The 72,089-nt window shown below is 41.0% G+C and overlaps 3 protein-coding genes across 4 annotated transcripts; all 3 read right to left on the bottom strand.

The window, feature by feature from the left end:
* Positions 1–5,964: 5,964 nt before the first annotated feature.
* dynlt2b (dynein light chain Tctex-type 2B) lies at positions 5,965–8,763 on the bottom strand. 2 transcript variants are annotated; one of them, XM_084066978.1, is made up of 5 exons: positions 8,613–8,763; positions 8,092–8,225; positions 7,814–7,883; positions 6,792–6,855; positions 5,965–6,316 (listed from the first exon to the last, which is right to left on the bottom strand). In XM_084066978.1, exons 1-5 carry the CDS (start codon positions 8,669–8,671, stop codon positions 6,257–6,259), a joined length of 387 nt encoding a protein of 128 aa, XP_083923104.1. In that variant the 5' UTR covers positions 8,672–8,763; the 3' UTR covers positions 5,965–6,256. The 2 variants fall into 2 exon arrangements, with proteins under 2 accessions (XP_083923104.1, XP_083923105.1); XM_084066979.1 differs by having other exon boundaries at positions 5,965–6,321.
* A 4,707-nt stretch (positions 8,764–13,470) lies between these two features.
* Positions 13,471–27,488, bottom strand: LOC311051416 (intestinal-type alkaline phosphatase-like; the record flags this gene model as incomplete). The annotated part of the gene is made up of 11 exons (XM_084065982.1): positions 13,471–13,790; positions 14,496–14,603; positions 16,559–16,749; positions 17,281–17,419; positions 18,472–18,541; positions 19,208–19,333; positions 19,892–20,064; positions 21,695–21,869; positions 22,668–22,783; positions 26,165–26,281; positions 27,407–27,488. The coding sequence occupies 11 exons, from the start codon at positions 27,486–27,488 to the stop codon at positions 13,471–13,473; spliced, it is 1,617 nt and encodes a 538-aa protein (XP_083922108.1).
* A 3,969-nt stretch (positions 27,489–31,457) lies between these two features.
* On the bottom strand, positions 31,458–57,606 carry alpi.1 (alkaline phosphatase, intestinal, tandem duplicate 1). Its single transcript, XM_084067943.1, has 11 exons — positions 57,444–57,606; positions 55,797–55,922; positions 51,484–51,599; positions 48,939–49,113; positions 43,810–43,982; positions 42,312–42,446; positions 39,509–39,584; positions 38,452–38,586; positions 37,864–38,055; positions 36,924–37,040; positions 31,458–34,365 (listed from the first exon to the last, which is right to left on the bottom strand). Exons 1-11 carry the CDS (start codon positions 57,538–57,540, stop codon positions 34,094–34,096), a joined length of 1,614 nt encoding a protein of 537 aa, XP_083924069.1. The 5' UTR covers positions 57,541–57,606; the 3' UTR covers positions 31,458–34,093.
* Positions 57,607–72,089: the final 14,483 nt, after the last annotated feature.

A 72,089-nucleotide genomic window follows, 5' to 3' on the forward strand; every position in this document is an offset into this window, starting at 1 on the left:
TTCTCAAACTTATTTGTGCCAAGGACCCCCAAATTGATATGTATTTGGCCGCGGACCCCAATCTGAAAAAGATGTTGTGCCAGTGACCTCCAGAAGCAAAGATTTGAATAAAGAATGTTCGCTTTAAATATTCTAAGATTTGCATGACAAAGTATCAAATATGGTTAATGTGTTTTAAATGATTGTAACGCCATATTAACTCATTTAGCTAGGGACCCCCTGGTACCCACCCAAGGACCCCTGGGGGTCCCCGGATCCCACATTGAGAACCAATGACATAAATAATAGGCTCTGTGTTGGAGTGTCCGATGTGCAACTTAAAGTGCTGTAACAGAAAGATAATTTGAATAATAATAAGAGTACATTAAATATTTGTGAAGCTACTACAGACTACGTTCACTTTTAACTGCTGTGATTGGGGACCAGTCCTTCTCACTCCTCTGACTGGTGCAAAACCAGGTTAGCAGCCGTTTAGATAGAAGACCATCATTGACTTGGAAGTAGTTAAATATGCCAGGGATAATAATTGATGGCAAGCATTGTTGAGAAATAAAATGATGATTAGATCCTGACGCGAAGCAAAGGGGTCTAATCATCCTGTCGGGGTTTATTTCTCAACAATGACCGGCTTGCCGTTAATTATCCTGCTTATTACACAGCTATAAAGAAATTAATACATTGACCCAAAAGTAACAAAAGGATTTCATAATGAAAGCATTATGAAAAACAACAGGAAGTGTTGATCAAATAGAACACATTTTTGGTTACTGCATTGTCTATTTCTCACTTCAAATGTTTTCAAAAATATTCTTGAGAGCAATGTTTAGCATGTTGGATACGGCACAAAATCAAGCAGCGCAGCAGGTGCTCTGAGCCTTTGATTAGACAGCGGCCTGTTATTGAGCTCGGCGGTCATTATTCAGAAATAACACACCGCTGAATTCAGTGATTAAATCAAGCATTCAACCAAACCCTGTAATAAAACACATTAGTGTACCTGGATAAAAATAATAATAATGCCATGCTCTACAAGTGTGTGCGTGTGTGTGTGTGTGTGTGTGTGTGTGTGTGTGTGTGTGTGTGTGTGTGTGTGTGTGTGTGTGTGTGTGTGTGTGTGTGTGTGTGTGTGTGTGTGTGTGTGTGTGTGTGAAAAGGAAAATGGAAGTCAGTTATATGCTAGACAATGTGTGTGCAATGTAGACAGGCAAACCCCATGCAGGCAGAACATGCTACAGGAATCTATTGCCTATTTCCTGGCAATATGTTCAATATGAACAATATGTTCCTATTTAGAGTTAGAGACAATTTAAAGCAGATATTTTGATGGGTTAAAGTTCACCCAAAAAATGACTTATTTTCTATCAATCACACACCCCATGAAGCATTGAATTCATGATGAGATTTTTTTGTTTTTGACGAATTCCCACGCCAATAATTTGATGACCGGCGGTCCATGAATTCAATGCTTCATAGGATGTGTAATTGATAGAAAATAAGTCATTTTCTGGTTGAACTACTCCTTTATCACAGCTGCATGTTTCAGGTAATTAAATTCATGCGAGTCTGTTTCATTTAGGGGTTACTGTGCCAGCATGGACGGCCACTGTTAACCACATGAACCCTAGCGTGCCTATTCTGGGGGTGAACATTTGGAGAAAATAGTAGATCTACAATCTCACAACATGCAGCGTTCGTTGCAACACGTGAGTTTTTAGATCAGCCATTTTCGTCAAAGAGAGAACTACATTTTGGTTAAAGAGTTATAGGCCAAGAGTTGTAGATCCGCTATTTTCTAAAACATTTAAATATGAATAATTTTACTTTGGAATTGTATGTATTATGTTTGTTGATGCCAATACTTGTGTACTTTTACTCAAGTAAAATGTTTAATACAGGCCTTTTACTTGTCACATAGTATTTCCATATTGTGGTATTGCTACTTTTACTGAATAAAAAAATATATATAATAATAACAACCAGGGACTGGGAGCCCTGTTCATTTTATTTCTTCAGTTTTATGTTAAGCACTTTGCAACCTTGTTTTGATAGTGAATTGCCATTATTATAATTAATATATAACTGGAATATCTACAGTAATTATAATCTTTTGCGATTTTGTAGCTTGACATGAGAAGATGAATGTAAAACATTTAATTTGAATTGATTTTTTTGTAAGACACATACACATACACAGCAGGACGCAATCAAAGTTGTGCAAAACTATTCATGCAGATTCTGCATATTCATCTTAATTGCATGCATTTTGAAACAAGTAAGAAGAGAACATAACTGGTTTTGACTTGTTAAACTCTCTTGTCTGCCAAGTACAAAGAAGACCAGAGCTCAGATGTCACTGAGTAGTGTGGAGAGGGCAGGTGTAGAGCGACATCTAGTGGCTGAATGTTGTCTACATAGTAATTTTACATCTAGTGGCTGAATGTTGTCTACATAGTCATTTTACATCGTTTTTCTAGTATACATATACTGCACCCTGTCACAACTCACTACCTTCAACAACACAACAAACACAGCCTAGTATACGTATACTGTACACTGTCACAGCTCTTTACCCAACAATAACCACAACACATAACAGACACACTGTAGATTCCCATCAGTCTTCAATTCCAGAGCCAGAAACAGTCACTGAACATGTTTCATTGCCACACAGTCATTGAGTCATAATATGACAACCACAGAGCCGATGTGTTGCCACCTGCAAGCCCATCACATGAAACAATACATCCACCCTGTCACAACTCATCACCTAGTATACATAATACTGTACCCTGTCACAACTCACTACCTTCAACAACAGACAACACAAACAACAGACACACTGTAGATTCACATCAGCCTTCAATTCCAGAGCCAGAAACAGTCACTGAACATGTTTCATTGCCACCCAGTAATTGAATCCTAATACTTATGACAATGGAACATGAATCACATTAGTAGCCTACACAACATACAACACACTATGACAACAATACAGCAACAGCTTGAATCACGAACACAACATACAACACAATCAGCAACAGCAGCAGCAAAGAAAAACAAAACAAACCTACCCTGAGATGTCTTCTCCTTGGCTGTGTAAGTGAAGGCCAAGGTCAAACTTTGGGGGTGCATTTCTCCTTTCCGACATGTCGCCTTTCCGACGTTGACGAACCCTATACCTAACCCTAACCCTAACCCTAACCGCACGCGGAAGCCACTAGTCGGAGTGGTGAGATGTCGGAATGGAGAGTGAACACCAAACTTTGGATCTCATGGACCAAACTCATGGTAGACCCCTGTATCTCTAGGTCCTCCTCGGACGAGCCCTCCAGTGGCGTCTCCAGTCATCTCCATATTGACATCTGGTTATCTTTAGTACGTCCATGTATGTAGGTGTGGGGCGCCTTAGTAATCAATGCCCATGTGTTGGGTCCCATAGCACAAGTTTGCTGGCTGGGAGCTCCCAGTGTTGATGGCAGTGACGGGCGGCCTTATTCTCCTGGCTGGTATATCTTCTCACTCCCCCTGCAGTAGCCCTCCATGCCATCCTAAACATGCACGCATTATTGTTAAAGGTCTACACTATGACACTTTCATGACAGGTTGTAGCAGTGTATATATGTTAGTAGAAACATCCTCTACTTCAGTGGTTCTCAAAATGGGGTCAGGGGACCCCCATGGGTCCTTGATGGGGTTCCAGAGGGTCCCTTGTGTGCTTGTATATGTCTATATTTTTTTTATTTAACTTACAAAAGCTTGTACAGTGGCTATTTAAAAATAATAAAATAATAATAATCTTTTAAAAAATTACATTTAAAAATCAATCAATTTGGGGGTCCTTGCATGAAAATGTTTGCGAACTCCAGCTCTACTTGATCACTTTGTTTGTTGAGAGCTGATGCTCTTTATTCATTGGAACTTACAGGTGAGGGTTTAATAACTATGAGGTTTCGTACAATGAGTCCTTGCATTGGTCTTGGGCCAAGACCAATGCATCCCTGACAAGGACACCGACAAAAACCCAACAAAACATTGTTAATATATAATATTTACACGTAGCCTACTATTAGCCCTGAAACATGACAGATATTATCTGACAGTCATGGATGAACTTCAACCTGGTGTTTGCACGTTTTTCCTTTTTGGCCCGTACATCTACATAAACGTTCAAATTTCAAATATAAAGTGCTTACCCCATGGCCATGGATGTTCAAATTCTGTACGGGCCCTCAGAAGTTCCCGAATGTTCCGTATTGTTCAATAAAAAGCATTTTAATCCGATCGGTGGCAATTTTCTCCATATTTCCTCCATATGCTTTCAACTAAGCGCTCCTATCGGTAGGGAGGTGTACTGCACTCTGAGACATTATAACTATGAGGAAAAAGGCCACCAATCGGATTAAAGTGCTTTTTATTAAACAATACGTAGGGCCCGTATATAATTGTAGCATCCGTGGCCATGGGATAAGAAGTCCATACATGACTGTCGTGACTACCTACATAGGACCAAAGCACCTTTACCGGCCTGTTAAATCAAACACTTAGCTCATTCAATAACACATAGCTAAATATGATATCCTGACTACTTTTTGCTTTACCATAATATCTCAAAGTAAAATAATAGTGAAATGACATACAGTTCAGTTCAGCGCCTCTATTTCATGGACATAGTGCTGAGCGGCAGCTTTAACTACCTCACCTGAATAGGCTAATTCATTGGCAAAAGAACGACGTTGTGAAGTTATTTAACTTACTGCTGTCACACATGTGGTTTAGTCGTTTTAACGGACAACAACTCTACAGTTCTTCCATATTGTGTAACATTACATTATATAAGAAATAAAAAGGAGTTTGTATCAATAAACTGTGTGTCTCCGACTCCTAGCCTAGGCTGCAGAGGTGTGTGGGATTGGGGCTGTGTTGCCATGTCTGCTTATTCTAAGCGACCGTGGTCTTGTTTTTCTGTAAATTTGCGTGTAAATATTGGTAGTTATTTTTTGTATTGATTAGATACTTTATTAAGTTTGCAAAAAAAGGCACGGTGGCACAGTTATATAAAAGAATGCTAAAAGGATTACCCAGATAAGCCCCCAGGGTTTGTTTCCATTATCCTGTGTATTCAATTCATCATCATTCAATGGATGGAAACAAGCCTTTCTGTGTTTTCCTTTCCTTTTAGCATCATTGTATAATCGTGCCACTGTACTAGTTTCTAAAGTATAGATGCACGTTTAGGCTTGCTTCCTAATGTTGATGTTGGAAACTTTCAAGCCGAGGACACCTCTGTGTGTAGTTGTTGCTATATACAGTATAAAAGCAACATTATCTCTTTTTTACATTTTTGGAATACACATTTTTCAGAAAACTTAGGTCAAGATTTAGAAGGCGTTTTTATAATTGGCCTCAGGTCTAAATTGGCAACATGATCTCATTAGCAAACATACAATGGATAAGTAATGACCACACCACGAAAATGTGCATAGAGTAAGTTAGGTCGTGAAATAAGTAACATATTTACATTTGTTACGTGTCCCCAATATATATATATATATATATATATATATATATATATATATATATATATATATGTATTCAAATGGGTTAAAATAGTCCTCCCAACAAACCTCTTCAGATATGCCATCCCAGGCTAATGTAATTCCCGTTTTCTAATTGAATATTTTACATGTTTTAAGTGACTTTGAGTAGTACCTTGGAAAGCGCTATTATCATTCTCATTATAATTACAAACATGCTGAACTCCATAAAATGAAGAATACAACTGGGTGCTCAATCCAACAAAAATACACAATCAACAACATTCGAGGACAGCACTCCCAATCATTTTAATTTGCACGACTGTTTCAGGCAAGGCGCTCCTTCTGAAAAAGACAATTATGCCCAATTTGTATGTGCAGAATTAGAATTATCATTGGATACATTCAAGCATGACAGGACAAATGTACATACTGTAAATACAAATTGTTTAATCAAACTAGAAATCTTCATTATAGTCACATATGTGTACAACAGCTTTTAACTCATTGTCGCAGTCATATTGTACAACTAATTTATTTTCATGTATTATACAAAAAAAAAACTAAGGGTCATCATGGAATGCACCTCAGCATCATTACATCATTATGATTAGGATCAAAGGGAAACCAAAGGGACCACTATTAATGTTGGATGATGCTGGCCTCTGAGCAGCATCATTAAGCATCCTGTAATCTTCATCAGAATGACAAACTCCACCACCTCACTGTCCTTTGTTCCTCAGTAATAGTAGCATCCGAAAGCAGCCGCCATGCAGAACAAACTGTCCTGTGAACAAAGCAAAAATCAATTAACGAGTCATTCAAATACATTATCCAGTTGAACAGACAACAACTTGAAAAAGGTGCCTCTAGTATTATCACAGACTCTAGCCATGGACTGTTTCAGATGCAGAGATTCTCCCGCATGGCAAACAGTTCTGCATCTTCAAGACCCATACAGTACCAGTAGGCTCCGAAACAGATACTTCTCAGAGACAACACACAACCAGTTTATTAACAATTTGCCACTATAGACATGTTGCCTGTCTGCCTAGTACTGCAAACTGTAGCACCTCACACATCTACTATATTATTTATTTTAAACACACCACACAGACACCTGAGACTGTATCAAGATTGTACAGACAAACATACCGTTGTTGCTACAATGTTGAGGATCCGAAACCAAAGGATTTTACTCTGGTGTAACACTGACAAACAAAGATAGATGAAACAATACAAATCTTGAATCCTTACGTTCATGAAGATATCTTCTGCATAGCTGTCTGTATCTGCATCCCAGAAACACCTTGAAGCCATCCTGGTGAAATAACGAAAATAAGTATATTTTGATTCCAACATTGTGTCTTTTGAACATGAAAATACATAAAATTAGCAACCAGACATATTAGACAGGTAACAAAGGAAAAATAAAAATAAAGGAAAAAAACTGAATAAATGGAAAAACATAAGGAATGTAGATGATTCCAGGTGTACTGTATGATACAATTTAACTATGTGTGGCGTACACCAAGAGAACAGCATAGGCCTGAATGCTTGACCCCAACAGTGAGGGTGGCTCTGTTATGCTGTGGGGGACATTTCTCTGGCATGGATTGGGTCCCTTAGCGGTAAGGGTTCCAAAACCTTTTAGTCTGTGACCCCCCCCCCTCCCAAAAAAACTATTTGAACTGAGGACCCCCCACCCCGACAAGCACTTGGAATTGTAGGAGTTGAGGCATTACACTTAGTTTGACTCTGTTCCACAGATAAATATTGTGAAAATAGTCGATCTACAAGTTCACAACGCCTCAAGGCGTTGAAATTGAAAAGCGTCTTTAAGTTGAAATCTAACCAAACCTGGAGTGGACATTCTATTCTTCAATGCAACAAGCGCCTATTGTTTCAGTCTGCCCAATAGAGATTCACACAAATGGGAAAAATGGGTTTTTAACAAAAGGATATGTCCAGTCTTTTCCACTACTTTATATACTGTAGTAATAGTGCACTTATTTTCTCACCATCATACATCCGTATTGTAACTCCACTCCCAATACGATCTCAACACGACAATATTAAAACAAATGCAGCCCAACAAAGTTAAACGAGCCCAGTCAAAAAGGTTTGCCTCTCTCTCATCAGAAACATCATGGACTTAAATAACCCGCCCTTATCATATACCCTCTAGTAGTGACTCAGAGGAATATACACTAAAACATAATTCAAATACATGGCTCTGACAGCTAAATGACACTCGTTTGTAGCAGCACTTCACTTACTTGACTCCCTGACCTCGTTGCTCTCCGATGGCCACTTGTACCACAAGCTTGTATCTGTCAAGACCCACACCTGTGATGAGAAGAGAAAAGATTATATGAAAGTGTGACGGTTGACAAAATGTGTGTGTGTGTGTGTGTGTGTGTGTGTGTGTGTGTGTGTGTGTGTGTGTGTGTGTGTGTGTGTGTGTGTGTGTGTGTGTGTGTGTGTGTGTGTGTGAGTGTGTGTGTGAGAGAGAGAGAGAGAGAGAGAGAGAGACAGGAAATGTGTGATGTCTCACTCTTCAGTTTGTTCTTAATGCTGTCTGCCAGGGTCCTGGACAGCCCTGGAACCTCTTCTGGGTCATACTGCAGCCCAGTGAGCTGCTCACGCAGGATTTCACGAATACACTCCTTCACAATAGCTGGTTTAAACCTATAGGGTGATTGAGTAACAATGGTGAGACGTCCACACACACACAAAGCTATTTTTTGGACCAGGAAAATGGTCCTCATATTCTACTATACTTGTGGGGGACATCTGGCCCTCACAAGTATGGTAACACACACGCACGCACGCGCGCACACACACACACACACACACACACACACACACACACACACTTTAAAATTCTAACGTTGTGACATATCTGTCAAATTACCCTTGACACGGGGCTAAAATAATGTGTTCGGGGATACATTAACGCCTGTATTTCTAAACTGTGCGGTACGTGTGAATGGAACATGAATTAGAGTTACTTGATCATTAGCAAGCAAGCTAACACAACTCTGACTCTAATCTCGAGTACTTTGAAAAGCTTACTTGTTGTGGTAATTAGGTCTTATAAGGTATGTGTTTCCCCCGGTGTCTCCGCCCTCCATAGCTTGCTAAGAAACATTAGAATCCAGACAAAATGTATGAGAAGTCTGTCGGCTTGCCTGGCTAACAAGAAGTTAGCTAACGTTAGCTCATCTCTGTAGATGCAGACATGTGTTACCATGGCGACGCTGTGTCGTCATTTCTCCTTTTCAAAATAAAATGTCGATGATGTTTTTTATTGTGTCAAATAATAATGTAAACCTATTTTAGGGACGATGTTTTTAAGTCACAAATACAAACGCATACACGTGTCGGGTCAACTGCTTCAATCCAAATAATGTTGCATGAACCATTCATGTCCTTCAGTTGGAATTAAACCAAGCATGGATAAAATAATATCTGTTTCCATTTAAACTGGTAAATGAGCCTTATGACATGAGTTTTTATAATGATTTATTGGCCAGTTTTGAGGAGGGGGGGGGGTGATGCATGCTATTTTCCATTTGATTAGGACTAAAATGAATGAGCCCCCTGTGCCATGCCACCAGAAATGTGCCATTTTGAATGTTACTTTAGCTGTTTTTGCCAGATAGAAACAAATGAAACAAATATTATTATTAATGGTAAAGTATTAATGTCAATCAATGTGTTTTTCTTGAAGAATTCCAGTTCATTTAAGCCCTGCTATAGACCCCTTAACAGACGACGTCACACTGATAAGAACCAGTATGCGTGCAACCAGTATGCGCTAAATGAAACCCATTCTATCAGGTCTCGCTAGGACGCGCCTCACTAGCCAACACACAAGAGGGGGTTGGGATGTGCTGAAACTAGCGCACCCCGAAACAACAGGTTGGAAATTGATTGCGTGAAACAATCACCTGCGCATCCAGTCTCAATGTTAGTAATAAACAATTAATTGGTCTATTAACATAGTCATGTTTTGTTTTGATTTAACCACCACTAGATGGCGGTGACGAGCGCAGTATGACGTCATGTCTCTCAAAGATAAAAGCACTACTGGTCCCTCTGTTTCTCGCCGGGCGCAGTGGCGTGCGCCTGTAATCCAAGTTACTGGGAGGCTGAGGTTGGCGGATCGTTTGAGCTCAGGAGTTCTGAGCTGCAGTGGACTATGTCGATCGGGTGTCCGCACTAAGTTCGGTATCGATATGGAGCTCCTGGGGGAGCCCGGGACCACCAGGTCGCCTAAGGAGGGGTGAACCGGCCCAGGCCGGAAACGGAGCAGGTCAAAACCCCCGTGCCGCTCAGTAGTGGGTTCGCGCCTGTGAATAGACACTGCAGTGCAGCCTGAGTAATACAGCGAGACTCAATCTTTTTTCACGGTGGTTCTCAAACCTTTTTTTCTAAATCCCCATAACGGTAGTCAAATTTGACCCAGTCAAATGGAAACTTGTCTTCACGAGTCCATTTGGTACCGGTAACCGCTCGGAGTTACAGACCTCGAAAAGGTCCATTTGGAACCCCTTCAACTTTAGGCATCCTGAGCTGAGAGTCCCTGGACCCACTTTGACAACCAACGCCCCTTTTCAACTAAGTTGTTTTCAGTCACATCTAGGCCAGAAAAAAAGGAAAGCTGCTGTGGCTAAAATGTTAGGATGTACTAGGAAATTTAGTTTTTTATTAGCCGTACAATATGTAAGTACATTGAAGGCGGGTAAAGAAGCCTATATTATAGCCAGAGCTCTGATCAACAGTCTGTGGCAAGTTTCGGGGTAAATGGAGTGTGTTGAGCAACCCCGGACATATTTTGGAGGTCATTTCAATAAAAGTAGTAGGATAGGATAGGATAATAATAATAATAATAAACGTTATTTATATAGCACCTTGCATGACATAAATGCATCTCAAAGTGCTTAAAATAAAAAAAGCAGAAGTGCTTTACATAAAATAAAACACAATTCAACAACAAAGCAGAAAAAACAACATTGAAACAATTTAAAACAATGGCATAAAAATGTTTTAGTTAGTAGATGCATGCTTGTCTTAGCCTCTGCTGATAAATAATATAATAATAACCTACTGGGTACAGATTTCTGTAAAGATAAGAAGATTCTGGACGGTGACAACCCAACCAATACAATGCGTTGTCACAACAGATTGATTTTTTTGTGTTCAGAATTATACTTATTTCACACATATAATGTAAATAACCATATAAACATGTCGTGGACTGTATGGTCTACACCGCCTCCTATTGGAACAGAAGGGTAAAAAAACAGACTTGAGATGTATAATGTCCCTAGCTGCCCAGTGGGTGTCGCTATTTAACAACATATCAAGGTGGGCTTTTCACAGTCAACGGTTCTCTTCCACTCTGTATACTGTACACTACATGTTATGTACATCAGGCTGATACTCTTCTTTCACTTTAATGTCTATATTATAAATAGTACAGCTGCTATGCTCATACACCAAAAGCCTAATATCTCCCCCGGCCAAGGGGGAATGCCCCTTTAGGCTAGTGGTTAACCAGAAACCAGTGTGCTCAGCTGAGAACAGGTATCTCTTACTATTGAGGCCAGTCTGTTCTCAGCTCTACCAGAAGAGAATAGGATATGCAATGTATGAGAATACACAGGACCTCAATGGAAATAAGCCCTGGGCTTATTGGGTTATCCTTTTAGTATTCGTTTGTATAAATCTGTGCCACCGTGCCTTTTTTACGAACTGTTAATAAAGTATTCAATCAATCAAAAACGAGAGATACAAATAACTGATTTCTGGAGTTCTATCAGCTTGCTTTTTTCCCTCACCCTCTCCAGCTGTCCTAGCACCCTTGACATCGAGATATGGTGTTATATGACACAGGGTCAGTTGGAAATATTCTTTATTTAAAATAATTTAAAACATTTGAATTGAAAAATTTCATATAAATAAGCAGTAGACTTGCAGTGCAGCAGGAAGTCATGACATGTTGAGATCCATGTTACAAAAACAATGCTTCAGTGTACACTAGCCTACAGGGAATCCTTAACGGGTACCTACATATTGGACATAGACATGGTTCTCTGGCAGTGTGAAAATGTGCAACAATACAGTGGTAGATAAAAGCATGAACACAAAACATGACATTAGCTAAGAGAGGAGCTAGAAGCTGAAGACTCAAGGGAATCATTGCTTGACACATTGGCATTATACATAAGGTCATAAGCCTATATGGTTCTGATCTGACACGGGCAACATGCGCATCATTTCTCATTGCTTTGGCCGCCAAATTACGCCTTGTAAAATACTTGAGTTATGGATCTAATATATGACATTCCATGGCCTTGTGTTGAGATTTTATGAAAATAGTGAATTGAGTCATTGCAGCCAGAGTGATACGTACACATTTTGCAATCGTTTTGTGGCTCAACTAATTTGTGAAAGCTGAAGAATGATGGTGTAGAAACAAGAGAATACTCTGACATAGTTAAATCTTTACAAAACTCAAAAGTTAAACTTCAGCCATGTGTAAGACAGGCTTTTACATGTGTGGCTGAAGTTATACCTTTAAAATATATTAAGGCACCCCTTCACCTGTTTTTTACGTTCTATTGTCAAAATGATAATATAAAATGTGATATTTATAAGATTTCCCAGTGCATACATGCAGTCCATTTAACGTTAGAGCTCACCCTCAGAGGCTATGGAAAAACTTCAGCCAGCCTAAATAAAGCGCATTGTCCGGCAGGGATAGCAGGCACGTTTTTGTGTAAGGCTGGCATAATTTTCCAGCTCCGGACACACAGTAGCTTAGGCATTGGAAGGTTTTTGCTTAGTTTTTCTCGTTATTTATTTTTCACGTCGCCCTCACTGTAGCACTTTTTGACGAGATACGTGTAGCCCTTAAAGGCGATGTAAGTTATATATATATATATATTTGTATAAGTGTTAAATAACTATATCACCATCCTACTATAATTCTAGTAACCTCTGTCTGTAGTGGTGTCTGTAGTGGTGAAGCTACCCGGTTCTCCGGTTCTCCTCAGTGGCTGGAGCAAGCAATTGCTCTGATTTTGCACACAGCCATTGACCATTACCATCTGAACTTAACTGTGAAGCCCGTTTTTTAATTTCATCAAATCTCAGCTTCTTATTAGCGTTTATGTGTGAAAGAATGTCACCTCCCGGGTTGCCAGATCATGTGCGCATATCCCCCCACGGATGCGTCGACCGGGTATGGTCTAGTAGCAATAATTGTTATAGTGTGTTTGTTCAGTAACAGGGTCCCCCTGTGTCTCCAGCTCTTTAGTAAACAGAAAACAAGTGAAACTGGAAGTGATGAAACTAATAAATGAGCAGACAGAATTGTAACTGGAACACAAGCTGATCTGTGTGGGGTTCTTTCTCCTGATTCTATGACATTTGCAACCCACTTTAAAAAAAAAAAAGTTTATTAAAGAGCTGGAGGAGAGACAGGCAGACCCCTGTTCTGAAGAGACACTTTATATAGAAATGATTAATGTTTAACTGCTTTAACTAGGTTTTAACCAACAGCAAAAACAATATCGTCTCTGTTGGGTGGAAACCTCATTATGTCCAAAACTGACTTTTCAGCATTCAAATAAAAAAATAGCAAAAGTAGCAGATCTACAAGCTCAAAATGTGTCTCGAGTTTGGAGCCTGTGGATCTGCTACTTTTGATGCTTTTTGTGACGCTGTGGTATGATCAAGCAGGGCATCAATTTACGAAAAAACACAACAAGTTAGAAGATAAGAACTAAAGATAGGAGATAAGAGGTTTCTGCCCGACAGCAACTATATATATATCACTTATAACACCTTTAACTCATTTCAGAAGTTCACAGAGTTCACAATAAATCACAGTGCCAGAGTCTCTGTAGCAGCATCTCTGCCCTCAGAGGGAGGACAGGGACAGGAGAGCAGACAGAAGGCCCACCAGGAGCAGCAGGTGACTGGAGTGGATGGAAGCAGCGAAGCCGGGAGCGGTAGTGGGAGCGGTAGTGGGAGCGGTAGTGGGAGTGGGGGGGTCCAGCGAGCAGTTCTCATAGGGCTCCAGACAGGCTGCGTAGGCCATGGCGTGGGCAATGTAGTTCTGCTCCTGGACGCCGTGGAAGAGGTGGGCCATGGGGCCCTTGGCGAAGATGGCAACATCTTCCGAACCATGGGTCTCTGAGTTCAGCGGGACAGCTGACGGCTGATGGTAGTCGTCTCCGGCTGGTGGAGGAAAAGGAGGGGAGGTGAGAAGAGAAATATACGTTTAGTCTAAATCAATGGTTCTCAACCAGTGGTCCGGGGACCACCGGTGGTCCTTGAGGGGGTTCCAGGTGGTCCCGAGCTAAATGAGTTTCATTTTACGCTCTGTATCTGCATTACTTAATAAAATAATTGTTATTTTGATCAACGTTTTCCTGTCATCTCTCCTATTGGTACTAACATCAATACAGCATGGAATTGTGGACAAAATCTTATCCAACGATAACAAAATATTCAAAGTTTTGGGTCTGAGAGGCTAAATCTCATATGTCCAAAACCATAACTTTTCAGGAAATGGAAAGAAAACTTTCAGAAATAGTGAAATACAAGCTCACAATGCGTTGTGCAATGCATTGTGAGCTTGTAGATATTCTATCTTCACTACATTTGCTTGACACTCTTGTACGATAAAGTAATCCATTAAATGATAAAAAAAAATATGGAGATACATGGTTTCCTTCCGTCAGCGACGACATAATGTATTGTTTAATAGCTATTGTTGTTCTGGAATACAAATCATGTCATACTTTATGTCATCATTTTGTCCATATTCCAAGTGTCTGCAGCTGTCCAGTTTCCCCAGAAGATGGTGGTATTTTACTATTCTATTTTATTTTATTTTCATCCACTATAATGCGCTACCATATGAAACTGAAGGACACTTACATGAAATGCTTTCATTCACATCTGGCCGGGGCACCTCGTACCCTGGTCCGTTTCCATAGAGGGCGTTGGTAAATTGCTTGCCATCATTGGCCGTAGAACGAGACACACCTTGAAAACAGAAGACCTTAAGATCAGTGGTTGGTTCAAAGTTGGAGCATCAGACAAAACTCACTTCCGTTGACAAAAAAAAAAACCTCAGTGTTCTAACTGACAGCATATATTATCCCTATTATCCCACTATTTACAGTCAGCCACATTCACTGCACGTACATATGACATAATCTCACTCTCCTCACCCATTTGAATCTTGCTTTGTTACTAACAGGACTTACTGTCCTTTTTGTTTAGCATTACAGCACTGCACCACCATACACGCTTTGTGGCTTCTTTGTAGTTTGTAAATACATTTGACTGTGTCTCCAAAGTTTGTCACATCTTTGAGCCGGTTAGTGACGTGTTGCCTGATCCTACATTTTCCACACAGGCATGTCCAAACACACCACTAACTAACTCCCAAATATCTTGTTTTATAAATCTGATTATAGTACTAGTATTAGTACTATAGATACTGTTTCTGTGTAGTTAAGACAAGTTGGTTAAAATGCAATCTTGAATATTTTGAAACAAGTGAATGGACAGTGTTTATACTTTTACTGGGGGGGGGGGGGGGGAGTCAAACAATGAGAGGGAGTCATTGTAGAGACATTTAGATGATGTAGTCCTAAGTTACATTAAAGGTAGGGTAAGTGATTTTCTTTGGTTAAAATAAGTGTTAAATAGCTCTATATTCTGAGAGTACTCATTGCTATAGAGTGTTTGTTCAGTAAAAGGAGTCTCCTTGTCTCTCCAGCTCTTTATAAAATAGAAAATGCATTTTCATTTCAGTTTCAGTTTCATTTCCAATTTTATCCAATCAGGATAGAGAACTCAATCAGGATATAGATTAGTGAAATTGGAAGTGATGACACTAAGAAACACCTATACCAGAAAATGTATTTTCTGTTTATTAAAGAGCTGGAGAGACGGGGAGACTCCCGTTACTGAACAAACACTCTATAGCAATGATTACTATCAGAATATAGTGCTTTAACCTTTTAACAAAATACTTTTTGTTTTAAACCAAAAATATCACTTACCCTACCTTTAAGTAAACTTAAACCACTTAAGCCCTATATAGTTCATTATATAGCAAATAACAAAAATAGCTGATCTACAAGCGCACAATGTGTTGTTGTGAGGTGATGCGTTGTGAGCTTGTAGATAGTTTTATTATTTTCCCAAAATAGGAATGCCAGATTTAATGTGGTAAATATAATGATTTTGTTCAATTGTGATATTATCAAACATTTTAGACAGTCTACATTTCCCAAAAGTGAACACATGTATTTAATTCAGTCTGACCAGGATGAGGGATAAACCATAACCCTAATGGCCATAAAAATGAATGACCAGAGGGGTCAGGGTATCAAAAGTCATGGATCCCCCCACCCCCCAGCAAAACGTATAGGACCAGGGTTGGATACGCTAACATTAAGTAAGAATGAGAGGGTATTTTCTCTTTAAAACCTTGAAACCTGTATTGTCATAGTGATACCAATAGAACTTAAAGTATACTATTGTTGCTAAATAAGAAAAAGAGGTTGCGCATCAACAATGGGTTTTCTCAGTGGAGTGCTAGACCCAAAGTCAGTATACATATCAAAAAAAGGAATTTTAAAAAAATTCCAAAAAGGTAGCACATCCAAAAATGTCAATTAAATGGAGGACAAATTACTCACATTTCCACTTTTTATTGGCACACCAATAAAGTGAACGCTTACGCGTTTCGGCTCTGAGGAAGGCTCATAGCCGAATTGTTGCTGTTGGGCACAATGGGCAGAACCATCTTATCTCCATGTTTTAACTTGTGGTGTTCTTCAGCCCACCCATCTGACCACTTAACAGCCTATCGGCTGCCGTGTTAAGTGGTCAGATGGGTGGGCCGTGAACGCTTTCAAGATTTTCATGTGGGCCCTGATCCAGAAAAGGTTGGGAACCACAGAATGTGTTTGGTTTTTTTATACCTAAAACTGGGTTTCCTCTGTTAGCATATCCTCCGAAGGCAAACACGTGGGAGTGGTCAGCAGTGACCACAGACAGGGTGTCCATCTCATTGGTCAGCTTGCCTGCGTGTTCAATTGTCAGGTCGAACTCTATCGCCTCGGTCAGCGCCCTCTTAGCTCTCCCGCCATGGTGACCATGGTCAATTCTCCCCCTTGAAATTCAAACGGCAACCAGTTAAAATCAGTAACAGTCTTTCCCCCTAAACAATAAAAAATCATTGAATTCGTCACCTAAACTGACAAAATGTATGGCTTTACTGTATATATCCTGAGCCCCCCTTCTTTAAAGGAATACAAGAACGCTCGCCCCAAAACACGCTCGCCCTGGGTCAAATCCGACGACCTCGAAACGGTCGCCTCCAGGTATTCCTAAACATAGTAACCTCAGTAAAACTATGCCTAAACCTAATCTTATTCCTAAACTTCACTTCAGTTAAACTGTGCCTAACCCTAAACGTATTCCTAACCTTAACATCAGTAGAACGAATACAAGAACCGCTGGTGGAAGAAATGGGGGAGAGTGTGTTTTGGGGCGAGCTTTCCGGTTACCCTTAAAATTGCCATGCTTTTGGAAAATGCTATCTTTTGTGTTTTTAAATGAATATCAAATTAAATCTCATAAATGGTTAAAGGATGAAGCCTAGTCCAAATTGTCTGATGCGGTGACCCAGTAAAACGGACACTCATCTTCCACAAACAGGAAGAATCCGTTAGGATTCTTGCTGAGGATCTGGATGGCTTTCTCCGTCATCTCAGTGAGGGAGGGGTCCATGCTAGGATCACGGTCCAGCTCATAACGGCAGTCTGATGGCTCAAAGAGACCTGGAGACACAGACAGAGAGAGAGATAGGAAGCAATTTACATGAGGAACTCTTATTTTTTTCTGTTCCATGGTGGATACATACAGCCAAACAGCTGGAGTGGGATAGAGGATAGAGGATTAATGGACATTCTTCTTGTGGTGCAACTTAATTGGTACAGCATGGCACGAACATTGCCAGGGTTGGGAGTTCCATTTCCTTTGTAGACTAATGGGTAGAGTATGGCATGGTTAGAAGTTAACCACTTTCAACCTGGTGTCCCTTTTTCGGGCATTGTACAGTTATGTTACGTCTTTCATTTGTCTATCACTGTCTCTGTGCACACATGGATTAAAGTTCTCAGTCGCCAAGACTGATTTCAGTCATTTGGATTCCATAGAAGCCAGCATGTCTTCTATGGAAGCATGTTGCACAGCCAAAATAGCCGATCTACAAGCTTGTAGCTATTTTCGGCATTTGGGGGGATTCTGCCTTCAATGAAAGTGTATAGTGGAGATGGACAGTCGACGGGAACGGGACTCGAACCCACGATGCACTGTCAGGCTACATTAGAGCCTAAGTGCCCGGACGGTCCAGGCCAGATTAGAGCATTTTAAGAGGTCAAACTAGCAATGTGTTCAGAAGCATCTTCCATAAAATCATAGGGCTCATAGCTTAAACTAAAGCATCAATATGTGATTTCTTCACCTGGTTGGCAGTATGTAGATTGTAGAACAGCAGGAACTATATTACTAGAACATCATCATTTTACATATTGTGTTAATTGTTTAGGGATCAGCACTATAGTGTGGGGGGCTCCTTTCATACTGTTTCACAAATAGCACATTAGGACTTATTGGTCTACAAACATTTTCAGTTATGAGATTTTGCTTTGAACCATGTGCACTGTATATGAGTTCCTGTCCTTGCATTAATGGATGTCATTATCTACTGTTACAGTCTACATGTTGTTGATATTTCTTTATGCTGATACCATGAAGATCATTTGATGCACATTTATTTTACTTGGCAAATAAGAACAGATTCTGATGAATATCACTACACGTTTCTTACCCATGAGGAAGTCAGTGTTCTCAGGATTGACAGCATCAAGCTCAGTCTTATTCCACACATATTTGGCGTTCTGTAAGCCAGACAATGCAATAGTGATGGTTAAGGATTCAACTCATCCTATAGCAACAAAACTGCAATGGGGTGATAAGAGCAATATGTGTTTTATTTGTTATTAATAATGAGCCTAGGCATTTGTGTCCATCCACATTCACAATAGTCTACAGTAGGCTATGTCATCATAATATATTTTAACTAGACAGGCTGGCAAAAAGCTATTTTTGTTTACCTCCCACCTGTGAGCGGTACACCAGTACACACAATGTCTGGTAACACTGGTCAATGGGCAGCTCCACTGGGACTGGGGTTCAGAGCATTGCTCAAGGATGGTATGTTGTTGATGCTTGTGTGGTTCATGGTATTAGCATTTTTGCGCTTACAAAGTGGAGCAGTGGTAGCTTAATTAGAGAGCCCGGGGATAGAGCTTACAAATAAGGGGTTTATGATGGAAAGTCATTGGTTTGAATGAATCCTTGGACCAGCTGAGAAGTATGTGCAGGAAAAAATAAGTGAATGCTAATACTCTCCCCTCCCACGGCAAGCAGTGTTGTTGTGTATTTGTGTCAATAAGCTCCCTGGTTAACACAGAGAAGATGCTGAGCAGCCTTAAAGACCTGAGGCTTGTTGTACTCTGAAGATATCGAGATTTATAATTATTTTTTTATATAAAATGAAATACCTTTTTGTTTTTCAGCCACTGTGCGACGAGGTCCAGTCCATCGAGGCGGTCTCCATTGTCGCTGGGGTACTCTGGGTCTGGGACGGTGTTGTTGAACATGTACTTACGACCTCCACCAAGGATGACCTGAACCCAGAGACATGACTCTTAACTGTTCTACAGACACTTCACACATGTGTATGAAATCCAGTATACAGTATACAACATACTGTACAGGACTTTTGATATATCTACAGTACACTGATATATACTGTAGGACCTACAGTATATATCAGTGTAGATGTATCAAAAGTCCTGCAGTGTAGGTTATACTGTTGTGCTTTCATAAATAATAATACGTTTTACACTTTCTCTACACAGTTTCTTAGCCGTTTCATTGTAACTTCTGTTTCTTTCTTTCTTTCGTATTCATCCTTAATCTCTCAAGACAAATTCATCTTTTAGCAGAATCTGTCAGACCACTGCCCTAAACATGTAATGTTGTTGTTAGTAGGAATAAACACAGAAGCAGCCGGGAAGAAGTGGACTAAGGAAGGGGAGGAAACAAACCGAGTGCCTGTTTCTACACAAAAAAGGTGGTGGTGCCCCCGAATAGGTTCCCAGTTTGATTCATCCTCAAAAGCCAATTATTATTGATAATGTTTTTACAGGACTGAAACCCATCACTGTGCCTCCAGGCCTTACATTAATCTCTGTGTTGTGGACCAGTTGGTATGCGATGTCTCGGCAGCCATGTTGGACAGCCTCGGCGGTGAGTTCAGCGTCAGAGTACCAGCCGCGGTCGGCGCTGTGGGCGTAGGCGGCAGCGGGCGACGCGTGCTGCACACGAGCAGTGGACACGACGCCAACGGATTTCCCTGAAACATGCAGAGAGGAGGAACCTGTTTACATACAGTCAATGGACCAGCCAAAAAAACATACAATAAATACATTTGCATACATACATACTATGGCATATTCGAATACACATACATACACATAATATGTGTATAAAGTTTGTATGTCCAGTCTGTACGTCCCTTACTTTACAGAAAATGGAAAAGAGGACCTTTGTTCCATTGGATCCAATGTCGTTATTATTTAGTCACAAGCTCTTGTTAACACTTTTATCCATGACTTATCAACTTAAAAATATGTTTATAAACGCTGTAAAAAACAGATCTACAAGTTCACAACGCGTAGCGATGCAAAGCGTCAATTGGTTATTTTCGCTACTTTTGCACAACACTCTTCTACGATGAAGTAAGCATTCATTTACGGGAACACAGATTAAACATGTTCAAACATGGAGATACAAGCAATATTTCTGCAACTATATTACACAGTATATATAAACTGTATATACTGTGTATATATGCACATGCACAACAAATACACAAACTACACAAAACAAATTAGAATTGAAGAATCAAGTTAATGTTATATAATATTTGCCAATACACCAGCAGTCAATAACAAATGGCTAGCAGCAGCAGTCTGTTTTATGCCTTGCTGCACATTAGACTGTTTCTGCTTTATTTGCTAAGATGTCTTTCATGTGCATGGAAATCTGGACCATCTTGTTAACTGTATGTATGCCCCGTGGAGCACACTGAACTTCCTTTTGTTTTCTTACTTGATCATACTACAGCGTCACACAAAAGTATCAAACAAGCTCAAAACACGTCGCTTTGCACCGTGTTTCGAGCTTGCAGATCTGCCACTTTCACTGTTTCCAAATTTCAATCCTGAAAAGTAACAGCTTTGGACATTATGCGGTTTCTACCTGACAGAGACGATATACCCATCCTACAACAAATAGTGTTTGACTTGACTTGACAAAAAAAACATGTTTTATAACATTTACAGAATCCATTTGGATGTATTGTAAATATCTTTTGGTAATGTTATGTTCTGTATGCACTGAGGAACTGCTCACTGTCCTATAATTGTGCCAATATGTTTTGTTCTCCAAATGTTCCAAGAGATAAGTCCCCCAACAAACAGCCTCAATATGACTTAGAAGAACTACTTGCGTTGCGTAGGAGTTGGACCCATTGCACAGTCAAAGCACAGCCCACATGCTTTTAATTTCCTCTAATCAATTATATTTATGATAAAAGCTTATGAGCCCACCCACAAGTTTGGTCGGCAAAGCTTGTCTTCAATAGGGAAAATATTGTAACACACAAAGAATCCATGACTGTTTGGGAACATTCTCTACCCTGCTCATTTCTAAACAGCAGTATGCTTCGCTGTTTTTATTTTCCTTTCCAACGAAAATACATTCAAGGAAAATAAAACGGATTAAGAAATAGATTGTAATTAGCAGATAAATGTATATGAAAAGAAAATTACGCATTCTATATATTGCTAAGGAAAAAACATTGAATATTTAATGTATTTGAACTTGTACATACCTGTACATTACCTGCACAAACAACCTGGAATAAGTAGACCAGAACGATGCCTTGTTAAGTATTGTGAATGCTACAGTCGGTTAATTACCTGCCATCTTGGCACGATGGAGGATGGATTTGACCTCGTTTCCGAAGGTGGCGCTGCAGTTTTCGCGCGGTGTGGCGGCAGTCACTCCCAGAGTGCCATAGTTGGCCTTCACACCGCATAAGTATGCCGTGGCTGTGCCGGCACTGTCAGGCATCTGTTGGTCTACGTTGTACGTCTGTAAAGGAAAAAACACAAATGACACAACCATATGTAACGCCCAGAATTTGAACCTCGGCCTCCTGTGTGGAAAGTCAACATCTTATCCACTAGCCTAAAGGGGAATTCTCCCTCGGTTGTGGGAGACATTAGGGCTTTGGTCATCAGATAGAGGCTCACTGATGACACAACATCTACACTCTCAAAGTCACAATAGAGAAGATGTCTAAATTTAGCTAAATGTCTAAATATAAATACATAAATAATGCTATTGACAGTTTGACTAATGATGACAATTTTAATAACGACACTATTTTATATTCAACCAGGAAAGTGAGTCAGTAGATTCTTATCTCACCATGTCAAGGTGTCTAACCCATTTAATCCTGGAATGCATTTGTGTCATTTTAGATTTGATCTATAACGATTTTTTATACTTTGGCTATTAAAAAATAGCAGATCTACAAGCTCATAGCGCGACACTGAGTGCCACACTACGAGATTGTAGATCTGCTATTTTTTGAGAAATCTTGAATATTAAGTGAAAATCTTATATATATTCTAAGATTTGCACACGTTTTCACGTTTTCTTTCCTCAAAAATAGCAGATATACAAGCTCATAGCGCGCTATGAGCTTGTATATCTGCTATTTTTGAATAGCCAAAGACAGAGATGTGTCCCTGGATTGAATGGGCTAATAATAACACATTCTCATTGCAACCTGATGACTTTCAACCGGCTGGTTTGACTCATTAACAGTTTGTCATTAACAAGCAGGAGTCATGTGGGCGTGGTGAGGTCAGAGAGTGGGCGGACCTTGGACAACGCCAGGTACGGGAAGGTGTCCATGGTCAGGTTGCACTCCTCGCCGCTCATTCCCGCCAGTTGACCTTTGAGGATTCTGGTAGCCGTCACCGTGGTTATGCCCATGCCTGGAAACAGGTGAGGACAGGAGGACACGCCCCAGACTGTTAGATCACTGCGTCTCAACGTCTGGTCCGGGGCCCATCGGGGGTCACAAATTGGACCCTTATGGGTCTTTAACTCTTATATGGGTCCATTTGGTTCCATTTGTACACTCTCAGAGTTGAATTGACACAGAGAACTTGTTTTACAGTGTAGATTGGGGTTTTTCTAGTACAGTTTAATTCAGTGATTCTCAATCAACCTTTCTTAATTTCAAGGACCCCAAAATCTTCAGAGTTAATTCAAGTTGAAGAGCTAGAACCATATTCTGCGGCCAATGAAGCATAGAATCAAATTGTATTTAGGGAAACTAATTTCCCTTTTCTCTCTGTTCTTGTACAGTCTCTTGCTTAGATGTCTTAATTTATCCAATGTTTTCAGTTTGGTTAAACCAATAGTTGGAAACTTATAGGACCACAATGGAAACAAGTCCCCAGGACTTTTTTGTGTTATCCTTTTAGCCTAAATGTCCGACTGTACCTCGTGCTGTTTACATTTCTGTCTAATAAAGTATTCAATCAAACAATCAATGTTATTTTGTTTTGTTTTTAAACTTTTGTTACTTTTCAAAAGGTAAAATAAGCCTCGGCTTCAGCTTACACCTTTTAAGGGCAACATTAGCTGAATTAAAGGGACAGCTCACCCGCAAAATTACTTTTTTTCCTATCGATTCGTTACCCGATGGAGACTTGAATTCATGGCTATTTTTTTGTTTTTGTCGCATTCCTACGTCAATAATTTGATGACCGGCAGCGGTTCCGGTAGGAGACACAAAGGACTGCGACAAAAACAAAAAAATATCCATGAATTCAAGTCTCCATGGTGTGACTAATCGATAGGAAAAAAAAATATCCATTTAACTGTGTGCATGCATATCAATGTTCTGTTAAATGGACCGAAATAAATACATAACTAAGTTAAATGGAACCAAATGGGCCTGTGTGTACTCTTCAGAGTTACAGACCTGTAAGGGTCAATTTGGACCGCGTGGTGGTCCCGGGACTAGAAGTTGATAACCGGTGTGTTAGATAAGATCAGCATAAAGACAGAGGATCATTGTTGTGCCCTGTGACCTGTGTTGCCATGTCCACTTATTATAAGTGACTTTGGGCTTGTTTTTCTGGTATGTTGCTTGGTAGTTGCGGGTTGCGTTTTTTTGGGCTTGTTTCTAAAGTGTAGTTGTTTAGGCTTGCTTCCACATTTTTCAGCTATTATTTAAACCAGTGGTTCTCAAATATTTTCATGAAAATGTTTTGTGCCAAGTTTTGAGTTTGAATTTGAGTTGTTAGAATGTTTCAAAAAATATTCCAAATATTCCACATATTATGTGGAATATTTTATTTTATTATTTTTTTAAATAGCAGATCTACATTGTGAGCTTGTCTCGGCTATTTTCAAATAGCAGACGCATAGGTTTAAAGTGCTCATTTGGCCTAATAGTTGCTCTTTTGGGCTTGTTTTCCTAGACCTGGTTGCTTGTTTCTCTCACAAAATATGGCAACACTACCTGTGACCTGTGCACAAGTGAGCACAAGCCAATGTCCTCCTACTCTGCAGGCAGGAGTTGATAACAGACAGGGTTTGATGTCCATGTGAGATGATTATGATGGTGAATATTGTTGCAAAAGGTCACGTTGAACTTGAATGACGTACCTCCAGATCTTATAATACTAATGAATGAACAGCACAAAATATTCGTTTTTAAAGACTAATACTTATTTAAAAGGTACTGAAAGTCAAGTCTTTTGGTTAAAACATGTTTACAGATGTGACACACCATATATATTTGAGATAATTTCACTCACGAATTTCAAGTAATGATTGTGACATCAAAAGGTAAAGCTATAACTGCTTATGGTCAACTGATTCATATGTAATAATAATAATAAAGTAACTGTCATAACATTGAATCTGTCTTCTCTTGTACTCCACTAGAAGAATCATCTTATCTTAGTCTGTCATAATATGACATCGTAGTGAAACAAACACACGCCCACTGAAGGACTGTCTTTGACTTGTGTATTTTCAGTTGATGTTAAAAATACGCCTTTTAGGTCTGATATTCCACTCAGACAGATTAGTCATTTACATATTACATGTCCAAAGATATGCTACACAGCGGTGTAGCATTAACCTGGACAGAGTTATACTGTAGTTGGGGTTCTGCTGTAACTTTACCCACGAGCAAGGTGCATGAAAAACAGAGGGGGAAAACACTGGGAGAAAAGAAAATCAGCTACTTGCACACTACAGTACTGTAGAGAACAACTTTGTTATAAAAAAACGGTTGCATTTTCAACTCATCAGGACAACCCCAATGCCCCAGAGATGTAGACGCTTAAAGTCACTGCGGGCAGAATGTAGGCCTAATGTGGGGAAAAATATAAGTGGGGTAATCAATAGTTAATCAATCCCACATTATCAACTGTCTGCTCTTATCAGTGTTGTAAAAGACATCTATTTTCTTTGGAGCTTCCCTGTGTGTTGTCTAACAGCTGTCCATAGGTCATGGAGTTTCCCCTATCCACACTATATTCCCTCTCAGTGTGTCATTCACAGCACTGCTTCTAACAGTGCAGCCGGGGGACTCCTTTGGGGAGTTTACAAGGGGTCCCCAGCAATTCAGCAAATGTTATCTTTCGGCTATTCAAAAATAGGCGATCTACAAGAGATTGTAGATCTGCTGTTTTTGAAGGATTTTGAAAAATCTCGTCCATGGAACAAAGGCTTTTCAAATGGGGGCCATGGCCAAATACAGATCAATTTGGAGGTCCTTGACATAAAACTATTTGAGAACCATTTACAGATCTGTATGTGTATTCCTCTGACGTTCACAGTCATGAGAACCAGTATCATCAGATGACACTGGCAACCTGGTCTATGAAAACATGCCCAAAATAAGCGACTATGGCAGGTCAGTCAAACTTGATTGTCTAATGTTGTTTTAGGGCAGTGGTTCTCAAACATTTTCATGTCAAGGACCCCTAATTAGCATGTCATTTGTCAGCAGTCCCCCATCTCAAAATATTTTGTACTAGGGACCCCCATATAAGATTTGTGTTGTAAAATATTTCAAAAGCATTCCAGATGTTTTACATTTTATTTTCAAGATTTTTTGAAAATAGCAGATCTAAACGCTCACAAGTGAGCTTGTAGATCAGGTTAAAGTAGTTAAACTGAAGCAAGCCCAAATAAGCAAATTAACTTTAGAAACAAGACCAAATAAACGCAACCGCAACGTCCAATATTTACAAGAAACTTTACAGGAAAATAAGCTGCTTATAATAAGCAGACTTGGCAACAGTGATGAGAAGAACCCCATGGGTCCTCCGTCGGGTCAGACTCACCGTCCCCCAGGAAGAGGATGAGGTTCTTGGCTTTGTTGACGTTCTGCTTCCTGTTCAGGGCGTTCCTCACGGCCTCCCTGGCGTTGTTGTTCCAGTAGCTCGCTTTGAGCTCTTCGTCTGTGGGGAAAAGTTTGCCATCAGTTTGATGTTGCAGAATATGGAACCTGTCACACCCCAGAGACTTGCATCCAGAATACTTTGTATAACATTAGGTTAGCAACATTAACCCTGGTGTCTCTATTTTGGGGACGGCGTTATAGGCAAACATTTTCAAAATGTTAAAACGTTTACAAACATTTTCATGATTTTTCATAAAATAATTAAAAACAATAGCAGACGCCGTTAACAAGCTCACAACATAATGTCTCGTGAGGCCACATGTTATACACTTATAGATTGGCTGTTTTAAAAAAGTATTAAAAAAAGGACTTAAGTGGTTAATAATAATGAACTTTAGAACACACCCATTTTTTTAATAATGAAAGCTTAAACGTCACTACTGATGATAAAACAGTTATTTTGAGGTCATGACGTATACAACATTCTGTTGAGTCAATCAGAGTCATTTTGGAATGTGTGACAGCACACTGCACATCCAGCATTCCAATCATGCTAGGTGCATTTACCTTGCCTCACCTGTCAGGTTACAGGTCTCTTTAGCCAGTGTTTCTTTTTAAAAGTGCTATTGGTGTAAAAAAATATTCGGTAACAGTTTCAACATGAACAAAACATTCAATCAATCTTTTAAAATTTCAATTTCAAAACACTTGAAGTGACAGAGAGAATAATACCTGGGCACTTCAGAAGAGACTACCCAAATAAAATAAAATAAAAAAATAAAATACTGGAGCAACAGGTCTGCACATATTTATTATTTTGCAGGGGTGACTGAGGTTTCGACTTGCGTCTTTCTCAGAGTAAAACAGGGACTTGAAGTGACATTTGTTAAACAACATCTTCAGTAGACACGAAGGCAAGACAAAGAGAACATAAATATTTGCAGTACCATATCACTGCTGCCTGCCTTTTTACTTAACAAGTTTGTTTGCCAGGACAAAATGTCAAATGTCATGCACTGATGGCATATTCCTTAAAAAAATATATAATGGGGCTTCAACAAGATCCGCTCCACTGGTGAACTGAGAGATCACATGGCTTATTAAAATTTAACAAAACAAATACAGCAGTACAGAGGGATTTTTCCCACATACAAAAATGAATGAATATCCAACAGACGCTTACCATTTTGAATGTAGGAAAGAGTCCATTCAAGCGAGAGGATAAGCAGTATTCCTGTTATGACGCGGTGATGTGGCTGAGCCATGGTGAATGATGTGATGTCAGGAATATGTAAGGAAAGTTAGAGCCAGAGGTAAGCTGTTAGCCCTGGAGCAAAGGGCACATGGACAAGAGACTGGTTATATAGTACATGGATATATGATACATACACACACAGGCGCACACACGCACGCACACATACACACAGACACACACATTCACGTTTACACTCTCCCTCTATCTCCATTATGTGTACGTACACGCACGCACGCACACACGCACACACGCACGCACGCACACACGCACACACACACTGCACTTTGGTATCTAGGAGAATTCATAAGAAATTCTTACTCAACTTACTAAAGGCGTTTCTCTTCCTCCTTCATTATGATTTTAGTTTATGATTCATCATCCATATACCAAAGTAGCACAGCCCACTGCATGGACTGGTTCATGGTTAACTGCATGTTAACTTGTATTCTACATATCATTTCACCATATAGCCTACACTGTGATAACAATACAGGTGTCAGCCACTTAAACCCCAGTATCCGGATTAGGGGAAAAACCTTCGCAGAAAATAGGAGATCTACAAGCTCTCAGCACGTCACGTTGTGACGCGTTGAGAGCTTGCAGATCAGCTATTTTCAGCTAAAAACATTTCATATAGAGCGAAAACAGAAAAGACACTTGTATCTTGTCCCTGAGGGACTCCGGTCAACCATATAGGGTTTAAGTGGTTAAACACTTCCAGCGAACATTTTCATCAGCACTCATTATTCATACTTGAAATTACATTTGAAATTAAATAGATTTTCGTATATATTTTTTTTTTTCATTTGATGATTTTTTAACAAAATTATAAAATGCACAATGGATTTCTTGTAATGCTGTGTGTGTAACATAATAATATATTTTGTTTTATAAATATTAGGGCTGATATAAAGAAAATCTGGATATAAATGGCTTTTATAATAAATACATAAAGTGTAAAAGTTAAAACAAAAGAGGAAGGAAAATATTTGTAACTGACGTTTGTTAACCTTTAATCTGAAGTTGAAATGAGTCCATAATGTGTGTGTTTTATTGGAAGCAGTTAGGTTAAGGACAAACATGTGATAAGAGAACGGTGTGGTTTAAACATTAGTGTTCTGATAGCCACTATAAAATGTATGCCTTCAGTGGAACTACACAGCAAAATCCTCTGTGATAATTTACCAGGCACACGTACACCCAGAGATGTACACAGACATACATAAACACTCACAAACACATTAACAACTACAGCAATTCACATACATACATACTTGCTTGCTGCAACACTCTCGTCAAAGTGAATGTTCTGTTTAACCCTGGCCTATGATCAAATGAATAAAATAATATAGAAATTGTGATGGTTACAAGCTCAGACCTTTTTCTCTGGTCTGAGTCAATATCTTAAATTCAGTGAATTGAGATCCTAGGGTTTTGTAAAGCTGAAAATGGAAAAATGATTCACATGTTTGACTTGCGAGGTGTCTGTGTTTGTGTGTCTGTGTCTCTTGTATTTTTATGATACAGTAGCACTTGATGTCCACAACAGCAATTTTGTCCTGTTATCTTATCTTATCTCATATAGGCTGATGGTTGAGGGGTGGGATGGGGTGGTTAAAAAGACATCATAATCAATTACAAGCATAACTTTACAGAAGGCTATACACTGTTGTGTGTGCCCTGCCTCAGCCTATAACTTCTAACATTTTGAATTTTTCTTTATCTTATTGTCTTTGCCAGGCCGAAAGGCATGGCGAGTGAGTATGTTTTGCACCCTGTCCCGTGTGTCTGTGTGTCCGTGTGTCCGTCCGTCTGTGAGCAGCTAATCTCCGGCACCGTTGGCTCGATCACAGCGAAACTGTGCACACACTCCCTGGCTGTCAATTCAGAACCTCTGGCCCAAATTGTTCACATGGGCCTGTTATAGTGCTACCAGGAGGCCGCTTTTTACAAAACACATTTTTGACAGTACTCCTACAGATTTTGTCCAAACGTCAGGCAAATCGGTACACAGTACTATTGTCATTAAACAAAAAAAGAATCTTTCAGATTTTTCATATTTGTCTCCGCCAGGAGACTATTGTTTACGTTCTCGTCCTTCCGTGTGTCCACCAAGCTAACATTGGTCAAGCTTCACGTGACACGTGACAATATGTTGAAAGGGTGTGCTTTGATTGGCTAGCGAGACGCATGACGAAATAGAGCCCTATAAATAGGTGTGTCACTTCGAAACATTGTTTACATGTTTCGAAGTGACATCAGTGCCATCAGCCAATCTAACATTGGACATGTTAGCTTGGCTGATTGAACATGTTAGCCAAGCTAACATGTTCTAATCCTTAGATGTTCTAATCTATGGCTATAGGATATGGGTCATCATGGCTATAGGATGGATACTCTGTCTATAGGACATGGGTCATGGCCTATAGACAGAGTATCCATCATTTCATCCATCATCCATCACAGAACATTTCTAGAAAACTATGGTTAAAGATAGGGTAAGTGATTTCCTTTGGTTAAAATAGCACTGGCGTAGACTTGTGCTCCGAGGAGCACATTCTCTAGTTCATCCTGATTGGCTAAGAATGGCCTCCAAAGTTTGCAGGAGTGCTCCGTTTTGAACAAAATGCCTCAAATCATGAACAGTGTGCAATTTCCGTGAAATTTTGCACGTACATTCCCACTAGGCCGAGGAAGAAATGCCACTTGAAATTCTTCAAATCAGCCTCACAGTGGCGCTAAAATAGGCCGATTCATGTTTTTTACCTATAACTGCACCAATATGTGTAAAACTTTGTATGTGCACTCTCTAGAGGCCAAGAAAAAACCCTTGCCCTGCATTTTTCACATTTGCCTTTTAAAGTGCCACCAGGAGGCCGACTTATGTAAAACACATTTTTGGATATTACTGCTTCAGATTTTATCCAAATTGCACAATCGGTACACATGATCTCTATAGTCATGTGATCAAGAAAGATCTGTTAAATGTTTCATATTCTATACTGATTGGCTAAGCTTGACGTCTAAAGCTGACAGCCTGTTTTGAACAAAATGCCGCAAATCATGAACGCAGCGTCCGATTGCGGTGAAACTTTGCACACACATTCACACTATGTTAAGGAAAAAATGCCACCCTTTTAACATTGGCCTGTTATAGCGCCACCAGTAGGTCAGATTTAGCAAAACACATTTTTGGAACAAAATGCCTCAAATCATGAATACAGTGTCCGATTGCCGTGCAAGATCAAAGAAGAAATGGCACCCTTTTCACATTGGCCTATTATAGCGCCACCAGGAGGCCACAATAACCTACCTGACCTGGCGGAGACCAGTGCTCCGAGGAGCTCTTTTTCTAGTCTAATCTTATTTTTCATTGTTTTTGTCTTGCGGAATATGCCACACCAACATTTCACTGCTTGTCGGAGTAGGGAGTAGAGTGACAAACAAAAGATAATCAAGTCTGCACCCTGGTTTAATGCTTCACTTGTTTATTGTGTTCTCTACGCATTACACCAGTGTGCAGACTTTATTATATTTTATTTGATCTTCCGTTTGTCCTGCACCTGGACACTCTTTATCTGAGTGACAATTAAAACCTCTTGTTTATTAAGTTATTAAGTGTTGAGTAATCACCAATGAATCAAGATTGATTGGGTGTCTTGCAGCTACAGTATGTGGGTGCCTGCCTGTGTACGTGTCAGTGTTGTATTAAGTACTTGAAAACCATTCATGAGTACAGATACCTTACTTGAAAGTTGATCTGGTAGGCCCCACCCATTTGTGCCAAACGAAGAAGTACTCACGTGTTTTACTAATGTAAACGTATCAATACTGCAATGTAGATATACTCTGTTACAAGTAGATGTTCTGTATTAAAAATGTACTTGAGTAAAAGTACAAAAATGTACTTAAAGTACCAAAAGTAAAAGTACTCATTGTGCAAAGTTCACAAGTTCAAAATGCATCTTTTGAAATGTTTCTTTTTCTTTTTTTCTTTCTTTTATTTTATACATAACTAACACTTTGTAAAAACATGGTATAAAAATACATTAACAATATCTGGTTAAAAAATACATTCATGTTTTCATGTATTCAAACAGATTACATGACAAGCGATACACAATCTTGAAGGAAAAAAAAGCCTTGACATTTGGAAACCATTGAGGTCAATTTACAAAAAACCCTTGAAAGCTACACATCTTTGTCTTTGTTCTCTGTACTTGGTGAGAGGTTTATGTGTTCCTTGTCGTCCCTGCCCGTGACATATTGTAGCAGCACGGGGGCACAGTTGTCATAGAAACCTGTCCTACATCCAGATCCCCTCCATAGCTGACCTGTGCCCAAACTGTCATGTGTAGCCTACTTGAGAAGGACACTGAATCCCTCCTACGTGCTCACTCCATTACAGTTTCCCTGGAAAATGGTGTCAGCCTGAATGTTTAGAGTGTAATAAGTGTAGAGTAAATTACAGTACAGTGTGATAGTTTGACGCAACAGTGTGTCATTCCAGTATTCTTAATGTTGACTTTATGGGACCGTTATGTTCCCAAATACTAGAGCGTGCTCTACTGTCAGTTGATTAAGAGAAGGACAGACGGGTGCAGACTCTCAGTGAGCGGTCTATAGAAACAGTCCGCACTCACAAGGTGAATTTTCTTTTTTTTTTTTTTTTACTGGCTAGGCTAAAGCGGACATCATTGTCATAGTACGTACCTGACATGTGCAATTTTGAAACGGGTGATAAACTATTCCGTCCGTCATGGCTTGCCACATGGACAGCGCACTTGTTGACATGAGACGGAGCCTCAAGCCTTGCTGTTGATTTCTCAGTTAAATCACAGTGATGGGGGCTTGGTTACTGTACATGTTTGTAGTATGTAGAACTGGGGAACTAGGACTCTAGTAACATAGGCCCACTTTTCATATTTCTAAATAGGACCCGGGAAAGAACCCTGAAAATATAGCAATGGTCCCATTCATATTTAAGCACACAACCATTTTGACAAAAATGTTGTCTTTACAAATTAAAAATGACAACAACCGATGTTGACGAAACGGGTTGTGCGACTAATTATAATTAGACCTCTATAGACCTTTTTCACAACAGCCATTTTAAAATGAAATAGACCTATTAGGGCAAATGCAGGTGTTAACAATGACAGTAATTAAGGTTGTGGTCCATTCATGGCCAAACATAGTCATGGTGTTGCTAATGTGCATGTTGGCTCACTGTATAGACTCTGCTACACTAAAGACTGGTACCACGCTGGGCAAGACCAGCTGGTTGAGTGTCTAAACGGAAGTTACATACTTTGGCGGAAGTACCGCCCAAGGAAATGACATTGAGGCTTTACACAAATCTGTTTACATTCTCTGTGAATGAAACGAGTGTTGTGATTGGTCGAAAAAGATAGCTTCCGGGGTAAATACGTACGACAGAAGTCCTGCCCCTATAGACACTCTCTGCATTAGGTCGTGACCAGGCTTTTCTCCTCTCAGATGAGTAAAGGCTGGGAACGAGGCTACACTGGTAAACACTCCGTCCGAACAGCCATTGTTCAGACAGTGTAGACAATAGGCCTAACTACTAAATTAAGTCATTCAGAGCTTCGGATCTGGGTCTCTCAGAATTGTCTTCTGCTGCTCTTGCACCACCGAGATGTTCTGACTATCCTTAGAAAGTTCGGCTACTGTGATTGGTCAAAAAGTTGGTCAGGCGTTCAAGGTGGGACTCATATATTTGGTTTTGTTTTCCACATTCAGCCCAAGGCTTCATTCTGCCAGCAGTGAAAGCATCACCATAGTTTTGATGAGATGCTGGCTGAGGAGGTTAGGAGGTACTAGTCTCACGAGCCAACCTCCAGGGGGCCACTCACATATTTGCGTGCGGCAAAGTACAAACACCACTGAAATCTCTCTCAAAGCAGTCTGACAGCGAGTCGTGGGCTCGAGCCCAACAATCTTTGCTGCGTGTCACTTCCTGTCTCTCTCTCTCTACTGTGTACTACCAATAAAGGCAGAAAAAAACCCAAAATATCTTTAAAAGAAAGAAGTGGGTTGGATTATGTAGGCCTGTTAAATGGAACGGAATCTTAATTGGCATCCTTTGCAACACCTGTGTTTACACTACTAATTCATGTCAATATGGCTGCTGTTAAAAAAGATCTATTGATGAGACAGCTGAACCTGGAGATAACTGCTTCAGAAGCAGCGACCATGATGTGTGTTGTTAAAGTCAGGGTTTTTTCCACTTCTATTTAGTTAGTTCTTGAGATGAAGGTGCATTGGAACCGTGCCCTAGGAAATACCCTGTGAAGTTCTTTGGAACTCAACTTGTGTGAGATGTGCCATCTGTAGGATAAAGCTTTTTATAAATATTGTGTTGGTGTGGTTGTTTTGAAAATCAAGTGCATGGAGCGTTTTTGTGTTTGTTTTTGACGTGCTGAATACCAGCCTGTGTGTGTGTGTGGGCACGCATGTACCCGACAGTTTTTTGCCTTGCGTATTTGTGTGTGCGACCACATACAGTACATGTCCGTCTCGTACACGCACGTGTTTTTGCGTGAATACAAGTCTACTGTGTGTGTGTGTGTGTGTGTGTGTGTGTGTGTGTGGTCATCTGAACAGTAGCAGCCAGAGCAGGCTGGTTAGCAGCAGTCCAGGCACTGTGTGTGTCCTGGGAGCGCTGGAGCTGGACGGGTGCGGGGGACAGTCCTTGTAGGGCTCCAGGCAGGCTGCGTAGGCCATGACATGAGCCACATAGTTTTGCTCTTTCACCCCGTGGAAGAGGTGGGCCATGGGACCCCGGGCGTAGATGGCAACGTCCTCCCCGCCGTGGGTCTCCGCGTCCAGAGGCACGGCCGCCTGCTGCATGTACTCCTCATCATCTGAGATCACAGAAACGCAGTGCGAAGCGACACGTTTTGAGCTTGTCGATCTGCTACTTTTGCTATTTCTGAATTTGTATCCTGAAAAGTAACAGTTTTGGACATTATGTCCACCCGACAGACGATATTTTTCATTTTGACAATTTTCCCCACTGGCTATAGAGGCGAGAAACAAGTGAAAACATAATGATACATCAACGTTAAAGAAATGCTCCACTAGCACATTTGGGAAGTTTAGTCAATATGTAACATTACTACTTACCGGCTGAGAAAACAAAATTTTTCTGTCCTTTTCTGAACATGGTGCTTTGTTGACGGATCCGACAAAACCCAGAATTATTTTTTGTGTCTACTGTATGTTACTGTCCTTCTACATTACAACTGTGGATGAGATCTGACGTTCATAGTGACAGAACACTATGCAACCAAAAAAAAAAAAAAAACCTAAGTCTCGCTAGACGAGATTGAAATCTCGAGATTTCAATCTCGTCTAGTGAGACTTAGGTTTTTTTTTTTGACAGTGTTCTGCCACTGAACGTCACCCAAAAAAGAAAAAAAAAAAGCTATTAAAATATGTGATCTAACGCAAGGCCTATCCGCGCACGTTTTAAGCTTTGGTGAACCCAGGATGGAGTTATGAAAATTTTCTACTGTACCATTCATCCTAAGATATCACAACATCATAGAAAAGGTAAGAAAAACTTAGTCCAAAATTCTCCTTTAACTATGAAAGCTGAAAAACAGGGAAGTATAACTTTAAGGGCTATGAACAGAAGATTGATCAGCCATGGCCTCCAGCTCTGAAATCAGTAAATTATGGTTTCTCGTCTGCCCAGAAAGTGATGAAACAATTAATGTACTGCATGCTTCCCTGCTATTCCCCGTTAAAGACAACTAAACAAATCACTAACGATCAAATACAAAAATTGCAAAAGTAGCAGATCTACAAGCTGAAAACGCGTCGCTTCGGGCTGCGTTTCGAGCTTGCAGATCTCCTACTTTTGATACTTTTGTGTGACGCTGTAATATATGATCAAGTAGGGCATTAATTTACAAAAAAAACACAAAAGGTTAGAAAAGGTTAGAGATTTCTGCCCGACATCAACGATATAGGAAATGTCTATATTCTTACTTATTAGCCAGTACAATGGAGCGGGGAAGGTATACAGAGAGACAACATGTCAGAACAACACAGTCCCATCTGGATTCAACCTGACATGCATTGAACAGGCAGCTCTGGCAGGCTTCAAGGCTATAATCCATCCAGATACATGTGGGTCTACAGGGAGGGGATCCTTAACCGCTGCTCCAGTGGGCATCGACTGAGGAGGGTTTTAACCAAAACTTGGATTGAGTTTCCTATTTCTAAGACCAAAGCCTACAATGGAAATGATCCTCTCTTATACAATGAGTTTGCCTCAACAATCTGTCTTGACGTGCCAATTGGACGCAGTTTCCGCTTCTGGAACAATTCTTCTCTTGTTTTCATTACGTTAAGCGAGGTTAGTGTTTCTCAGAAAAAGGATAGAAAAAGCTGTTTTTTTTTGCGGTAATCCAGCAAGTTTATCTGCATCTGTATTTCAGAGGCATAAAATCGACTGTAAAATGAATGGTGTGGAACAGGAATGGGTGTAAAAAGGGGTGATCGATGTTCTACGGTTCCACAAAGGAAAACAAATGAGTTACATAAGGCAGGCAACGCATATACAAACAAAAGACACATGAATAGAACAGAATCAAGTCAGCATGCCCCTCAATGCCAGACCCATCATATTTTAGCCACGCTTTCCGTAGACTGGCGCAGGAGTGAGTCATCCATAGACCGTATACGGTCCACGTTGTCTATACACACATCACCACAGACTAGACACAGGCATGCTAGCGGCACAGCTGAAAGTCATTACGCTGTTGCAGAGTATTTAGACAAAGACAGAGGAATACGTGTTTGTGTGCATTTTTAACCGTGTCTTTTATCTTGCTGTGTATCTCGGTGTTCTGTTGTGCCGTTGTGCCCTGATGAAAAACAAATGTGCACCTTTGATCTGAGAGCGTGGAACTGGGTAAATCAAACTGATATCTCTTAACTTCTATTGTGCTCTCTTTTGTATGATTATTATGATATTCCACTGACATTTAAAGTCACAGAGGATGCATCTTGTGTGGCAGTTAGGTTTTATGTGTGGCAAGTAAATACAGTATGAGTAAGCGCCTGACACTACTTGTGCCACTACTATTACAGTCCTATTACTATTAGTACTACTACAGCATTACTACTGTTACAACTAATAGTACTTACAGTAAGCTATTATTGTTACTATACTGTAGCTCTGGTATGGAGACTAACTGATTGGGCCAGAAAAGGGCCAGGGCACATTAAGAGATCCCTCACATCCATCCATCCATCCATCCATCCATCTCTCTCATGCTTTCTTTCTTTCGTTCTAAAACAAATTGAACACACTTTTTTACACCTGTAAACCTGTGATCTGACAATAAAGCTGATTCTGATTCCTTTAATTTCTTTCCTCTTCCTTCCTTTAATTCAGCTTAATACTCACAGTAATCCACCATGGTAATGTTCCCTCTGGTTCCATTGACGTGCACATATCCGGGTCCGTTGGCATACAGGATGCTTGTGAAAGGCAATTTGTCATCTGCTTTCTTTGACGACAGACCTGGAGGACAAATAAATGGTGGTTAAATGGAGCAAAAACAAAAGCCACCATAAAATCGTGAAAGGAAAGCAACAACAACAGGACATGAAGGAATGTAAATCGGTCCCTTTCAACACGGTCTGCAGATTAGTTTAGTTGAGCTAGTAAACTTCACCAGACCAACCCAAACTAAACCAAACTAAACCATTATGGCTAAATAAGACCTCACATGCCCCGTTGGCTGAGTACTAAATGCTTCCATTTTTACATTCAGTTTACAGTTTACAGTTTAGGCATTTAGCAGATACTCTTAATCCAGAGCGATTTACAGTAAGCAAGGACACAAGATAAAACACATTCCTATGTCTTGTGTCAATGGTTCTCAACTGGCTTTACCCAGGAGGACTGAAAGACAGGGTAAGAGATATTTGTTAAAAATAAGTATTAAAGGAGCATTTCACCCCTGGAACTTACAGTCGCTCAATGTTAATAATATTTGTAGTAGCAAAATTAGAAATTTGCACCCTATGGCCAGAAAAATACAGAAGTCTGTGTGCTTGACTGGGGTTTGACTGGACTGCTGCATTACCACAATGACCATAATGCTTTGGGGCACTGCCCTTCCTTGTGGGGAGGGGAGGCTGCGTGGGGGTGTGGTCTACATTGTAGTCAGGAAATAAGGTTAGATAAAGAGACTATGAGTCAAATGACTCAGTCTCTGAGGATATGGATAAAAATCTAAAAATACAGATTTAGGTTTCTGTATCTTCAACAATAGTACAATGTTCACTGAGTCATTTGTTTTTGTCTCTTGACTCAATCGTAAAATACTCTTGGATCGCACCGAAGATAGGATTTCCTCGGGGGGTGTTCCCGCCGAACGTGAAGACATGGGAGTGGTCGGCGGTAACCACGGTGAGCGTGTCGGTTTCTTTGGTGAGCTGCGCGGCACGCTGCACCGCTCGGTCAAACATCACGGTCTCTGACAGTGCCAGCTTGGCGATGCCGTCGTGATGTCCGTGGTCGATTCTCCCTCGTAATGGAGACGGAAAGAGCAGTACATTAGATAAACATGTGCCTGAGAACATGGTTAAAATGATGAAATCATCATCTGTTTTCACACCTGGAGAAGTAAAAATACAAGTAACGATCAAGTTTGATGTTACAGTGTTAACAGTTTGCAAAAAAAGGCACGTGGCACAGGTTTATACAAAAGAATGCTAAAAGGATAACCCAAATAAGCCCTCACGGCTTGTTTCCATTAAGGTTCTGTGCTAACGTTTGTCCATGAACATATTGACTCATATGCAATAAACAAGGGATGTGGCCTTCCCTTTTCCCTTTAATAATAATAAAAAGTATATTTTTAAATGGCCACATTGAATTGAACAGTAGAATTATTGTAGCGGTGGTGGTGGTACAGTATACTCATCTTCAACAAACAGGAAGAATCCTTTGGGGTTCTTGCTGAGGATGTGAATGGCCTTCTCTGTCATCTCCACAATGGACGGGTCGCGCGTGCCATTCCGGAAAACCTCAAACCTCATGTCCTTTGGCTCAAACAGGCCTGGAGGAGAGACAAGAAGAAAGACAAGACGGAGTCAGGCTCAGGGAAAGCCACAACGGAAGGAAAAAGACGTCAACATTTGCCAATGGCTTCTGACGTTTAACAAGTAAATGTTATGTTATTTAAAATAAATGTGTACACAGGAAAGTGTCAGTCGACACTTTTATCAGTTAGAAATATGTAATTATTGTCTGGCAATACTTGCTGAAAGGGTCTTGTGATTAACCCATTAAGACCTGAGGCCGATTCTACAAATGCCTTCTAAATCAGTTCTCACACTCAACAAAAATGTAAAAAAAAATAGCAGATGTGCAAGCTCGTATATTTGTTATTTTTGAATAGCCAACGCAAAAATCTAACCCGGTTAAGTACAGCATAAATGAGCCATTAGGATTGCAGTAAGCTATATGAACAGCAATATTCAACAACCTAAATATCTTCAGCTGCCATTAAACCCATGACTCATGTGACATAATGTGAAACTCATATACTGTAAGGAGCAATCATGCCAGATAACAATTTGTGAATTTACTGTATAGTTTCAGGTCTTTCCTGTATAGAGACTGTAATTCACTGATAAGGTTTCATAAAAGAAGATGGCACTCCCATACTGATAAGTACGCAAAAAGGTACTGTAGACTTGAACAGTATGTGTCTAGGTGTGTAGATCAGTCTTGGGCAGTTATTTATTACTAAGCATAATTTTACTTTAATATTATGCCTTTCCCCAGTAATGAGTAGTGTAAGACATTACAAAGGCAAAAACAGTAATTGTATTACAGAGCTCTGCAGCTAAATTAATGACAACTGGCTGTGATGTAATGTAATTACACGCCAAGGCTGGCACAAAATATAGTGTACTATGGGTGTATCATGGGTGAAATGTTCCTTTAATTCTTCAGTATAAAGTAACAGTACCAACCCATGAGTCTGTCGGTGGTCTTTGCATTGATCTCATCAAACTGCTTCTTGTGCCAAACGTAGTGGGACCTTTTTTTCTGAAACACAAAGCAGAAGACATTCAAATGTAGTGTGACTTTTTATTCTGAAACACAAAGCAAGAGGCAGACAATCTTTAACTCTGAAACATATAGCAGGAGTCGGAGACAGATTGACCTTCCTAAATTGTAATGGGCCTCATTTATAAAATGCCAAATGCTAAAATTGTGATGAATAAACATTTTATCTTGATGCTTCAAAAATGTCAGCTATATATATATCAAACAGGTTGCTTCTAACATCACTCATGGTGTGAATGTCATACATACAATGTACTTAATTAAATGAAATTAAATCCACCAAAAAGCAAGTAGAGATTAATAAGCAAACCAATTAAACACAATCGATAGTGTGATTGCTTCACCACAGTTCTTATGTATATCTAACATTTAATTTAGCTTTTAACATGACTGCCCTCCATTCCCGTCACTGGTATAGGCAATACAATTACACAGATGCTAATTTATCTAAATCATACATGCAATTTTATTCCATTTGCAATAAAGCAGTGATGGTTGCCTATTTTGACAGATGCTATTTATACTTCGGTACTATATATGTATATGGTATGGTACTTGTGTATGTTATTTAGCTCTACTGTTTGCTTGTCCACAAATGCTAATAATGTTATTTATTTTAGATAGCATGTTTAGACAGATGCTAGGTAATGACGTTTATAGTACCTCGTATCCTAGTTAATTTTATAGCACTAAACTAGGTAACAACGTTTACAGTACCTTGTATCCTACTTACTTTGTAGCACTAGATAATTTTCTTTGCACTCTATTTACTTTACTTTACCCTGTCATTTGTTTAGACTAGGGTTCATGCAATTATACAATTTCTGATGAGAATTTGGGGTGGCATAATGGCTCAGTAGTTAGCACTGCTGCCTAAAAGGCTGGGATCAAAGCCAACTGGGGTCTTACTATACATGTTCTCCTGGGTTTGCTCTCACACCTCCATACTGTACCGCTGCCAGTGCCACGGCACTGGCCTTAGAGCTGGAGCTGGTCCGCTCACTGGTGCTACTTGGTGAATCAACAATCAGGAGTAGGGGTCTTCAACAGGAGGTCCGGGACCCCTAAGGGGTCCTCAGAGTTACTACAGGGAGGCCGCCAAATCTTTGGGTGATACTGATAAGACTTTTTTTTGTTGCATTAACCACTTGAACCATAGCATCCCTATTCTGAGGAGAACTTTAGCCAAAAATAGCAGATCTACTAACAGTACAAGCTTGTAGATCGGCTATTTTCGGCAAAGAGGTTTGGTGTAGAGGGAAAAAAGAGTGAAAGGTCAAGTTTACTAAGTATTGACGGTTTAAGTGGTTAAATCAACACATCAACATGAATCCAACACAACACTGATGATAGCACTATCAAACAAGTCTATGAAATCTATGAAAAAGTTTAATCTGCAACACAATACATATACGTAAATTATATAGTGGGGGTCTTCATCTCTTTCTCAGCTAGGGGGTCCCTGGGTTGAAAAAGACCCCTGATCAAGAGGGCTTATTTGTCACTAGCCTACTTGCAAGTGGGGCAAGGTCCACAAGACTACCCACTGTTCCTGATAGTTAGGATAGGTTAAACCCACTTAAACTTTGTTGACTCATAAGATCCCTGAGTCCCTCAGCGATCTATGACCTCCTCCTTTTTCCCCCCTCTCTACACCACATCTCTTTTGGTGCGTTGTTGCGAAACACTGTGAGATCGTAGTTTTCGACATTTTTGACAAATGCCCGTGGCTTCATGTGGTTAAATGCAGGGCACACATTTCCTCACAGGCATCAATAGACATAACAGGTTTGTTGCTTACAAACATTACTGGGTGTGTGGGCTTTCAGGGGGCATGAAACATGCCCTTTAATCTGCTGTGTGTGATTAGTCAGCTTAGAGCAGAGAGCTGCAGTTTGATCACGTGACCTACAAGTACAATTCCATCTCAAACTAGAAAGATGTGTTCCAGACATGCTGTAAAGAGCGCTGCGCTGTGCACCCTAGCCGCACAGAAACCCATCTATATGGTAGGATACAAGAAGAGTGGGCACAAAGGAGAAATGGGCACCTCGATGTAAAATTAGCTATTTTATCCCCCCCAAAAAATATTTACACTTTCGTCAGCAATAATAATTTATTGCAATGTTATTGCATTCAGTTTGGCGGTGTGACTCTGCTCCTGTGATACTAAAGATGTATCTGTGCAAGCATGACACAGAATATCTGAGATCTCAAACCCCCCTGAGCAGAGCATAAGATACAGTTATAACATGAACATAACATCCATAGAATCACAGTACAATCCACAGAATCATCCATTATCATATGAAACTAAATGCCACAGGGAGGAGGCTGGGGAGGTGGAGGGTATTTGAACTCTGACAGCTGTATACAACGAGCTATGAGGAGAGTGAGTGTGTAGTAGCTACACTGTAGCCTACCCTCCTGCCTGCCGGGCCTAACTGAACTAACACCGCGCTTGATTTGAAAAATGGTCTTCAGTAATGTAAAGTATACATGATTTGAACATGCACAGTACATCTTTATCAGACTTACATACATCATGTGCTTTACATTACTTAAGACCGTTTCCCAAACATATATATATTGTTTACATTTGGACCAAATAGACAATTTTACATCCAGGTGCCCACTCTTCCTTAGTGCCCACTCCTGTTAACATACAGTATAACGTAACTTCATAATAATGAATGTTGCTCTTACCGGTTTGGCCCTCATCCACACGTCAATCAGGTTCTTCTTGTCTTTGCGATCCCCCTTGCGGGAGTTAGAGGTGGGGTACTCGGGGTCCGGGGTGCCCTTGGGGGTCATATACATCCGCCCTCCTCCCAGAATCACCTTTGAGGGAGCCCAAACTTGAATTAGCAGAGGTACAAAATAATTTGTGCAGAAATATTGATAGCTACTGTATAGCACAACGGTTTCCAACCTGGCAGTCGCTGCTATAGCATCACACATCCTTGAGGGATAATGCCAGGACAATGCAAACAACCATACTAAGGGGATAGTAGCAAATGTTGTGCTACAAACATACTGTGCACTTTCAAGTTGTTAAGAGGACAACTTCTCAAAGCATTCTGTGTGTCCAGAAATAGCTTCAGTGGAAAATCGCAGCTATGGCTGTGGATTTGGCTCTTTTATGTGGCTTGGGAGCTTGAAAACAAATATTTGGATGTCCCTAAAAAGGTGCATCTTAGCTTTGGGCACTTGGCATCAAGGTTGACTAATAAGACAGCTGCATTCCATTTAAGAGCCACAAATGTAACCACAGCAATGTTCCGTAACGTTTTTTCAGAGGAGTAACATGTTCGACTGTGTTCGGCATCCTGGCAAAGAAGTGGCATGGTTTCTCGCTTGCCTAGATACAGAATACGTATTTATAGAAAGTTTTACAAAATACAGTATAATAGCTCTAATGCATCACCATGCATCAACAGTAGCTTATCTGTTTGGTTGTCCAAATAAAAGGGGATGTGGATAGATATGGCCGCCACGGGCATTAAAGTATTAATAAAACTTGCACAATGTCAGCAGGATATTGCTGACACGCTCAGATCAGTACCACCAGCTCATAATTTTTGGGAATCCCATTGCTGACGGGGTATTTGGTAACACTACACCCAGTTTACTGTGCCACCCTCACACCTAGAGCAGTGTTTCAAGTCAAGGATCCCCCAAATTGATACGTATTTGGCAGCAGACCGGCATCTGAAAAGAGTTTGTGCCATATTTGTGTACTTTATTTTTATTATTAAAAAAATCCCAAAATTGTTCGATATAAAAAAAATGTATAGCAGATATACAAGCTCACACCGCTCACAAGCACGAAGTGACACACTGTGAGCTGGTATCTGCTATTTTTGAATAGCGAACATTTAAATACCATTTAAAATACCCCCAAATAAATAAAATAAAAAATCATATGTAATCAGCTGTGGACGCCCACCTGAAAATATTTTGTGCCAGGGACCCTGATACATGATTTGTGTTGTTAAAATGTTTCAAATATATATATATGTTTTTCCAAAATTGTCCAAGATTTATTCTAAATAGCCCATGTATATACAGATTTTGATGCTATATTAACACATTTTGCTGGGGACCTCCTGGAACCCCCTCAAGGACCCCTGGGGGTCCCCGGACCCCACTTACATTGAGAACCACCGCACCAGACAGCGACAAAGAGCGTTTACATACGTACATCAATGTCGACGTTGGTGACCATCTGGGTGGCGATGTCCACACAGCCCTGCTGGCGGGCACTGGAGGGCAGGTCTGCGTCGCTGTACCAGCTCCTGCTGACAGAGTGGGCGTAGGCCGCGGCGGGCGAGGCGTGCTGGACACGGGTGGTGGTCACAATGCCCACAGATTTACCTGAAGAGCGCGCACAGCACACACGCACACGGACACACGCGCACACACGCACACACACACAGACGCACACACACGCACAGCATTCACCAAAATGTAATGCTATTCAGTTAGAGCTTGTCAAAGTTCATACTGTATGTTATTGCCATGAACTTTAGGATACCCTGAAGAAGAGCAAGTGTCAAAATGTTGGTGTCTTAAATGAATAAAAGTTTATTGCATCGTGGCTACGAGCTGTGCGACCTCCTTTCTTTGAAACAGTTATATATCTCCCGTGGTCAGCACCTTCTCACTACTGGTGTGCGCTCCTGTTCCATTGTTTGCCTGATATTGCTGTGAACTTTACCTCCTAACCGCCCATCATTAAATTACGAGAAAGTTCTTGGCAGTTCACTACCAAGTTTATTATCTTATTATTCCCAGTAAGTTAAACAGGTGAATGAGATAGGAGCAGTCCATAATAAGATGGCAATCAAATATTTATTGCAGTTGCCAGACTCCTGCCATAAAATGTCCTGATTGATGTTAAGAGATGTGTGTGTGTGGCAACTGGGCACTATTTCTCTACTGGATTTCGTCGTATGAGGTGGAATCCTCATACGTCCAAAACTGTTACTTTTCAGTATTCAAAATTTGTTTTGTTGCAAAAGTAGCAGATCTACAAGCTCAAAACACGTCGCTTGGCGCTGCGTTTCGAGCTTGTGGATCTGCTACTTTTGATGCGTTGTAGTATGATCAAGTAGGGCCGTTAATTTACGAATAAACACAAAAAGTTAACATGTGGAGATAAGAGGTTTCTGCCTCGACAGCAACCACTTGTTATTTTGGTAGTGGATATTGATTGGTCAGTCTGCATTCTACACCAACATGGTTTCAGAATGCAGCTTGTTCAGATTAGGTTAAAGTTAAGCACAGTTAGCTTTAGGTATGGGTTTGGTGTGGTAATAATTAAGCATTATAAAAGGATTGGCTGAGCTGCCTATGAAGCTTGTCATAAAAATGCTCTATAAACACATAACCTTGGGCGAATAACATCAGATTACTGCACCAAACAAATTGTTTCAAAATGTCAGATTTGGATTTACAAAAACAGCTTCTGGTAACATTTAGGTGAGAAATGGACAATTTTACTACTTTCCTGAACCGGACTGAACTGTGTGTCTTTATCCACCCAATATTTAACAAACACTATACGCTCCTTCAAGGCATTTATGTCCCATTTTTAATTACAAAGGTTACTTATTTTAATGGAATTGGTACATCTGAAGTTCAAGAAGGAAGAGCAAGCCCGCTGATAACCACATGTCTACACCAAGCCAGATGAGCCGTTGACAGCTCCGTCTTGCCTGCCAATCAAAACGCTTGTCTTCAATCAAGCTCATGACGAATCCACCCTCATGTCAATCAGTGTGCATTCAAACCAAGCCTCATGTACCTGTCAGTGTGCATGACATCCACTTCTCCGATGATTCTTTCTATTCCTAGAATGATTTATGTCTAGCCACAACTGAAATATAATGACCCATAACCTTAACCTTAACCCCCTGCAGGTATAGCCATCCTTCTATTGTGCGCAAGATTTAAGTCCTATGCTATACACAACAGATGTCAATGTAGTCATTCGATGTCAATAACTTTGTACACATTAACGACACGGACCTTACCGTCCCTATTCTGGGCATGTCATAATAGGCGAACATTTGGCCAAAATAGTGACCATTCAGCAAAAAATAGCTTATCTAGTGTGGTTTAGAATGTTCATTGACCTCAACAAAGTGTATAGGGTTTAAATGGTTAAGGGATCTTCTAATGTGACTGAAATTGGGTCTTTTAAATGTTAGATCGCTCTAGAATATATTTTTCAAAGTGATTATATTGTTTCTACCTAAAGTTTGAGTTTATGTTTTAGATAGAAACATGGTTACAAAGTGGTGTTGGTGGTCAAATGTCAGAATGGTGGCCTCCCCCTTATGAGTGTTTTAGTCAGCCCAGACTAAGTGGTCAAGGTGGGCGTGTAATAATCATTTTAAATGCTGCCCCATAAGTGACATCTGGAGTTTTAAGGTGCTTGTGTGTAGTTAAGTGCGCCCCTCATTCTCTGTGTGGGTATACTGTATATACCACCCTACTAAACATAACTCAACCTTTCTGTCTGAATGTGTTGCCTTTCTTTCCTCTATGGTACTGACCTATGAGAGAATCTTCCTTGTAGGTTAGTTTAATATTCATATAGATGATTCCTCTACCATTTCACTCTTGACTTTTTTAAATATCACAAGGTCTTTTGACCTGAAGTAACAATCTGGGTCAACACAAAGCCGTGGGCATGTTTTACACTTATTATGTACATAATAATGTACAAATAATCACACCATAATACGGTGTGATTATCTGCTCCCTAAACCTGGCTGATCTCTGTGTAATATGATCACTCATGCATTTCATTTGATTGTGTTCTCCAACGTACAATGGACCAGTCTCTCATATAGTGCACTATTACATAAAAAGAGTGCACTATGATTGCACGCACCCGCACACACACACACACACACACACACACACGTCGGGCGGAAACCTTGTATATCCATATTTCAACTTTCTTTTGCAAATGAATGTCCTACTCCATCATACAAGAGTGTATGATGCGAGATCATGTGATGCGTTGTGAGCTTGTAGATCTGCTATTTTCACTATTTTAACATGTTTCCAAATAATAATTATAATAATAATAAAAAAGGAACGTTAATGGACAAACAAGGTTTTCACCCGACATGAACACACACGTGCACACGCACTCACGCACACGCACACACACACACACACACACACACACACACACACACAGAACGTCAGCTCAAACTTTGCCAATGTTAACTTATCCCAACATTCTTCTGCTGATAATTTACTTAATGGCTTTAAATTACTCTGCCACTCCACTTTTCCATACAGTAGCACCCGTTAAATGCAGAGTTACGCATATACAGTCCATCCATCTCCCTGGAGTAGAGAAAATATCTGCAGTTCTAAAAGAGAATGTAGGAGGGTTGAAGCGTAGGTGGAGAAACACAGAGCATCATGTTCACTACCAAGGTCTTAATGGTCTCTTACACTAAGTTAGTTAAACATGCGAGAGCCAAGTACTTTTATTAAATGTAATTCATGTCAATAAACATACAGTATTGACAAGGCTGAGGAAGACCTGTTAGGTTGAAACGTGTCCGTTGTAAACAAAACTGTGAAAAGGACATTTATTGTGTCCTGATTTTCTCAGCTCAATAAACATACAGTAGCCTATAGTGCTAGATTGTGACCGTCTCTTAAACCCGGTTAGGGTTTATAATAGGCGTAAATCTTCCAGGGAAGAATGCCTTAATGGAGCACTTCACCCATTTTCAACCTAGTCTTCATATAATTGGTCCTCACTAATGCTCATTATAAGTAGCATTACGCATTCTGTCTCCTCACTGTGTTGTCTCAGAGGAGGACTGTGGACAGGCATCGGTAGGCAGGTTCGGTCATTTCAAACAGGATTTCAAACTTTATTTTCCTAATTGATGCGAGAACAGTGGCTTCAGAGCGCTTTAAAGTAAGAGAATGCCGGTAGTTTCTATTAGCTAATCCCCTTTGAGGATGTCATTGGTAGGCAGGTTTCTGAACTGTCCATTATAGCCCGCCTCAGAGACCCCAGCACGAGTAGACGGACATTTTGCCATTTTATAATGAGCATTAGTGAGGACCAATTATATGAAGACAATTGAAAATGGGTGAAGTCCTCATTTGTTTTACTGACAAGGTTGAAGGTATCAGATCTATGATCTCTGCTGATTCATTCATTAATCAAACTTAATAGAAACGAACCTGGAGTGACAGGGCTTTCTCTGTGGCCACCCCATCCCTATGGAACTCACTCCCAGCTCACATCAAAGCTGCCCCCACCCTCGCCACGTTTAAAACCACACTCAAAACCACACTCAAAACCCACCTTTTCACAGTTTAGGCATTTAGCAGACGCTCTTAATCCAGAGCGACTCGCATTCCCTACCTAATTTATTTAATTTAATTTTTGTAGCTAGTTTTCAACCTTTTAATTTTGTTTCTGTTTTGCATAATGCATAGTGACTTTTAGTACTTAGAAAAACACTATAAAAATTGTGTGTATTATTATTACTGTCTATAACCCTTTAACACTGGACTTTAAGTCAGTTTATGCCATCCTTGCTTGTGTTCTTATGGACACTGTCTCACATGAAACCTGGGAGTAGTTGTCACTTATTGCTTTTAATAGATAGCTCCCTATCTTCTGGAACGGCCCCTGATTATTTGCACCACTTAAAACCTATGCTTAGTTGACCAGAGTCCCCCAAGGCTCTGTACTAAAAAATATGATAAGATAATAAAGGTCAGTAAAGGTCAAACAACAGTGTGAAAGTGTGAGTAATATAACAGAGTGTATGAGTTAATATAAGTTTGATAAGAGATAGGCTAATACAGTTGTATGTGTGTAGTAACATAGTACCCAGTGGTGTAAAGTAACGTCCAATTTTCTTGTCCAATACTTTTACTTGTACTCCACAACATCTCAGAGACAAAACTCCACTAACAATTATTAGAACATTTTTGTTACTAGTTACTTTGTAGATTTTGATTATATTGTTATTACAAAACATACATTAACCACTTCAGCCCTATTTGAACTTTGGCTATTTGAAAATAGACGATCTATGCTGTGCTTGTAGATCTGCTATTTTCAAAAGATTTATTTTATAAAAATTAGACATAATTATGTAACGTGACATTCAACAAATATACTACTTTTACTTTCGGTCTTTTTTTTTTGTATATTTTGAAAACCGAACTTGTACTTAACAGACTATTTCTACTATAGGGTATTGATACTTTGACTTAAGTAAAAATTGTGAGTACTTCATCCACCACTGGTAGTAAGTAGTAAGATGGTACCTTGTGCTTTTGCGCGTCGCAGCACTGAGAAGACCTCGTTGCCGAACGTGGTGTTGCATTCGTAGGCCACAGCGTTGGCGCTCAGGCCCACGGTCTTGGCGTTGGCCTTCACTCCACAGTGGTAGGCTGTAGCTGTGCTGGCGCTGTCTGCTACCTGCTTATCCACGCTGTAGGTCTGTGTGAGAGAGAGAGGGAAGGGAGACAAAAACACATCATTGGAGGGAAGGAAGGAGGGAGGGAAGGGACTTGACAGCAGTAGATATCAAACCTTTTCATGTCAAGGACCCCCAAATTGGTGTATTTGGCCGTGGACCCCCATGTGAAAATGTTTTGTGTCAGGGACCCCCAAAAGAGAAGATTTACGTCAGATAAAAAAAATCTAAATGTTCCAATACTTTCAAGATTTTGTTCGCAGCGTGCCGCAAAGTGACACGCTGTGAGCTTGTAGATCTGCTATTTTTGAATAGCCAACGTATAAATGGATAAAGTGGTTACAATGATGTTGATGCAACATTAACACATTTTGCTGGGAGGGAGGGGGGAGGGAAGGGACTTGACAGGACTTGATGTACAGAAGTCAGATCTTGCTCATATTGCCAAGGAACCTTCAGAGCAACGCTTAGGGAAGTGATTACAGTCTTCTGTCTAATCTCAATAATGTGAATGGATGGAAGAGTGGGTCACACTAACAGTAATGATACCTGGAAGAGTCATACGGCGATAAGGGAAATTAGTGCTGCTGAGGCAAAACGATGTAACCTGGTAGTATCATTATGATTTTGATAGCATCTCAAATAGAAACATAAACCATAGCGAGCGAGCGAGCGAGCGAGCGAGAGAGAGAGAGAGAGAGACTACAGTAGGTCTCAGCTCTCTTTTCATAATATAAGGATAACCTTCACCTCTTAACCACTTGAATCCTATTCGATGAAGATATTTGGTGTAGAGGGAAAAATGATGGTGCCTAAAGACCACAAGGGGACACCGGTCAACATGGGGTCTAAATGGACCCTTACTCAGAAAATAAACAAGTTTTATTACTTGATACATAGTCTTTTTTAATTGTCCCTGTCAAATAAACATAATAAATACAACATAAAAACCAAATGAACCTTTCATAGGTTCATAGGGTTGGTATTTGTTGTGCGCCCCCATCCAGTTATTACAGTAGCCTGGGGGGCAGTCTGAAGAAAGAGAAAAGAACGAGAAAAACATTGGACAAGACAAACCTTTACGGGTCCATTTGGTTCCATTTGTATACTCTCAGAGTTAAATAAGCAATGAGGATTTTGCATGTAGATTGGGGTCCCACAAGGATAAAAAATTACGGGGGTACCAAATGGAGGTTGGTGGCCTAATGCATATCAAACTGGGGGTTGTTGATATCAAAAAGGTTTGAGAATCACTGGTATTTATGACACTTGAAATAACTTATGGATGAACATGAGACTCGTTTGTAAACCAGACACGTACAGATGCTGAGTATTGGGAACTACAGCACACTTGAACAGACCTGACATTCTTTCGACAGCGTTATAAAAGAGAGTTGAGGGATTAAGCTTGGCCACAGGGCTGAACCTTACTTTTTTATCTGGCCGTAAGTCTAATTTCACTGTTTTGCTGCGGTTACTGCAGCATCAGCGTTTCGTTGAGTGTACAGCTGAACTGTGTGAAACTCTAGTAACTCTTTTTCCCTCAGTCGGGGTGAGAGGGCTTAGCAACGTTGTGGTGGGCTGGAATGAGGCAGGACGCAACATGTCCACAGAACAAAGCCTGTGATATATGGACACAAACCTTCTGCTACTGACCCACCCACATAGAGGGAAGAGGGAGAATTATCCCCTCCACAAACACGCACACGCAGCCCCATCTTCCACCCACCCCATCCATTTAACAGCAGTCAGAGATGACAGAGAGAGATGACCCCTCTGAACCTCTCCACTGACAGACAGCAGCAGTGACAGAGGGGTGTGTTTGCACACGATGCACGTCTCTGTGCTTGTGTGCTTTTGTATGTACTGTACAGCAGCCATGTGTGCTGCAAATATCTCTTTTATTATTATCGAATTAATCGAATGATCGAGAAGCGTGTTTTTTTTTTTTTAATACCAGCGAATCAATTTACCACTTAAGCGTTATTTTATTCTTTATCGCACAACAGTGTCGTGCATAAATAGTGAAAATAGCAGATTTACAAGCTCACAACGTGTCGCATCGTGTGTGCGTGCGTGTGCATGTGTATGTGTGTGCGTGCATGTGTGTGTGTGTGTGCGTGCATGAGGCGGACAATTATAGGGTCACACAGTTCAGAGCGATGTTGTTTTACAGTTTGGTGTCTCACCTCACACAGGGCCAGGTATGTTTACAGTTTGGTGTCTCACCTTTAGACAGGACCAGGTACATTTATAGTTTGGTGTCTCACCTTTAGACAGGGCCAGGTATGTTTATAGTTTGGTGTCTCACCTTTAGACAGGGCCAGGTATGTTTATAATTTGGTGTCTCACCTTTAGACAGGGCCAGGTATGTTTATAGTTTGGTGTCCTACCTTAGACAGGGCCAGGTATGGGAAGCTGTCCATGGCCAGAACCGTGTCCTCCCCGGAGCCCCCTTCCATCTGACCCCTCAGGATGCGAGCTGCAGACACCGTAGACACACCCATCCCTGGAACGCAGTCAGTGGTGGGAAAAGGTTTGACTTAATTAGAAGAATGTAGAAATACTCTCTTACAAATCGTTGCTGTCGGGCAGTAAACTTTAATATCCACATTCAAACTTTTTGTGTAATTACAGTAATTACTGTAATGCTCTACTTGATCATACTACAGCGTCACACAAAAGTATCAAAAGCAGATCCACAAGCTTGAAACACAGCTTGAAACGCGGCCAGAAGCGACACGTTTCAAGCTTGTGGATCTGCTACTTTTGCCGTTTTTGACTTTGAATCCTGAAAAGTAACAGTTTTGGATAGGTTTCCACCCGACAGAGATGAAATACAGGTCCTGTATTCAAAGTTTTACTTGAGTTTTACTTGAGTCTAAAAGTATTGGCATCAAATACAAATCATATACTCAAAGTGCCAAATGTAAAATTACTCATTATGCAGAATGTCAATTTTCAAAACAAATCTGTGAAAATAACCAATCTATATAAAGCTCACAACGAGTTGTGAGCTTATAGTTGCATTGAGTAAATGTACTTTAGTTACTTCCTACCACTGAAGGCAGCGAGTGACATGGTGAGAGTCACAGTAAAGCCTTCCCACACACTGGCTTGAACGAACAAAAAAAGGTTGTTATTGTAATCGACATGTTGACATTATGTTAAGGCACATTTGGAATTTAAGTATAATGCTAGGAGTTCTCTGTACAATGTCTGAACAAATTCAGTGGTGTCCTGCCAGAAAAGCAAACTGTGGCTGAGTTTTTGGAATACATGAATAAATCAACACATAGGTGCTTTGATGTTTTCAAGGCAGCTGCATTGCAAGCATGCCTCAGAGACAAACCCCTGTGTGCTGAAAGAAAGATGAACACCAACACAAACACACATAAATAAAACAACTACCTTTGCCTTTGACATTTTTAGTTAATCAACCTCACACCCATTTCATTGAAGAAACCAGGGGAAGGCCTGAGGAACAATAAATACATATTATATAAGCTTGTTTGCAGTGGTGGACAAAGTACTCAAGTATATACTCCTGGTCACTATACTACAAGTGAAATTCATTTCTCTGTCAAATTTGTACTTGAGTTAAAGTACTGGATAATCTAAGTATACAAACGTACATGCTTGTAAAAATACTTAAGTATTCAGAAGCACAAATTATAAAAGTGCAAAGTACTCACAAAGCTCATACAGAAGTACAAAGTACTCACAAAGCTCATACAAAAGTACAAAGTACCCACAAAGCTCATACAAAAGTACAAAGTACTCACAAAGCTCATGACATACTTGTGACGCTGTAGTATGATCAAGGTGAGCGTTAATTTACGAAAAAACACAAGCAGTTAGAATATGGAGATAAGAGGTTTCTGCCCGACGGCAACAAAATACTCAAGTAGAGTACAGCTATAGATACTTAAAAAAAGTACATATTTAGTACTAAAGTAAATGTACTACGTTACTGCCTATCACTACCTGTTGGTGCATTAGAAAGCATTCCTAGTGCCTTTTTCACCCACCTGTGACAAGACTCCAGACTTTTGCAACACCCTGCTTATACAGTTTCAGGACATGTCGGTCTCCTCTATCTTTTACAGGCTTTCTCCAGTCATGGACCAGGCTTTTCACCAGAACATTTCTAGGAGAGGAGGTGTGTGGTGAAATCCTGCTCACTCACTCACTCACGAGTCACGACCACCCAGAAACCCAACAGAGTACATCTGATTAAGACCAGAGCTTCTGACAGGCAGCTAACACAAAACACTCTTAAAATCTGAGTGAGCCCTTCAAACCGCTCTGCCTTGCAAACAACGCTAGTCCCGTGTCTTACCCAGCAGCACCAACACATAACATACCATACCACCCAGGAAACTACTATTCACGTGAAATCCTCTAATTAAACCAAAACCCAACGCAACGTGGAGATGGCAACAGTGTTCATTTCGTTGTCTAAAAACTATGATGAAAAGTTATGATGACTAAATATACCATTTTGTCAACAAATAAAAACTAGACTAAAATGTTAGGGAAGGAGTGGTGGAGAAGAGATCCAGTAAAACTAGGACAAGTCATTTTATGCTTGGTGTCGCGCTCCGAAAATAGCTGATCTACAAGCTCACAATGCGTCACAGACAAGTTGTGAGTTTGTAGATTGGCTATTTCTGCATTAAGTATAAATCAGGCCATACGACGCCATCAAGGACCGACAAAATACATTTTTGTTAAATCAACAGTTGATTTAGTCTTATGATATTTAATCAACTAAAACTATACTAAAACTAGTTTTAGTATAGTTTTCGTATGTAGATCGGCTATTTTCACAATTCTTGCCTCTTTCTTAAGGGCCAGACCACTTTGGTAGAGGTTTGGTTTGTGTATTTACCTTGCCATGATGTAACTTCAAAGGTGGACAAGAAATAAAAAATAATTGCTCCATTGATTAGAAATTGAGAACTCAAAATATGCTCCTCATTGACTTACATTTTATACAGTAAAACAGCTCTCAAAGTCACTCTTTTAGCACGTAAACAAAGCTGATTCAGACAATATAGAACAATATAAAAAATGTCAAATTCCTACTGATTTTCTATTTGAAGATCAGTACTGGGTTTTGTGATGTTCTATATTGTCTGAATCAGCTTTGTTTATGTTCGTTTACGTTTCGTAAAAAAAATAATCCAGCAAACAGCCCAAACAAAGTAGTCCATTGAAGTAGATAGGGACAACTCTTGTTGTTGAGGTAAGCACAACATTTTAGATCCCTTTTAGAGTAGGGGTTTTCAACAGGTGGTCCGTGGACCACTTGTGGTCCCTGAAGGTATTGCATGTGGTCCCTGACCATGTTGCAATATGTTTTTTTTGTTCTTCTTGTTCCATGGAACAGTGCATATTATCAACCTGGTGATCTATGATGACATGTCAATGTTGTCAGTTTCTGGGAAGTCGGAGGTCAAGACATTCCACAGAAAAGGGCGTTAGAATCTCAAGAAGGGGAAGTGTACCGGATTCCCTGATGGAGTCATCAATATTAGGAAATGTGGCAATATAATTGCATGTGTCTGGTTGGCAGTGGTGGCTTAACGGGCTTGAGGTGCTGAAGCACAGGGCACCAACCTGGGGGGGGGGGCACCAAACGGCGAGAAGAAAAAGAAAAAAACGGTGAAATTTAGAAGCACGGCTCCACGCAGCCCTCCCCCTCGTTATTTTGTGATGCACCACTAGGCTATAAAGATATTAATTTAGATTACTTGTTTTGAACCAATGCTGCACTAATTTGACTTGTGATTTTAAAAAGCCATATAAAAAATTACAGCAATTCATTGATGTGAAAAATAAGAAATGTACTTTTACTTTTACTTGTACTTAAGTATTTTTAAAAGCATGTACTCTTGAATACTTAAGTACATTTAAAAGCAAGGACTTTTTTACTCTTACTTTAACTTGTAGTGGAGTACTCTGTCCACCTCTGAGCAAATCATTGGGGGACCCCCCTGGGGGCTTGAGAATCACTGCCCTACGCCAGCGTTTGTTTTGCAACAGTGGCAAGGGAAAAACTCGGGTATAACGGGTTTGGAAAACATACGTAATCTATTTCATCCTAGCTGACTAACACAACTCGACACATGGCTCTGTGGCCGGTGCTCTGTGGGGTACCGGTCTGATTTGCTTCGGTATGTGGCTTTCTATTGTTTTTCTTGACAAAGTGTTTCGCAACACTTTGTCTTGTCTTTGATTGAGTCCTGCTGTTTGTGAAGCACATTGTATGCATGACAGCCACCAGTCAAATAAGGTTTTGGTATCACTCTCATTATTACCATTATTATTGGTAGTAGAAGTAGGAATAGCAAACAGCTGTAGTAATGATTTCCAGAAGCAATCTCTCAAGACTGTACAACTCTATGACAGTTAAACTAACGCTTAGGGTTTTACTGTGTGCACAGGTGTGTCAAACTCAGATAGTAGTGTAGACTAGAGCAGTGGTTCTCAAAGTGGGGCCTGGGGACCCCCAGGGGTCCTTGAGAGGATTCCAGGGGGGTCCCCAGCCAAATGCGTTAATATAGCATCAAAATCGGTCTAATTGAATTGAACTGAAATTGAAATTGAGTGACTGACAGACAGACAGATACACACAGAGAGAGAGAGAGAGAGAGAGAGAGAGAGAGTCCATGTGGATGGTATATGTCTCTCGTCCTACCGTCTCCCAGGAACAGGATGATGTTCTTGGCCCGATGCTCCAGGGGGCGAAGCTTGAGCGCGGCGTCCAGTGTCCCCCGAGCCTGATTGTTCCAAAACGACGGGTCCTTCTCCCTCTCATGCTGCGCTGCTCCATGGACACACACACACACACACACACACACACACACACACACACACACACACAGTTAGACATTGTGTTAGATATGCTTTTCTCTATATTTTCACGTGTGTGTGTGCGTGCATGCATGTTCCTATGGGGTTTTCTCTCTATTCTTTTGCAGGTAGAGAAGCAGTGTGTGTGTGTGTGTGTGTGTGTGTGTGTGTGTGTGTGTGTGTGTGTGTGTGTGTGTGTGTGTGTGTGTGTGTGTGTGTGTGTGTGTGTGTGTGTGTGTGTGTGTGTGTGTGTGTGCGCACGTGCGTGCATGCATGTGCATGTGTGTGTGAGAGAGAGAGAGAGCGTTTGCAAGCACACACGTATACAGGTATGTAGCCTATTCTATCTATGTCAGTGGTTCTCAAACATTTTCATGTGAAGGACTCCGATCTGAAAAGATTTTGTGCCAGGGAATCGGGACATCAGAGATTTGTGTTAAACTTTGTCACAATTATTTAAAAACAGCCGATCTACATAAGCATAAAATAGGGTTAAAGTGGTAAAACTGATGTCGATGCTATATTATTAACTCATTTTGCTGGCGACCCCCTGGAACCCCCTTTAAGGACCCCTGGGGATCCCCAGAACCCCACTTTGAGAACCACTGCACTATGTCCATTTACAGTATCTGTCGTTTCTCTGAAACTCTGAGAAAGAAGAAAAAAAGAGCGAAAAACTAAATGACAGGATCTGTCCGTTCATAGTGCAGCACCGCACAGAGAGATGGAATAAGACACCCCTGAGGTGGCACGCCGAAAAAACAAGGAAAGACAAACAGTCCGTGACTTTACATAAACAGGTATAGACAGAAATACACGCGTGCACGCACGCACGCACACACACACACTAAACACACACTAAACACAGACTCAATTACACCTACACACCTGATTTAACCTTACTTAACCTGGACTGTCTGAGGTTAAGCTCAACTGGTGCACACACACACACACACACACGCCACAAATACACACAGACTCCCACTTACCACTCGCGTACAGTATATGTACAAGTGCAGTCACACATGTGCGCGTGGACACGCTCCTTTCGCCAACACAAACACTCACTTCCCCAGTACTCACCACCAGCCTCCTGCAGAACAAGGTAAGATATCGTCTCTGTCGGGTGGAAACCTCACATGTCCAAAACCGTTACTTTTCAGGATTCAAATTCAAAAACGGCAAAAGTAGCAGAACTACAAGCTCGCGTTTCGAGCTTGCATATCTGCTACTTTTGATGCTTTTGTGTGACGGTGTAGTATGATCAATTAGGGCGTTAATTTACGAAAAAAAACACACAAAAAGTTAGAATATGGAGATGAGAGATTTCTGCCCGACAGCGACGATAATAACCTAACATAACCCCGTCCTTCGTCTGTCCATCCGTCCATTAAAGTGTCTTGTTTGTCCACCCACAGAGGGGCCACTAATATCCCAAACAAACTCATTGGCAGCTGCAGCACTGTGAACATGTGTCCTGTCCTGTCCTCACCTTGGCTGTCCACGGTGTCCATGGCCCTGCCTGCAGCCATCAGTAATGAGAGCCCTGCGAGGACAAGCCTCTGGGCCCTGCACGGTGCCTCTGGCATCCCCCCCAAGCCCAGGACCCCCAGACACACTGCCGTCACTCAAATACTGAAGTCACACAGAGCTAGAGCAGGCAGAGGTAGAGACACACAGAGAGAGAGAGAGAGAGAGGGTGTGTGGCTGCGAAGACCTCCGGTCCTGCCTTTTAAAGACCCACTTTGTGTGTGTGTGTGTGTGTGTGTGTGTGTGTGTGTGTGTGTGTGTGTGTGTGTGTGTGTGTGTGTGTGTGTGTGTGTGTGTGTGTGTGTGTGTGTAAGGGCCCGCGCCAGCTCATAGGCTCAGAGCCACAGAAAGAGGGAAGAAGAGAGAGACTGAGTCAGAGAGGGAGAGAGAATGAGTGAGAATGAGAAGAGCGTCATGATAATGGGAGAAAGAGGAAGAAAAAGAGAGAGAGAGAGAGAGAGAGAACAAAGGAAGACGTCATGAGGGAGATATAGAGGAAGAAAGAGTAAGAAAGAGAGAGGAGAGAAAAGGAGAAGGAAAGAGATCGGGGGGAGGAAGAGACATTGAATTGAGTTGAGAGTGAGATTGAATGGGAGAGAGAGAGAGAGAGAGGAAGAGAGACAGATTTGCCAGGACCACACAAGAGCACTCAAGCATCACAGCGCAGGTCCTGCGCTTTTTTTTGTTTTGTAAAAAATGAAAGCTTTCGTTCATTTATTTCTCTGTTTTCTCCCAGCTTGCCGTCTCTCTCTCTCTCTCTCTCTCTCTCTCCCCCCCCCCCCCCTCTCTCTCTCGCTCTCACCCTCTCTCTCTCTCTGGAACGTGTGTGTGATAGAAAGTCGAATAGCTCTTTGATGTGGTGAACGTATAATGGGGTTCTTTTTATGCGCCCGTTGATTTAGCTGGGAGAGACAGAGAGAGAGAGAACCCAATTTGTGTTGGCATACATCATAATATAAATCATAACGGTTTTTCTTTCCATTCCTTTCTTTTCAGACCCCCCACCCCCCACTGGAAAACAGCCTGGCAAGAGAAAGAGAGACAAAATTCTCTGGGCTCTGTTTTTCATGTTAGGGAAGATGGTTTTATTTGCACATAATTTCCATTTCACTAAATCTCTCTCTTTCACTCTCTCTCTCTCTCTCTCTCTCTCGCTCTCCCCCTCTCTCTATGTCTAACATCTTTGCATTAAAACGACCCCAATATTTCCCCCCGCTCGCTAACTTGGACGTGTTTCCGTGGGAAGTAAAGTCGGCGAAGGCATTTTTCATCCATGAGGTAGCAGAGAGGAGGACCGCCTGCCCAATGAAAACGGCTTTTCTTTCCTGCTTCTTCCTTTTTTTTGCGCAAACACAACAGTTTATGTGTGAAATGAGGTGAGCGGGGCCAACTCTGTTCCGCACAGCCAGGGGGAAAGGAATCACGGCCATGCATCCTTCTCTCTCTCTCTCACTCTTCGTCTTTCTCTCTCTCTCTCCATCTCTGTCTTTCGCTCACCCGCCCACCTCATGAACGCGTGGAGGCTGCACCTCATTACCGCGCGTAGCTCCAGAAGACCTCTCTCGCCTCCTGCCAACGCCTCGCCAAGTTTGCCAACGGGGGGATTTGCGGTCTGTCACGTGGGTCCAATCAAGATTCTAATAAAATCGGAGCAGCTAGTGCCTCTCTGGGTAAGAGGAGAGAGGGGCCTCACATGACGGTGGGCGGCCCCCCACCACACCACACCAAGTGAAAACACTGGCAGTGACGTGCGTTAGAAGTGAGGAAAGACTTGCAGAGACACGTTCCAGCCCGTCCATTTGTTATGGGATTCATGCCCGGAGAGAGGGAAGGGGATTTATCGCTGCATGGGGAAAAGTGGATACGGTTTCGGTCGAGGCAAGTGTAAACAGCCGCTGGCTGTTTCTGGTCTCAACGTGGATCATCCATTCATTGGAAAATAAAAGGTTGCTTATAAGTGCTTTTGTTTGGTTGATTACATAGACAGCTTGGAGGCTGATGGGGGGCCATATAGGAATGAAAGCGACAGGTGTTGTTTAGCTACCACCACCGCAACAGCAGCATTAGAGCTCGCTCCAAAAAACAGCTTTCGGTCTTTATCTACCTGGCTAGCTAGCCACTACTTTCTGCTCCTGCAGCTTTCTTTAGTATGTCGTTGCTGTTGGGCAGAAAGCTATTATCTCCATATTCTAACCTTTTGTGTTTTTAGCGGCGCTAGCCGCTCTATACCTGACTTTGTCAGGTATAGAGCGGATCCTGCTCTATACCTGACTTTGTCCGTGTGCGTACGTCAACGTTCTGATTGGTCAGGTGCGTCAACAAAGTGATTGGTCAAGCTTCACGTGACACATGGCTATAAACACATTATATACACATATCGATGACAAAATGTATCAAAGGCGCCGCTACCTTCACACAGGGTGTGATTTTTTCATAAATCAATGCCGATACTTGACCAGAAACAGCCACCGGCATACTACAGCATCACACAAAAGCATCAAAAGTAGCAGATCTGCAAGCTCGAACCGTGACGCAAAGCGTCACGTTATGAGCTTGTAAATCTGCTACTTTTGCAACTTTTGAATTTGAATCCTGAACAGTAACAGTCTTTTGGACATTGAGATTTCCACCCGACAGAGATGATGTCCATGTTGGAAGGTGTGGGACGCGATCGATACCCCTGGGGTTGGTTTGCTGGCTGGGAGCTCCTGGTCTCCTTGTCTATGACAGTGAACAGCCAGCCTCATTCTCCTGGCTACTATCTTCTCACTCACCCCTGGTAGCTCCCATTCAGATGTTGCTTGTTGTAACGTGTTCATCATGGCTATTAGCATCATCCTCATCATCATGGTTGTTGTTTAGTACTGTAAGTAGCATTTTGTAGAGCCTTGTATTAAAGAGTTCCGTCAATGTGGGGGCAGAAACAGCACCGGTCGCGTGGTTCATGTAAACTTGAAATAGTGACAAACGCTCATAGACTCCAGTGCATTCCGTACACTTCCGGTTCAGGGCTTTGTCACGATTCGCCAATAGAAGGGTCTGTAGAAGACTGGCCCGATGAAGTTAACGGAACGCAACTCTCCTTAAATGGCTCTGGCATTCTGGTGTAGCACCCATCCAGGGACTTCTGTAGGTCAGGCTTCAGGGTCCAGCATTCACAGCCGTATAGGAGAATGGACTCTACAGTAGCAGAGAGGAGGAGCTTGAACTAAATCCCAACAGCAGCTTTACAGCTCAATCCCAACACGCTATATGTGCATTAGAGGAGGGAGACATTTCCTTTCATAACTCACCTTGAAATACTAAATACACAATGCAACCATTTTCAATCTGGCATTCAAATTTTGGGCACGTCCAAAAGTCCAAAACAAACAATACTAGTCAAATTAGCAGTCAAGCTCTGTGATCTTGTCTTGTGATCTTGTGATGTGCTAATATCACTATATTTGCCAAAAAGAAAGTAAATAGGGGTTTAAGTAGTTAAATCAGCTTTGGTTGTTTCAATGTTTGCAAGAATGTTTCGTGAGACTGCCATTGCTTTCTAAAGGTAAATATTTCCTCTTTCAGTTCCATGTAAGTTTTTCCTCTCTTTTGATTCTTTGTTGTCTGCTCTGCATGCACATGAGATTTCTTTTCCTTTGTGTTTCATGCACGGATGATTGTTTCTGTGAATACAAAAAACAGAAATGGCACAATAGCACGACAGGCTTCAAAGTGCCGCAAGGCGTGAAGGGACCAAGGACATTTCTGACTGAGCCGCGCCGTACTGAAGCTCGCACAGGTTTACTCACTCACTACACTTCAGAACCCTTTCATCGCGGCATCTGGATCCTATGTTTGATGCCACTAAAAACTAAATTACAAAGGGCAAAGGTTTAAGGGTTCCCCCATTCTCCCCACCACTCGAAGCTTTCCCCAGCTTCCTCTCTCCAACCTATGGATGCTGTGAATCACCGCGGTTAGACAGATTGGGGCTCCAGATTACAGCTCACCAAGGGAAATGTTTAGGCTCAAGCTGTCGAGACAAGGCCACGCGTGTGGGTGGCAGTGGACCACACAGCCCTGCTCTCAAAGGCCAGGCCTAAAAATGAGTTTTTCCCCTCTTCATTTTCAGGAAGGGTTTGGAAGGAGAAAGGTCAAGTCTGACTTATACTGTACGTCATTGTATGGTTGTGTCGTGCACCGAAAATAGCCGATGTATAAGCTCACAAAGCTTCGCGACACAGTACAGTATGCCACGGAGTATACATTAAAGGAGCACTTCACCCAATTTCAACCTTCGTAGAAATTGTCCTCACTAACATCTACTCACTCTGGGTCTCATTGGTGTTCTAAGGACTTTAAAGGTAGTGTGAGTATTGTGTTCAGTAACAGGGGTCTCCTCATCTCTCCAGCTCTTTTGTCAATTGTTGTCAATTTCATCCAATCAGGACAGAGTACCCATTTACCAGCTTCAGTTTTATATTGTTCCAGTAACATTGTTTCATCACTTCCTGTTTCACTTGTTTATCATGTATCCTGTATGAGTTTTCCTGTTTGGATAATTTGTATCCTCACCTGAAGATGCATCTGTTTACTAAAGAGCTGAAGATACAGGGAGACCCCTGTTACTGAAGTAGAGCGGCCGTCTTGGGATCCGAAGCTTCCCGGTTCAATTCCCGGCTCCTCCTGGCTACGTGTCGAAGCGTCCTTGAGCAAGACACTGAACCCCTAACTAACTGCTCCCGATGAGCAGGTTGGTGCCTTGTGTGGTTTCCTCCACCATCGGTGTGTGAATGGGTTAACGTGAAGTACATTTTAAAGCGCTTTGGAGAAAAGCGCTGTATAAATGCAGTCCATTTACCATATTTGAAAAAGTCAGATGTAGGCAGAGATGCCCAACAGCACTGCCACTGAACCATTACCATTTCTAATTTAGGCGCTTAGAGATGATGTGTGCATGGCAAGCGTGTGTGTGTGTGTGTGTGTGTGTGTGTGTGTGTGTGTGTGTGTGTGTGTGTGTGTGTGTCTCAGTTGCTTTCAACGAATGACTGTGTGTGCCTGTGTTTGTTTGACTTGGGTACGAGGAGAAAGGCCCAACACACAGAGGAGTGACAGAAAAGGAGATGAGCAAAGCCACCAGACAAACAGAAAGACAACCGGCTCTCTCAGGCAGTGAAACAACACAGCTCTGTGCGAATAATTAAGCTACAGTATAAGCTGGCCAATGATGCCTGTGATCTATTTTGGCCCCGATGTTATTAAACACACACACACACACACACACACACACACACACACACACACACACACACACACACACACACACACACACACACACACACACACACACACACACACACACACACACACACACACACACACACACACACACACACACACACACACACACACACACACACACAGTGATGGAGGAAAAAATATAAATACCACAAAGCAGAAATACTCTGTTACAAGTAAAAGTCCCTTATTCAAAACTTCACTTGAGTTAAAGTACAAATGTATTGGCATCAACATGTACCAAAAGTAAAAGTAAAAAAAGTACTCAAAATGCAAAATAGCAGATCTACAAGCTCACAATGCATTGTGAGCTTGTAGATTGTCTATTTTTCAAATAGGGAAATGATATAGGGCTGAAGGTGGTTCATATGTGTTTTGTAATAATAATCAAAATCTTTTTTCCCCCAAAATAATCGTAGTGGACTAAAATGTACTATATTTTAGAAGTAAAAGTATAGAATATTGGAAATACTCCAGTAAAGTAAAAATGCCTCCAAATTGTACTTAAGTACAGTACTCAAGTAAATGTACTTACTATCCACCACTGGTCAAAAATGACGTAAAGCTACATGTATACAGCATCGTTGTCTTTGTGGGCTCCCACGGTGACGGCTGGGAGGCTGGCTGTAAAAGGGTCTTTTTTATGGAAGGCACACACACAAAGCTTGTTTTGGGGGACAATTATAAATGAGGCACTGGCCGGGAAACGCACGTCAACAGTGTCAAACCCGACAAGCCTGTTAGTCGCTACCTAAACATCAAACGGACACCAGGGCTGAAACAGGCCTCCACGTCTGTGTCTAATTGGACCCATAAAGGAAATGAGGTTAGTGGACGTGTGTGAAAGAGAGAGAGAGACAGAGAGAGAGAAAAGATTAAAGAGGGAAAATGTCTGTATGTAGCTATGTATGTATTCTGTATGTACAGTTACTGTATAATGAGGGCGAGAGAAAGAGGGAACAATAAAAGATAATTTGTGTATGATCTAATAGTGTTGCATGTACACAGTAAAAATCCTTAATCCTTAGCTAATTTTGATACGTAACTCGGAGAGTGTATTGCAATGAAATAAAAATACGAAAAATGAACATAAAACAAGATAAACTAGAAAAAGTGCTCATCGGAGCACAGGTCTCCGCCAGGTCAGGTAGGTTAGTGTAGGCCAGCAATGTTCGGCATTCGACAATCAGGCTGGACTGTGAAAAATCGGATGGTCCGTCTTGATCACTTTACTAAAGAGATAATATGTATGTAGCCTACCGATTTGCGTGATGTTTGGACAACATTTGTAGGAGTAATATAAAAAACAAGTTTTGAAAAAAAAACTCCTGGTGGCGCTATGATAGGGCAATGTTGAAAGGGTGGCATTTGTTCCTCAACGAATGTGCTTGCAAAGTTGCACCGCAATCGGCATTTTGTTCAAAACGGGCCACTGCAAACTTTAGATGTCAATCTTAGCCAATCAGGCTGGAATATGAAAAATCCAACTGATCCGTGTCACGATTTGCGTGACATTTGGATAAAATCTGAAGGCGTAATAATTATCCAAAAATGTAATAATAATTTGGCCTCCTGGTGGCGCTATAAAAGGCAGATGTGAAAAATACAAGGTAAAGGTTTTTCCTTGGCCTCTAGGAGTGCACATACAAAGTTTTACACAGATCGGTGCAGTTATAGGTAAAAACACGAACCGGCCTGTTATAGCGCCACCATGAGGCTAATTTGAAGTGGGCCTAGTGAGAATGTGCGTGCAACATATCATGGAAGTTGCATGCTGTGTTCATGATTTCAGACATTTTGTTCAAAACAGAGCACTCCTGCAAACTTTGGAAGCCATTCTTAGCCAATCAGGATGGAATATGAAAAATCTGAAAGACACGTTTCGTTTAATGACTATAAAGATACTGTGTACAGATTTGCATGACGTTTGGATACAATCTGTAGGAGTACTGTCAAAAAAAATGTTTTGCAAAAAGTGGCCTCCTGGTGGCGCAATAACAGGCCCATGTGAAACATTTGGGGCAGAATTGGCAAGCCAACAGTGCCGAAGATTAGCTGTCCACAGACGGACAGGGCAACGGACACACAGACGGACAGGGTGCAAAACATAGTCTCGGCCATGCCTTTCGGCCTGGCGGAGACAAAAATAAGGTTAAAAAGAACAGCTAAGACACACTCTAACCTTCCTTAAAAAACCTAACGGGGCATGCGCAGTGGGGAACGTTCAGAAATAGAGGGGGGGATAATTTAGTATCATTTTTTATAGAATGTGCGGTAAGGTATATATCCACAGTAGCTATACATCAAGTATGAGCTTCAAGTAATACATCAACTAGGGGCTTATGGTGTCATGGATTCACAACGCAAACTGATTTACTACACCCCGAACTTGTATCCTTGCATCCCCGGTTTGACACAAATCTTAACAGCTTTGACATTTCCAACCACAACATACTGTAAGGCAAAAGTGCACATTCCAGCTTCTGGTGCTTTACGGGCACTGCAACTCTGTTTGCTCCAGGACCACTCTGCTACCACAACGGTGTATTCGGGTATTCCTCATGCAAAAGGCCATTTTAGTGTCAGAATGTTAGGAAGATTGTGTGACTTGTGAACAATGGTCAAATATCTAGCTCAGTGACCATGGGGCTGAAGAATCATTCAGAAGCTCTGTTCACATTCACTCTCCCATTGGAATGAATAGACTCCAACCTGCTTCTGGTCTCCTAAAGGGGCGACCACCTACGTCACACAGGAAGAAAAAGCCATTGGGCTGTCTGGATCTTCTATTTGTCTTGGTTCAGGCCCAAACAGCTCAGTCCGTGGTGGCCGATGATGCGGTCGAGCGCCAAGTTTTTACATAATTCGGGATGAAAAGTTAAACAGCAATTAGGGGGAGAAAGCAGGGGTTCTTCATGTTGTCTCTGTGTCCGAGTATTCCCAAGAAATCCTCCATCACTCACAAACCCTTCTGGGCGGCTGCACCGTCGTCCACAGTGTCTCTCCCACACTGCTTCCCTGTGTCTCACTGAATCATGTCTTTTGTTCTTAAGCCTTCATAAACATAATTACAGGTCCAAACTAACCAAATCCTGAGTTCAAACAATCTCTGTGTGCATGCGACTATAATCTATATATCCTTTGAGCATCTCCAGAACCGCCTTCAAACTCGACCGGCATATTGCAGAGGACCCGAGGGATCCGGCGCGAAGTTGCTCAGATAACCGCAGATCCGACCGATATAGGCATATATGGAGATACAGTTGTCCAAACCGCCGATCCAACTGATATGCCCTCAGGGATCTCCATATATGGGTATAAAAGGGGCAAGAACAGACAGCTACAGAGATCTCCATACATGGACACAGACAGACTGGATAGAACGGATACTCTGACAATGGGTAACGGTTATTGCACACCTGGATGGGGCATGCGTTCCCATACTTTCTTGGTTCCTGACCTTCATCGTTCCCGCGTAGACCAGAGCGGTGTAGCAATTAATAATTTACGGATCGGACCGTAACAACAGCACTTCGCGTTAAATTAACACTAAATATTTTACTGTGTGAGAGAGTGAGCAATATACGAAGAGAGTGAAGGGCAAACAGAGAGGGAAAGAGTGTAGTGTGTGTGTGTGTGTGTGTGTGTGTGTGTGTGTGTGTGTGTGTGTGTGTGTGTGTGTGTGTGTGTGTGTGTGTGTGTGTGTGTGTGTGTGTGTGTGTGTGTGTGTGTGTGTGTGTTCATGCACAGACGCATGAACAGACACACACGTTATTATGTGTATGTCTGTAAAATATGGTGTTTGTTGTAGTAGCTTTGGGTTGTTTTAGGTGATGTCAGAAGAAGTCCATGTTGTAACTTCATTTCAGTGTGTAGTTTGTAGTGTACACATCACCTCATAAACAATGCCTTTCATGTGCCCACAGGATGACCACATGAAACAAGTTCCTTTGGTTCTCAAACCTTCACCCTGTCCCTCCCATCATGTAATGCTCTGGTGCACGGACAAAAAAAGGGAGAGTTTCATTTAAACCGGAGGAACCGGATCCAACATTGAGGAACCGGAATTGGTTCCATCACATTTGCAACAGTTTCTGGATCTGCGATCCAATTACAATACCGGTGGTTCTCAAACTTTTTAAATTCAAAGACCACCATATGGTTTCATTTGTACACTCTCAGAGTTACATATCTGTAAGGGTCCATTTGGAACCCCCATAGTAATCGTTAAAGGGAACCGTTATGGAATCGGACTGTTAAGAAAGAATCGTTAAGGAACCAGAATCTTTAAAATCCTAAATGATCTCAACCCTAGGACCCGTACACCTGTACACCTGTTAACCAGTGATGTAACAATAAAGTTGATTCTCTGTAATCCTGCTAATGAATTCTAGATAGAATTGTTCCTATACCGATATATACCAGTATCGGAAAAGATACTGCCTGAAATGCAATCAGAATTGGCCAATATGTTAAACTATACAATTCCGATATAGTAATATATCCATTTACAGTACACTGTTTACACTGTTTTGTTGCACTGTGTTTGCGTGACTTTCCAGTAAGAGACCGTTTAGAGTCATCATTCAAAAGATGTACAAACGGGTCCATTGGCAGTTGTACTTCCATTAAGTCCGTTAAAGTCCCTAAAAAAAATCCCCAGAACTCCAGAATCCCCGGATATTCCCATAGAGTATGGACAAAAGAGTTCAAGGTTCCCGGGGCACAGAATGTGCAATACGGGTCAGGTGCCAATCCCATTCGATGCCTGATTCTGGGTGTTACATATTGTTGCTGTCCGGCAGGAACCAGCTAACTCCATTTTTCCACTTTTGCATTTTTTTCCATAAATCAGGGCCATTGAACACCCTTTACGTCTGTGTGTTGATTAAAACATTATTGAACCAATTAGAAGTATTAAAAAGTGCTTCTGACAAAACCAGCTAAATCCATTGGAACCTCAAACTTTCTGCTAAACCAGCTAAGTTCACCATAGGGGGGTGGAGTTAGCTGCTTTAGCTGACTCCAGGCTCCACCCCCTTTTGACCTCCAACCTCATTGTGAGCTTGGAGGTCCATTCAGCTGTTCTAATCAATGATGAACAAAACCTCCTAAATCCACTTTTTGTTTTGTTTTTGTCATTTCCTGAAAAATGAACATTTTGGAGTTAGCTGGGTTGCTGCCGGACAGCAGAGATATGCTCTGTGCCAAAACTTAAAATGCATATTGAGGATTTGGCTTTCATTCCTGCCGATGGTGTATATTTTTGATAATTGAATTGATCATATAAGTGTGACACTATTCGTTTGGGAGCTCTCTGGAACCAGCTAAGAATGGGATGGTCTTTTAACTCAGTACCCCAGGGAACCATATAGGGCCTACAAGCGGATCTCACTCTGAAATAAAAGAATAGAGAATGCCTATCGATACCATATTTTGAGACTAGATCTTAAAAGTCAAGAATATTAACCGATACATTCATATCTTGGAGAGTCCTAATGCCATTCTCCTCCCAATTCCTATTAATGAATGGTCTCCCCCAGACAGAATATGATTGTTATTCCATATAGGAGAGGATGAACACCATTTACTTTTAAATACTATGAATCTCTTTACTGTTCTAAACACCTATAGTAAATATGAAAAGAAATCGGACCATAGTACAAATTACATTTTCTAGTAGAAATACCCATCAGGAGGAAATCTTTCATTTTTACAGGGGTTAACAACTCCCGCTCAAATCCTTTCCAGGAAGATGTATTATCATACTCCATCCAGACATTGAGACTTCTCAACACAAATGACCAGTGATACAATTTTGAAGTTAGGACATGATGACCAATGGAAAATGTTTTCATTACACATTGGTATCGGATCAGTACTCAGTATCGGTCCGATGCGCAAGTTGGCGGGTATCGTATCGGGGAAGAAACAAAATGCTACGGGACATGACTCACCTGTGCAGCGGTGTCCGGCGACGAGGACAATCACACACATGGCCGCTAGCATCGTCTTCCTCCTGAACCAGACCACCTCTTCCTCAGTCGCCTGACTGTCGGGCTATACTTTATTCTTTTCCTGATTCAATAATTCTCATACTATATTTCCCCCATTTGTCTTTTTCCCTTCCCCTGCTCTGTTTCGCTCCGCTCTAAAAGCCCAGAGCTGCAGCAGTGGCCCCTTACAACCCCCTGTACACCGCTGCCCCCACCACCACATTCACAACAATGGCTGGCCAAGTTTCCTGCCTCCCAGGAATACAGAAAAGTAATAAATGACCCACGCTAAATGGAGAAGAGGGGGGGGGGGGGGACAGAAGAAACAGCCTCTGTTTTACTTTCAACCACTTCCACCCTGTAGCCTTGACTTGCATCTTTTGTTTCAGGGAGAAGACAGTGGAGGACACACACGCACGCACAGATAGATAGACCATATAGCCTATACAGATGCACAATCACTCACACATGCACACACAGATAACCATACAGCAAACAGATGTACAATCACTTGCCCGCACGCACGCACGCACACACATATAGTGTGTGAGTTCCTAGAACTATAATAATACAGTTTTCTAAGCAAATTATAATGCATTCACAAGTACGTATATTTATACAATGCATTACACACATGGGATGTATAGAGTGTTATCCATGTGACAATACACGCCTTGAGTGTTGAATTAAAAGCATGCACGCAGAAACATACACAGATATAAACACACGTACATGTATACTGTATATATATATATACACACTCTTGCACTGAGTATATACAAACAAACACAGACATGTTTTGTGCACCATTCACCTTTCTTCCAGTTTGCATGGGAAATATCCCCATATTTCAGACAGATGGCCTTGGCACCGTCTTCCTCCACACGGTGCAGCAAATCGTTGCTGTCGGGTAGAAACCTTGTATTAAAAAAAAAAACATTTTTTAAATAGTGAAAAAAATCTATCTACAAGCCACGTTGTGAGGTAGTGTAGGGCATACGAAAAAAACGTAAAAAGTTGAAATATGGAGATATGAGGTTTCTGACGGACAGCAACTGTCACTGACTGCAGCACCATTAAGCTGTTGGGCAGAAACCTCTCATCTCCATCTCCTATATTTTTGTTTTTTTTGTAAATTAACGCCCTACTTGATCATACATACAGTGTCACAGATCCAGTAGCAGATCCACAAGCTTGTTTGAGCTTGTGGATCTTCTACTTTTGCCATTTTTTTATTTGAATCCTGAAAAGTAACAGTTTTGGACATATGAGGTTTCCACCCGACAGAGATATTTGAAAGTATAAGTGGAATACAAACCAAGAAAAGACAAATTATTACCACATCCAAGAATCCCAGACAATATCTTATCTCATATCATGATATTCATATAATACGGATAATTATCTTAGCCAGCCCTATTTTGGACATTATATGAGAAAACAAAGTTACCAAAATTGGTCATACATCAAAGAGAGCAAAAATAGCCGATCTACAAATGGACGTGTTGCAATCGCGTACATACTGTATAGGGCTCACTGAGAATACAAATGTCTTTTTGGTTTTGTTATTTTAGACCAGCATCAAAACAACATAAATGTTGCACACAATATAAAACATTAAACACTTAAACCTCACCATCCTTACTCTGGGGAAAACTCTCGCAGAAAATAGTCGATCTACAAGCTCACAATGTGTCGCGTTGCGACGCATTGTGAGCTTGTAGATCGGCTCAGCTAAGATATTTAGTTTACAGTAGAGCGACAACAGAAAAGTTAGAGCAGAATAGTATAGAGCCGTGATGGACTCCGGTCAACCATGTACTGTATATAGGGTTTAAGTGGTCAAGGTACGGTACTGTTGTTTACAGCATGTTTAAATAACACTGTGCAGAACTCAGAAACTGTGCTCAGTCCTCTCTGTGCAAATGATGTCACTGAAATGTACATTTACTCAAGTAAACCTAAGTGCCATTTTGAGGTACTTTTACTTCACTTGAGCATTTATACTACAGCCTACATCTCAGAGGCAAATATCTTACTTTTTACTCCACTACAATGATCTGGAAATCTTTAGTTACTAGTTCCTTTGTAAATTTAGATTATTACTCCAAAACCTACATTAGCTCACAACGTGTCATGTTGTGAGCTTGTAGATCTGCTATTTTCAAAACAACAGACATTTTTGAAAAAAAATGTGAAATGGGACATTCTTCATAATGAGTGCTTTTATTTTTGGTACTTCAAGTATATTTTGATACCAATACTTTTACTCAAGTACAATTTTTTATCCTGGACTTTTACTTGTAACGGAGTATTTCTCCATTGTGGTATTGCTACTTTTCCAAAAGTAAAACAAAATGGAAGTGCTTCTTCCACTGAATTGCACTCACAGCAGGGATGAAGGGTCAGCCTGGTGGGGGGAGAGAAGGCGCGCACACACGCACGCACGCACACAATTTTCATCTCCCATCCAGCAAGTAAACTCTGTGCACCCTGCATCTTCTTCACACCACACAACCCTCATTATTCTCTCCCTCTCTCTCCCTCTAAAAAAAGAATTATGTTTTAACCATGCACATAGAAGAGGAGAAAGGAAGAAGGTTTGGAAGGAAGGTTGCCTGCGTGCGTGCGTGCAAGAGAGAGAGAGAGAGAGAGAGAGAGGACAGGAGGAGAAGAGAAAGATGAATTATGAACAATAGCAGGTTAAAAACAAAAGTGAATGACATGACAGAAGACTGATTGAGGGAAGGAGAGCCATGCTCCTCACAAAAGTATCAATCAAAAAGTAATGGATTCCAGCTGTGAATGGCTCACCTGGCATGAACCCCAACAAGAAGGAAGGAGCACAGAGTGCACACTGCACACACACTGCCAGGCAATAAAATGAAGAAAGAAAGAAAGAAAGAACAAAGCAGTGGTGGAAAGTAAACTAAGTACATTTACTGAAGTACAGTACTCTACACTACAATTAAGTACTCTAAGTACACTACAATTATTATTACAAAACATATAGCCTACATTAACCAATTAAGCCCTAATTGTAAGGCAGGCACTGGAGCATCTCGGAGGGTTAAAGCCTTTTTAATAGCAGGGTGCAGGTAAAAAAGAGCGTGACAACGTTTCAATGTCAATAATTCGTCAGGTTCGACCCGACGAAGATGTATTGACATTGAAACTTGCACCCTGCTATTAAAAAGGCTTCAACTGTCCGAGATGCTCCAGTGCCTTCTTAATGCTTACCAGCAGTGGTGGAAGAAGTACTCACATTTTGTTCTTAAGTGAAAGTACCAATACGACAATGTAGAAATATTCTGTTACAAATAAAAGTCCAT

Source organism: Gymnoscopelus microlampas, assembly GCF_963454915.1.
Source record: "Gymnoscopelus microlampas genome assembly, chromosome: 9".
NCBI lineage: Eukaryota > Metazoa > Chordata > Actinopteri > Myctophiformes > Myctophidae > Gymnoscopelus > Gymnoscopelus microlampas.

Coding starts and splice junctions, on each gene's coding strand:
- dynlt2b (XM_084066978.1), bottom strand. CDS start 8,671: ATGGAGGGCGGAGACACCGGGGGAAACACATACCTTATAAGACCTAAT. Junction 8,226..8,612: donor AGACCTAATTACCACAACAA/GTAAGCTTTTCA, acceptor ATCACCCTATAG/GTTTAAACCAGCTATTGTGA. Junction 6,317..6,791: donor CAGAAGATATCTTCATGAAC/GTAAGGATTCAA, acceptor TTCACAGGACAG/TTTGTTCTGCATGGCGGCTG.
- alpi.1 (XM_084067943.1), bottom strand. CDS start 57,540: ATGCCAGAGGCACCGTGCAGGGCCCAGAGGCTTGTCCTCGCAGGGCTC. Junction 55,923..57,443: donor GGACACCGTGGACAGCCAAG/GTGAGGACAGGA, acceptor TCCATGGAGCAG/CGCAGCATGAGAGGGAGAAG. Junction 43,983..48,938: donor GCGACGCGCAAAAGCACAAG/GTACCATCTTAC, acceptor CGCGCTCTTCAG/GTAAATCTGTGGGCATTGTG.